General features: G+C 45.8%; 2 protein-coding genes across 6 annotated transcripts; both read right to left on the bottom strand.

Moving 5' to 3' along the window:
- Window positions 1–9,785: 9,785 nt before the first annotated feature.
- TOM1 (target of myb1 membrane trafficking protein) lies at window positions 9,786–30,895 on the bottom strand. Its single transcript, XM_027680358.1, has 15 exons — window positions 30,770–30,895; window positions 23,366–23,450; window positions 21,513–21,591; window positions 21,204–21,353; window positions 20,958–21,092; window positions 20,590–20,736; window positions 19,437–19,553; window positions 18,871–19,004; window positions 18,197–18,230; window positions 17,522–17,630; window positions 16,365–16,485; window positions 13,877–13,952; window positions 11,645–11,704; window positions 11,284–11,320; window positions 9,786–11,188 (listed from the first exon to the last, which is right to left on the bottom strand). Exons 1-15 carry the CDS (start codon window positions 30,819–30,821, stop codon window positions 11,040–11,042), a joined length of 1,485 nt encoding a protein of 494 aa, XP_027536159.1. The 5' UTR covers window positions 30,822–30,895; the 3' UTR covers window positions 9,786–11,039.
- A 2,599-nt stretch (window positions 30,896–33,494) lies between these two features.
- Window positions 33,495–46,587, bottom strand: HMGXB4 (HMG-box containing 4). Of its 5 annotated transcripts, none has more exons than XM_027680363.1 (11): window positions 46,432–46,587; window positions 44,310–44,415; window positions 43,596–43,711; window positions 42,204–42,279; window positions 40,114–41,279; window positions 38,854–38,935; window positions 38,083–38,147; window positions 37,677–37,782; window positions 36,961–37,130; window positions 35,906–36,028; window positions 33,495–34,175 (listed from the first exon to the last, which is right to left on the bottom strand). In XM_027680363.1, exons 2-11 carry the CDS (start codon window positions 44,338–44,340, stop codon window positions 34,131–34,133), a joined length of 1,980 nt encoding a protein of 659 aa, XP_027536164.1. In that variant the 5' UTR covers window positions 44,341–44,415; window positions 46,432–46,587; the 3' UTR covers window positions 33,495–34,130. The 5 variants fall into 5 exon arrangements, with proteins under 5 accessions (XP_027536164.1, XP_027536163.1, XP_027536166.1 ...); XM_027680362.1 differs by lacking the exon at window positions 46,432–46,587 and adding an exon at window positions 46,042–46,156; XM_027680365.1 differs by lacking the exon at window positions 44,310–44,415 and having other exon boundaries at window positions 46,432–46,558.
- Window positions 46,588–70,761: the final 24,174 nt, after the last annotated feature.

Genomic DNA, 70,761 nt, shown 5'->3' on the forward strand with positions numbered 1-70,761 from the left:
AAGCACACATTTTGTGCTCAAACCAAAGAGCAAGGCACTTAGAGCCACCATTCCCCTGCTGCTGTGGGTGTGAGAAAGTCCTTGCTACAGTGGTGCAGGGGGTGGTGGGGAGGCAGAGCCTGGGCTGGAGGGAGAAGGACTGTGGCATCTGCTGTCCATCTGCCCTCTCTTGCCAGTCCTCTCTGTGGCTTTGCTGGTGGGTGCTGCCGTTCAAACCATGCACCTCACCTGTCTCCCTGTCACTGCACCTATACCAGGTCACAGCAGGATTGGGTGCTGTAGGTTAAAAAGCTGTCCTGGAGAAAATATGCTTCCATTCTTTTTTTTTTTTACTCTGGCAGACATCTGGCATGCAGCATTCAGGAAGGATTACTCAGCGTTTCCATCCTGACTCAGCCAGACTTTTCCTGTCTTGCTTTTGTCTTTTAAAGCAACAGTGCATACTAGCAAATGCTGTCCTATCACGTTCCACTCTTACCCCCATGCCATTGCAGACAACTTGCTGCTGGCTTGCTTCTTTTCTCTAGGGTAAAGTAATTGTATCAAGATGTCTAAATCTTTGAAGCAATAGCAACAAAGCTCCAGAGAGAGGGCTCTTTTGTGGAGTCCATGTGCAGAGCGTAGAACAGCATGGCCAGTCTCTCCTGAAAATGTTGATGTCATTTTGCCACAGGGACAGCCCCAAAAGAAATGTTTCCCTCTGGCATAACTTCTTAAAGCCACATTTTCTGTGCTTTTCAGTGAGTCCTATTCTGACATGGGAAGCAGAAGTACAAATTGAACCTGTAGTTCCAGTGCAGGAAAGTAGGGAATACATGAGAATTATATGAGAATAAGAATTATATTATGAGAATATATTATTCATTTTATGAAATAACATGAAAAAAATCCAACCCTCAAGCCCTGCCCCTCCTTTCACCTCTGTTCTGCAGCTCTGTTAATGCACCTAGTTCTTCCCTAAGAACTTTCTGGGTGCTTTCAGGCCAATGTTTTTGTCCTCTGCTTGCCTGCCTGCCTTCTTCCAAGAGGCTGCATGCTTGGAGGCCTTATAAAGGGTGTAGCAAAAAAGTCCTTCTCCCTTTCATCCAGGATTGCGGTAGATGTAAATAAGAGTGGGGGGAAGAAAGAGAGGGTGTCTAATCATGTTGTTACCATTCCAGGTAGGTTTCCTGTCTTGTAACCATACTGCCCCAGTACGTGGAGCCAATGTACCTCCTCTGGATCTTGGGGCTTTACCTTTCCCTGGGCTAGTTACAAGAGATGCAGCTCACCTCTGCCATAAGCTTTTGCAAAGGTGCAGGCAAGAAAGCCATGCTACATTACTGATTTATGCTATCTGATCTCTCGCTGATCTGGGTTTCTTGGGATGGAACAGTTGCGAGACTGGGCCTAGCTCTCCGGAAAGGCCCAAATATCCTGCAGCAAGACAGAAGGAGAACTGAAAGTGGAGTGTCATCATCTTTGCAAGTTGCTGCCCTGAGGCATTCCTGGCCCCATCCAGTGCTCTGCGGTGAGAACTGGTATTCTTCTGGTCTGCTGTTGTTTTGTGGTGGGGGAAAGGTCAATGACATGGAGTGGGCCAATGTGCTAGCAAGGATTTGCAAGGGACTGTCTCTTCCTCAAAGAGAACTTTGGAAGTCAACACGGAAGTGATGAACAGGGAAGGAGGTGCATGCTTTTAGTGGAAGGAACAGACTGGCTCCCAGATCATAATGGGCAATGGGAAAGCAGAGGCCAGCCCACATCCAGGTCGCTAGAAGATTTTGCTTGAATATCACTGAAGTGTCAGGGCTGTGGTCTCCATCATGCCTGGCATTACTCCTGTCATCTCCTATTCTTCCAGTGAGCTGTGGCTGGGTGGTGCCAGGGCTACTCCTTGTGAGGGCACTACTGAAACTGCTCAGGACATTTGTAACAAAGATGAATAAAGTAGCCTCAGGCAAAATATTTGTAATAGTTCCTAATGGGCTTAAAAGCCTCTGTCTTCACATCCCAGGGCCTGAGGAGATGCTTAATCAAGAAATGGTAGATGAATGGTTAACAGCAACAGAAAGTTATTGAGGGATCAGTGTTTCCATCTGGGATAGGGAATTGGGGAATTTTCTCCTCTTTGTATATTAACAGCCTGTTCTGCCAGTAGATTTATGGTCAGAAATGCCTAGTTACACAGGCTGTCACGAGGTACAAAGTCATCTCTCCTCAGTCCCTTGTGGGTAGTGCTGGCAGGCAGCTCCCAGCAGCTCAGCTCAGCTCAGCTTGGCTTGGCTTCTGTGGGGAAAACCAGCCTTTGCCAACTCAGAAGGGTTAATGGGCTTTTTCAAACCGTGACACAGCAAAATGCAGCTGCCTGGCTTGCACTTGGAAAGCTGACTCAGACATCAGGATTTGCTGTGTCATGGCAGGGAAAAAAACTTGTGATAACCCCTGAAAATGACTTGCTGGAGAAGGGAGTCAGTGCTGGAGTATTCAGGGATATTCTGTGGGTTAATTTGTGTTTGCCAAAGGGAGATTGCCTTTCCCAACCCTCCCTGGCAGAACTGACTGTGCTCACTGCTGTTGGCATCCAAAATTCCCATCTAGATCAAAGACACAGGTGGAAAAAAGGAGGTCAGGAGGCCAGTGCACTGGAAATGCCCATGGAGAGCTCAGGCACTGCAGCTGTCCATGGGGCTGGCACTGCTAGTATCTTTGGAGGGTCCTATAGACGGGCATGGCTGTGCTGGGCAAAACCCACACATGGGAACCCCAGAGACCAACATGGTGGGAGATGGAGGTGAAGGCAGGCTTTTCAGGATAAATGAACCAGCATGATAAAAATAGGAAATGCAGATTACAGTACATATTTTTATAGATGTATGGATATATGTGTGCTGCATCACATGGGTGTCTCCAGTACATGGCTTTGAACAAGCAGAGAGCTCCAGGCTGTCAGGAAACAGAGTGAGGAGGAGGAGGAGGGAGAAAAGAGCAAGCCCCCTGCAAGGCATGTGCCTGACTAGAGTCAGGCAGCGACCTGAAGCATGCAGCAGGTCTCCAGGTTATGGGTACACTGGGCTGAAATTCTGGGGGAGGAGGCATAGAGCCCACCACGCTTCTTAAAGTCTTGTGCCCTGCTTCACTGACCCTGTGCCCTGCTGGATATGTGCTTTGGGAGCTGAAAGGAGGTGTGGACGGGAGCGGAGCAGAGTTAGCAAATAAAAATCCCATTTGTGCAAATGTTTCAGTCAGTGCTGCCTCCTTTGTTTCAGTGCTACAACCATGTAAAACAAAGTATGCCCTGACTGCGAGACAGAACGAACTGTGAAACTTTGGATTTGAAAAATCACACGTAGGCAACAAGGAGGACCTTGTACCACACTGCTCACATCTCTTTCTCAGGAAAGGGAGGAACTGGAGCTGGGAGCCAAGTTTTACACAGAAAATGACACATAAATACCTCCCCTGCCAAGGTTTCCAAACCACTTCTATGTGGTTCCCTGCCCCTGAATACAGGAGACATGTTGGACCACAGAAAGCTGAGACTGTTTCTGGAGATTTCTCCAATTGTCCCGAGAAGCAGGATCAGAGCCAAGAGCAGCAGCTGCGATCTCAGGGCAGCGCACAGGAACCGCCTGTAATAAACAGCCTCACGTGGACCCTGTTCCACTGTGACTCAGCAAAAGAGCCCCTCCGCCACAGCCCAAAACCTTTACTCAGCAGTATGTGGTGTCCCGGCCTGACCCTGACTCAGCAGGACGCCCACACTGGGGAAAGGGCAAGTCAGCATTAGCGGGAGGAAGGCTGCGGGTTTTGGGGCTCATGCAAGAGTGAGGAGACCTGACAGAACACGGGGTGTCACTGGCAGCCACAAAATGTTTCCCTTTCAGCTGTGCTTCCCAGAGCTGCTCTGAGTAGGCTGGGAAAGGCTGGAAAAGCAGGTGTCCGAGGCTAGGAAAGCTGCACACCTCTCTGACCTGGGGACATGGAGGATGGTGTGGCCATCTGCTCTGGGACCAGAACAGTTCCTGCTCCATACAGGGGGGAATCAAGGCATGGGAACGCTGTTCTCTGGGGTGCTGGATGGGCACCCAGCTTTTGCCTGTGCTGGTGGAAAACAGCAAAACCAGGAACAATGTGTGGGAATGAGTTTATTTTAGAGGTTGGCATGTAGGATGTGCCAAATTTGTGACATATTCAAGGCCACATAGGGTGTCTGTGGCATAGCCTGTGTCCTCTCCTTCACCCTACCTTTTCCCTCACTCATTACCAAAGATTGCTCCAGAGCAGGCAGGCAGGACTGTATTTACCCCACTGAGCTGCTGTCGGTTTTGAGAGGGTTACAGCTACATGCTGACAAGGGGAAATAAGCCAAAGAAGGGTTAGAAAGGGGAGATATTTCTTCAAAGCCCTTAGTTTAGGGGAAGAGTGGGCTCAGCATTGGAGATTGCTGTGCACCACAGACTGCAGCTGCTACTGCAAAAGAGTGAGAACATTCCCTTTTTTTGGGGAGGCCTTCCCTAGCATCCCAGGCACCAAGGAGTCAGGGCTGTTGGCTCTGTTGGGCAGAGATCCCCTTCTCCTGAGCAGTGTTTGGCATAGCAGGAGCTCAGGGCTGTGGATGCAGCTCTTTAGCTAGAAAAACATTAACAAGAGCACCGAGGCAACGGCAACATAGGGTTTGAATTTAAGTGTTCAGCTGCCGGGTGTGGTCTGGCAGAGGCTGGGAGGGACCAAAGATGCTTGGCAAGTGGTGAGATTGAAGGTGCCTGTGATGGGGTGAGCCACCCCCTTATCGCTCTGCTGGAGCTGGTGGTTGATGGTGTGCATTGCTGCACAAAACATGTCCCTGCCCAGAGACACTGGAGATGGGCAGAGGGGCACTACTGGCAGAAGGTCACCCACACTCTGGCTATTTTTCTTTTCTCTTTTTTTTTTTTTTCCTATTTGGACTAAAGCTCTGCAAAAGAGCTCAGAGAAATTGGCACCTATCTCCCACTGAGGCTGATCTGGTATTTAAGCTCTTTTTTTCTCTGGTCAAGGAGCTAAAAATACCACTGAAGTACCTCGCAGCAATTTTCTAAATACAGATTTTCCTACCACTCTGTGCTGGTGAAGGAGACTCCCCTAAAGCCACAGGAAAACCGTGTCCTTGCCTCACCCCACTGTCAAATTTGCTTTGTGCCTGATCCACAACTTTCTGCTGAGATTGGCCAGGAAAACACAGTGCCTGGATACCAGCACATGCAGCTTTTCTGTGCTGAGAGGGAATTACTGATCCCCCTGAGAAAATCCCTACTCTCTGGGGGTTTCCTTGCCGGGGCTGAGCTCCCAGCCTCATTATTACAGAGTGAAACACCCCCACACACCCTGACCCGGGGCTCCTGGCAAGGACCAAGGTCCAGCCCCACAGAAGGGCTGCTGGAGACAGCACTGCAGCAAAACTGTACTCATGGGGAGTGATCCTGTCCACCCTCACCTCTGATTGCTGGCAACCCGGCTGGGAAGGGTAAGAAAATCTGTCCCCTCATGCAGTCCCAAGCCCACTGTGTGCACCACCACACAAGATTTTGCAACGATGCTGGTGGATAAAGAAGAGGAAGCTATTGCTTGGGAGCCTGTGCCACAGAGTCCCTATTCCCTTGCCCAGGTTTCACTGGTCGCTGACACAAAGCAACAAGGACACTTGTTCACCCAACATGTGTCAGAGCTCTGGGCACCAGGCAGGATGCTCTGGGTACCCTAAAAGCCAGGGGAGAGTAGACGAGTCAATGAGAAATCTCCTCAGAGCTACCAAACACCCTGGTATCACCTTGGTTCAAGAGGTCACCTCTGTCTGCATGGTTTTTGAAGTATCTTTAGGAGAAACAGAAAAAAAGCCAGACTGGCTGCAGTACAACTCCTTGTGTTGCACTGGTGACCACTGGTCAGTAATCACCTCCATTCCCTTGCTGGGGAGGAAGGAGCACTGGACCACATATTTTCCCTCTATATGTTTACAGTTTTTCCTATCCTTCTTCCCCCCCCCCTTTTTTTTCCAGCTCTTTTGTCTCTTCTTGTGCTTTCATTTGCTTATGCCTACTACACAGATAAAAATGAGTTACCTACAGAAATGTTTTCCTTCCTCACAACCCACCTCTCTGATGCCCACTGGGCTCCCACCATAAGTCCCTTCTCAACATCTTCATCTGCCCTAAGCAGCACCACTAACAGTAATCTGAAGGGAAGGGGAAGTGGCTTTATTCTCGTTTTGTGAAGGAAGGGGGAGTTTTGTTATAAGAAAATAAGATTTGAGGAAGTTTTGACATGGCAGAGCGACATGAAAGTCCTGTGGAATGGAGAACAACCATCCCAGTGCACTAGTTCGGGACACTTCTGTGGTGACTTATGAGACAATGCTATGGGAAAACAGGATACATTTTTGTTAACTGCCCTTTAAAAAGAATCATATAGTATTTGGAGGTTAGTGGTTGGTAAAAGAGAAGCATGCAAGTTTTTGCCTCGATGAATGCAATGCTGGTATGGCAGATATCACAGTACCCAAACATCATGGCAATTCTCATTGACATTTAGCATATATTTACTTTTCAGAGATGTGGAGCCACTCTGGCCCAGTACAAGGAAGTTATGGCCTTCTTCACCTGGCATAGCAACAACTCTTCTGGGTCGTGCAAAATATCTGTCCAGGTCAAGATCCTGTTCCCAGTATGGTTATTAATGGATGCTTAGACAGAGCATAAGCACTCCTTCTGGTCCCCCATGCAGCTGCAGCACGTGAATGCCTGTTCTGGAGCAGTCACTCTGTGAGTCCTCACTGGGCTGACAGTTGCAGCATAACACTTACAGTAAGGAAAAACTTTGTTTTGTTTTTGTTCCTAGGGATGGTAGAGCCTGCTAAGCAGGTCACTGAGAAGGGAGAGGTTGTTCTCTGAATTTGGGAAGCCCAGGCTGGGTGTGCGAGGGACCACAGCCATCTGGTGGTCAGAGTGAGCAGGCAGCGCTGTTCTTTTTAAAATAGCAACATTAGAAAACACTTTTAAAAAGGGAAAGGCATTTAAAGGTATTCTTTATAGTGCTGTCATTTTATTTTTTTCAATCATAAAGCAGTTTTGGCCAATGCAAATTGCCCAGCCTTTACTTAAAATGATCCCTTGCAGAACTAGCAGGTTTTTTTCCCCAAGTTCCTCCTCAAAAGAAACCTTGCAAAATAATTCGAGCTATTACTGGTATAATCTATAAGAAGTACAACAGTACTAGTTTGGAATCTTTCCTTGTCCTCATCCCCATTCTTCAAATTTTCAGTTACTTAAAAAAGAGATACATCATCCCTGTGAGATAAATCTCTGTGCTGGATGAAAAGCACCACAGTGGAAAGCGCCATGACTATGGCTGGCTGCATGGTGGGGAGAGGACAGGCTCACCTGAAGGGCCACAAGCAGCCATCTAAATTTTCACCTGTTGGTCATTGATTCAAACTGACCCCACTTGACAGCCACCAAAAACCCTTCCCACCTGTTTGCCCTGTGACAAAAATAGCAGTGAGCCAATTTTCCTGCATTAAAGTCTTCCTCAGGGATGATTCCTTCTTGACTTTGCCAGGTCCTGTGTCCACTTTCTGAGGAGCTAAAATCAAGGTCATGGTGGAAGAAAGAGTCTTTATCCTGAGGAGGGCTCAGGATATCCCAGAGGCAGTTTGGAGGAGCTTGAACTCCCCATACTCAGGGCGTACATTCAGGGATGTCTTAATTTCTCTTTTCAGGGAAGCTGCAGGCAATGCCCCCTACACAGAGGGAGCTGGAGGCACTGAGGGCTTTAAGCACTAGTTGAGGCATGAACCAGTGTTCAAAACAACACTGGTGTGAACAGGCCACTATCCTGCACAAATGATGACTGGACACCAGAAACCTGTTCTTCCCAGAAGAGCCTGGCAGCCTCTCAGGAGGGACCTGCCCTCTCAAGTCTCCAGCACTGAGGGGAATGCTGCACTGGCCTGTAGCTCATGGGCTTTCATTGAATCATAGAATGGTTTGTGTTAAAAGAGACCTTAAAGATCATCTCATTCCAATGCCCCTGCCATGGACAGGGACACCTTCCAAAAAACAAGTTTGATCAAAGCTCCATCCAACCCAGCCTCGAACATTTTCCAGGGATGGGGCATCCACAACTTCTCTGCGCAACCTGTTCCAGTGCCTCACCACTCTCAGAGTAAAGAAATTCTTCCTAATATCCAATTGTAACCTACTCTCTTTCAATTTAAAGCCATTCCCCTTTGTCCTATCACTCATGGTCTCTTGACTTCGACTGTCCTCCAGAGGGCCACCCTCCCAGCACAGAGCCTTCAGTACAAGCTCTGTGTGCACTGACAGGGGTGGGGAGGGAGGTGCTTTCCAAGGATCTGAATTCGGCAGGGGTGACATCAGAGGCCAGACTCAGTGCTGCGTGGGTAAATTCAGCTTCTCCACACATATTTCACTACTAACATCTGCTGTGACAAGGATGATTTGTAGATTAAAAAAAAGAAAGGATACTTCAGGAAGCCATGAGTGTGGTAAAAAGGGACTAAAAATGCTAGATGACTGCAGCTTTGCCAATCCCCAGTGTTTACCCTTGTCTGCCACATGAAACCCTCATGTAGTTGGTAAGGCAGAAGCCTGTGTCTCTTCAGCTATGCTCTTCAGAGAGAAAGCACTTTGTTCAATCCAAGCCCTTCTTAGGCGTGGAGCGTGGGGTCCTGGGCATAGTGAAATCCTGCTACAGAACTGGCTGAGGGAGGGAGAGTAGCTCAGAGGTGAAGCCACAACCATTCTGCTTCAGGCAGCCCCCAGCAGAGCCACTCGTGGACTCAGCAGCAAGATGGGGCAGGACAAGCAGCTTTTCGGCTCAGTAGGCTGGGCTTTCCCCTCCTCAATACCCAGAAGATAGCATGCACACCCTGGTTTGAGGACTGCGGCTCAAAGAGAGTTATATTAAATACATAATAACACCTGGTTCAAAAAGGAGGAAGAGCTCTCCTGGGTCCTGCCAGAGGCATTGGGAATGCAATGGAATTGAAAATGGTGATTCGTTTTTCCAAGGGACAAACCATCCAAAGATAGTATGTGCTGTTTGTCTTGGAAAGATGAAAGAAGACACAAAGCCTCCTCCCATCCCACAGCTGCTTACAGAGGAGGAAAACCAGCACCCTGATTATTCCAGCTCTGCTGCCACCAGCTGCAGCCCAGCTTCCTTGCAGCTCTGACCCTCAAGGCTCTGCCTGAGCTTGACAGCTGAGACTGAAGAGCAGGCATGGGGAGAGGGAGGTGCTGAGGTTTGGACAACTTCAGCTAATTTAACTCCTTCCCACAAGTATAGGGCTCAGATGACACTTTCAACCCATTCAACCTCCTTTTAAGAATCCTACCACTCAGCTGCATGCTGGGGGATTGCATGGGGACAACTGAGAATGCCCTGTGGATACCAGAGGGCCCTTTCATAGGAACTGTATTTCTTGCATGTCTTTATAAATGGCTTATGGGCTGCAAGGTGGGTATTCAGATCTGGTCACAAGGCAGAGGGGGAAAGGAGAGGAGGTAGCTCACCCTCTGGCTATTTTGAGATGGGCTGTAGTTACCGACCCAGGAGACTGTGGTAAAAAGCAGCAAGCACCTGCCATGGCTCCTAGCACCCTTGGCCCCCACATCGTGCCTCCTCTCGGCATGACAGTGTCCTTGCCTTTTCAAGGAAAGCAAATGTGGCTGCATGGTTTCACTCCTCTTCTCCCCACAGGATCCTCCCCTCCCCACGCCGGCACTGACAGCACACACCATATCTTCAAGGGAGGCTCAAGTCTTTGCTCCTTTAATGTGCAGTAAAAAAAGGCAACTCTCCCACACTCAACAAGAAATCCCACGAGCAGGAGCCCTGGGCTTGGCACCCTCCTCCCTGGTTTTCATTTATAATCGGGCACCATGTGTGGTTTGCTCTGAAGGGTTTTGCTCCCCATGTGCAAAGGAGCTCCTGGCTGCTGCAGGACTGCTTGGCTGGCATGAGATGATGGATGTCTCGCTTTGCCCCTGTGCTCACCAGCTGAGCAAGCTACTGCAGCAACAGCCTGTTCCCCCCAGTGGTGTAACAGTGGCGATGTAAGGGCCTCCTGCTTTAGGGAACCCAGCTCTGCGACCCCAGAACACACAGCTACTCTGAAGGAGTCTATACAGAGAGACTCCCCACACCACGGCACGATGTGGTGGAAGGCATCAGTGGAAGTGAGAGAGAGGGGTAGGATCACATCGGGAGAAAAGTATAATAATGGGAGAATTAAATTAACTGCAAATAGTTTGTTGAAGGCACATCCTACCCCACAGGAGACAGCCCCTTCAGCCTGGGGTACCGCTCACAGCTCATGCCTTGTGTGCTGCCAAGGGCCTGGGTAACTGGCTGTCTTGCAATGGAAACGTCTTATTCTGGATAAACTGATGGGAAGGGGGAGGAAAGGAAGAGGAAGAGAAGGGGTTGTGAGTGGGAAGGTGTTGCATACCACAAGCACTTGTGCAAGAGAGATTAGAGCAACAGTTTCCCTCTACCAATAGTGTTCTTCCTTGGCCACCAGTAATGCTTCACATCCCTCTGCTTTCCAGTCTAATACTGCTGGGCAGAGGACTGGAGATCCATTCTAGGGAAGGGGTGAGGGAAGAGGCAGGCAGGAATGATTTCAGCAGCAGACTGCAGCCTCTCCTTTTTCTTGGGCAAGATCTCTAACTACGTCATTGGAGAGTAGGATGGGGAGCTTCTTCCAGAGCTTCTTCTGCTTTGCCCACACTGTACCAAAAAGAGAAAAGCCCACTGAACTCCCACATTCTCTAGCAGCTTTGAAACCCCCCTTCACAAGTCTATTGTGTGATATCCCTAAACACAACAAAGATTATCTGAAGTCTGAAAGCAGCTTAATAATAAAAACAACTCAAAGGTAAAAGAGGAAGAGAATGGAGGAAGGGGACAGAGTCCTTCCTCTGCTGGCCCCTGGTTGGAGGCAAGCAAAACAGCACACACAGCCTCTTGCTCCACAGCACACCGGTCCATAGCATTCACAAAGCAAACATAGCATCATCTTCCTTTGCTTGCTTCCGATGATGGCTGGCAGTTGGAGGGGAGACAGATGTCCCTGCTGAGGAGCTGGACAAAGTGGGTAGGCGGTCTGCAACTTTCGCTCGCTCTTCCAGAAATTTGTCAAACTCTATGGAAAGAGAAGAGCAGAGCATTAGCAAAGAATGGAAGAGCCAACACGCTGCCAGGAACAGTTAGAGAAAAGGGATAGCTGGCATATCTTACCTTCGCTGGTGACACCTTTTGCATCCTCTGATTCTCCCTAGAGAAGAATGAGAAGAGCACGGTTACAAGGAAGGTAGATAAAGGCGTCTCCCAGATGTGATTCTTTGCACAGAGAGAGACAAGGTAGTTCTCCTCCCACTTCTGCAGTACAGATATGTTAGAATGGCCCTGATCCTCAGTTCATTTGCTATGCCTTCCAGAAGGCTAATTATACTGTTGCCCTGTGTCCTTGGCTTTTCCTTCCCTGTTCCTCTGAGCAGCCTGTGCCACACGTTCAGCAATGTTGTCCACCACCTGAAGTCCAGCCCTGGAGACAACTCTGTCAGGACAGCTGGCTCCAGGAAAGCAGCCCCTCACTTACCACATCAGTGGAGAGCCACTTTTCTATGTCTTCCATGAAATTGGCTTGAGGAACCGGCACCTAGGACAGAAGGAAAAAGGGTGATGAGGCCAAGAAAAGAGAGAATGTTCTAGGAAATCCTCTATGCAAAACAAAAGCCCAACCCAGAGGCTCACCCTCTCACTCCACTGTTCAGTCAGCTCAGGCCCTTCCAAATCCAGCCAGTGCCACTGCAAAGCTCTCCAGCTACCAATGCCACTGCTCACCTGCTTCCTGTCCCCCATCCATGGCCAGACATGCATAGTTTCCAGGGTACATGCCATTAAAAGCCTCTGTGGTTTGGCAGTTGGCTTTGGGGTATTAGGACCAGACTAGGCTTTCCATTTTGGTGAGGTCTCACTAGGTGGAATTTGGTTGCTTGTGTTAGGCAGCCAGAGGACAAGAGATGTGCGTTTCTCCACACCTCTTCCCTTCTAAAAACTAGTGACAGTCTGATGTCAAAGTCTGCAATGCTGAAGATATTGGACGTGCCAGGTTTGGCACCACAATAAGGGGGAAAGACACCTGCCAAGAACTGATTCCCTGGTAGGATCATGAAGCACAGCAGGATTTGACATCACACCAAACTACTGAGACAGGTTCATCAGAGAGAGTCATCTACAATAAAAGTAAATTTTACTTTCAGTAGAGATGAGGTTATCTGAGAATAATTCATGTCCCTGGTCAATTTAAGCAGCAAAGAGACATATTACTGTGGACAGAGATAACCTGGAAGGAAACCAAGTCTGATCCTTTTCTCTATTCAGGAGCTCCTGAACAGAGCTGAGCAAGAAGCAGCCCTTGCTAAAGGCTCCACAAGCAGAAGCATGAGAGTATTTGTAGTAACTTATTTATTAGTCTTCTAATATGTACAGCTCCCTTGCCCTCTGGAAAACATCAAGACCAAGAAAAAGAACAACACCTTCTTACCAAGGACAGGCAGATTTCCCCAAACCAGGGAGCAAGTGCAGATAGTTACCACAGCTGGCAGATGGATAAATGGGGATGGAAGAGGATGTGTGAGATTAGGGAAGTTTCGAAGCGAACTGGCTTTGCCTACCCAGAGAGAAACTCTTTGGGGTAGAAGTGCATTCAAGCCAAGGGGACAGCATGTGGGGAAACTTCCTAAAGCAGACATCAGTCTGGGCAGTGCCCATTACAGGGAGACAGGCTAACAAGCTTCAGACCTGGGAGCTGTTAAAGCCTCCATGTGCCTGAGGGAATGTAATTGTAGGAATTCCTGCTACTAAAAGACCAAATTCAACAGCCCAAAAGCTCAAACACTCAAGCTACAGGAGGAGGCCTTGAACAGTAAAAGCCACAACAGTGTTTTCCTTCAAATGGGGCAGCTCCTGCTAAGCAGGAGAGGCTGCAAGGGGAATGAATGGCAGTAGCCTCCCTCATGATGCCACCAGCTAGTGCCTCAGCCCCAGATACTCACCCCAAAACAGGCCATCCTCTAGCTCAGAGTGGCATGTGCTCTCTTGGCCTCAGAGCTCCTAGGATTTTTTGCTACAGACATGTTTACTTGAGGCTGACACTCTGCCTGCTTCCTTCCCAATCCTGGTCTCCACCACTGGCCCAGACCAGGGTTGCCCCATTTCAGTTTGCAATCTCTGCTGATGTCTGCTGTGCATCCTCATGTGCTGTGCCAGCATCACTTCTACTTCAGCAGCCCCAGCTTCCTTCCTCCCTGCTGGCCCTCCATGATCTCAGATCTCACCATTCCTTGCCGCATCATCCATTTAGTCAGCTGGGCTCCATCATTAGAGGCACCAGGCTCCCCCTGGATGAGAGAGAGCCCGCATTGCAGAGTATGAAGGAGAGGGGAGGCAGTGGGTTTAGGGTGGGGGAAAGAACACATTGTACTGGTGGCCTACTTCTCTGATTGCAGAGAGAGGGCAACTGGACTGGGAAACCTGCTTAAGATGAATAAAACATACATTTCCAGGTGGGAATTTCCCTGCAGATATAGGGAGGACATCCTGTGACTGATTGAGTCAACCCCAGACTTTCCATAGTTCCCCTCCTCAGGGGTTTAAAGAATGAGGTATGTTGCCCAGGTAGGACATGCAGGTTGGTGGAGACTGGAAGTTATCATTGGTAATGTTAAACACTTGATTTTTTCCAAACAGACAGAACATTTATTGCATTGGTGAGCAAGGAGGATATTCTTATTCCTGGTAATACACTAAAAGCTCTGTGGCCACTTACTGTTCCTGTGTTCTGCTGCCGGGCATCCAGGGCACCAGCGAGTCCTTTGGTGGCTTGGGGATCTTCGTACTTTACCCTGAAAGCATGAAATTAGATAACACACAGGCCATTGAGATGCCTGAGAGTGAAGAGCAGAAACTCCTAAACATATATTCAGTTCTTCTGATGGCACAACTTTTCATCTCTTGCCATTCTGCTCCCAAGATCTTCTAGAAAGGTGAGCAAAACCCCTATTAAAGGTATAGCTCACCACAAAACAGACTAATCTACTCACTGCAACATTATTATGGGATACCACAGGACAACTGTAGCACATGAAAGGAGGATGACAAGGTATCATATGAAACTAAGACACAGACTTACAGAGCTAGGTGCATCAACCACAATGCTTACCTTCTTTGGGGTTGACTATAAAGAGAGAAAACTAACACAGACTGACCAGAATATTACAGCTACTTTAGAAAGGATTTGAGCAACAAGCCCCTACATACTCACCTACTTTCATAGACACAAACAGAGCTCAAAAACATCTCTTTAACTGATACAACTCAAGAACTGATGGTGGCAGAGGCTCACTGACCCATGCTACATAGGGGACACTGGATGATCAGAAGAGCCTAGTATTGCTTCACGGTCTCCAAATGCACCATTACAGCAACCTCTTTCCACATACAGATACTTCTCACCCATAATCTCCCTCATACCATTTCTCTAGGCTGCCAGCACACATGATAATGCCCCATGTCACCATTTGATCCATGTAGAGTGGGGGAAACACTCCATCCATGCTAGGAGAATGAAGCCTTTCACAGAAACTCTCCACAAGTCTCCTCTGCAGCTGCTCCTGGGTCCCTTTCCGCAGATCCAGCAGACCATCAAGTGGAGCTGTTTTTGTTGGGGGCCAGGGGCTTGGGCCACCGCTGCTCAAATTTCTCAAAGAAGTGCTCATCTGTGAAGGGGCCACTGTGGACAATGGCATCCAGGATGAAGTACAGTGCTGCTATCATGCCGCTGATGAGGAAGAATGGCAGGAAAGGCTTGAAGTGTTTCAAGCACTGCTTCACTGTGGCATACATGAAGCATGGGGGTCAGGAACAAACCCCAACAGCTTTGCGTATGTCTCCTGCCAGCATGTCCTGTTCGGGAGCTGTAGGGCAATGGGTCTGTTCAGGTGGAGGGAGGCACTGAGAGCAGATGCTGATGAGTGAAATGTGAAGCCTGAGCTAGTAGAGATTACCTGGCAGGAGTGCAAGTGCAGGCATATGAAGGGCAGTGAGGAATAAATAGAAGATGTCTTGTTACTTGTGCCTCAGCCTGTTAAGGATTGCGCCACAGCAAAGAGGATACAATTCCACCCTGTCCAGATCTCCCCCAGCCTCCAGCACTGAGCACATGCCAGTGGCTCAGATTTCAGCCCCAGATCAGGTGCTGTTGGCATGATTGTTTTTGTGCTGTGCTGCCTCTGCCCTCAGGCAGCAGACCTCACCATAAAAGTAGTGGGGAAACCCATGGACAAAACACATGAAGTCATGTGTAGGCCACTGGTTTCCCCACCACATCTATCAGAAGCAGTCTGAAGCAGAGGAAGGGAAAGAGATGTCCTTAAGAGACCTTGACACGTATAAGAGACCTTAACTTGCTACTGCCCAGCGGCAGAATAAGGCACCCCAGTGGATGCAGGAGTGCAGGAGTGCAGGAGCACAGATCTTTGAGGGCTGGAGACAGCCATGTGCTTGTGGGCTCTACTGCTTGGTAGCTGATGGAGAACAGGGAATGACTCTGACAGGAAAGCAGTGTGAGATCAGTCACAGTCTCTCAAACCCAAGGGATCTGGTCAGCACAGCCATTGTCAGCTCCTCCAGAACAAGGATTCAGGAATCCATTCTGCAGTGGAGAAGACCACTTCAGCCAGTACTATGGAGACACAGCTCTTAGTGCTTTACACCAGGAGGTCTCAAACATACTATGGGGGAAGAAACATCAGTCACACTTGCCAACAGGGAAGCTGAGGCACAGAGCAGTGCCCTGCCCTGCCACAAATGACCGCATTCTTCCTGCACTCCAGTTCAATACTCTGCCTGGTAGGCTGCATTGGTATTTAGCAATTCCCAAATTCAACATCACCCCAGTCAGGGCACATGAGTTCAGAGACAGACATGAAAACTCAGCCAGTGTCACTCCACACCTTCATCTCCAGACACTGAATCTCCTGAGAACATGTGGCACCACATGAAGTGCTCATATATAGGGACTGCTTCCTTCTCTCCATACCCAGGAGGATACTGTGAAGGAGAGATGACGGTAGCAGAAAAAAGGACTGGGAGAAAAGAGCTCATCCTACAAACACTGTGCATCCAAAGAGTGCATTTCTGTTGCATCCTACTGTCTCCCAGGACCTGCTGTTGGTTGGGGTAATGGCCCCAGTTGCCCCGAGCCCTCCTTCCTTTACAAGAAGGCAGGACAGGACAGAGTGGGCTACTGCACTCACCCTCGGCGCTGCTCAGCCAGCGAGCTGCCACGGGTCAGGGCAAACATGTCAAAGTCTTCTTCCAGCTTGCCAGAGGTGTCGAGGGAGTGCAGCCCCGCACTTACGCTGCTCGAGCCCAGGTCTGTGGGAGAAAGAAGGGTGAACAGGCAGCTCAGAGCAGTAAATGAAGGCCTGTGGACTTGGAGAGTGCTAGATGGAAAGCTATCATCAGAACAGGCTAAACTGTTCTAGGCCCACTCCTCTATCCTGCCCCTCAGCTGCAGCACAGGCTATGTGTGCACGTAGTGTCGTGAGTGAAGTAACAGCAGCAGTTTCTTTGCCTGCTCAGTAGACATTTTTGGCTCAGTCTCAGGCAGAAGCATCATCATCAATTGACTGAACTGATGCTGAAGGCTAGATGTTCCTGATCATTTTAGACAGCTCAGGAGGGAATTGCTCCATAACCTGTGGAAGACCTGTGCTTCTGGGCAAGCACCTCTGAGACAGATAAGTGGATTTTCATGACTCAGGCATCATCTGAAAAAAAACTGACTTGAAAACTATCTCAACTGGCTTGTCTGTAAAAACAGTCTTGCCAATTTTCGGTACCTGCATCCAAGCTGTATTGAATGTGCTCCCAGACAGTGAGAGCTTCAGGCAGTGTTATGTAGGCTGTTGGTATATCTTTAAGAACCCTCAGGACCTCTAAGGCTTTTTGAGTAAACAACCTGTCAAATCCCAAGTCCTGAGCCCAACATGCTCATGGCTGCCTTCACAGCATAGTTTCAGCTGATTTTCTTCTTCTAGACCTTAGAGGTCAGCCTGACACCACACAGCATGAGAGGCAACTAGGCAATGCTGCCAGGCATGCAGAAGGGGCAATTTCATTCCCTACCCTGCTGGAAGGCCTAGTCCTTAGCCACAGACTAATGTTGAGGTCCTTCTTAAGTCATGTCCACCTCCTGCACAATGTGAGGTGTGGATGCCAAGACATATGCTTGAGTGCCTTAGGGCATATACAAGTTTCTTCATGAGTTTATTAGTTGAAAACACACATCATTTCCCTAGGTTACTCTGTGAATATTATTATATAATTCCGGGAGATGATTCAAGGGCAGGAAGGGATTCCCAATGCAGCACAGGAGAAAGACTGAGGAGAAAAGTGCATGGAAACATACTCATTCCAGCCAGCTGAGAGGAAAGGTTGTTGGTGACTTCAGCCTGTTTTAATGCAGAAGGAGTAGTGGGTCCCAGATCAATCAGGCTGTTCTCTGTCTCATTTGGTGCCTTTGAAGGAAGAAAAAAGAAAATGGTGGAGAGTTTCTGAAGCTTGGACACCCCGGCCCTACAATCCTAGCTCTTTAATATTGGAGAGGAAAGCTCTTCTATACCCATTGAAAGATGTCAGTTGTGAAGCGTTTCCTTGTGAGAAGGGGGACAGTGATCAGAGAACTGGCTGGGTATAGTGTCCCAGGGCTGGCCTCAGTAGCACGCCTCCCAGCTCTGCTGGATGTCAGTAAGTGGGGTAGATGGTGGTTCAGAGGACAGGGCAGTGCTCAGAGAAGGCTCATATAGGAATTGGTCCTCCCAAAACTCAGTACTGGAAAACCATAACTGCTGTTGCTCTGCTCTTGCTCTTTGGGTGAGGGGAAGACTCCCATGGGCAGGGAGGGCAAGGCTAGCAGTGGGAACCAGAGTGTCCTGCACACCAGGTGGTCTGGTGCAGCTTGGCTGGGAGAGCAAAGCCTACCACTTCTGCGGGGGCAGACTGAACCTCTCTCCAACTCAGCAGGACCTGGCTGGACCTGTGGGATGCAGTCCAAGCTGCACAGAGGGAAGTTGCTCTGAGTTACCTTGACAGGCTGTCCTGTCCGGAGGCGCTCAAACCTGCGAGAAAAATGACAGGATGCATTTCAATAGCACGTGCTTATTCACCCACAGATTTCTTATAAGGCTTGGCACAGCCTGTCCCTTCCTACATAATAGGAAGGGGGAAACATGGTTCAGGGCCTAATTTCCTCTCAAGACTGAAGACCCACACAGTTGATGTCTCCTGAGAGAGAAAGCTCCTTGTGATCCTCCAGAGCTACTCCTAACCAAAATGGTTTAAACATAGCTCTCCATACAGACACAGGGCCTAAATTCCCTAGACTTCATCCTAGCTAAGAGATGTGTTTGATAAAATGGAAGGAAAAAAAACGGGGTGCTGATCCCACCTGGGCAATTTCTGTCCCCATCTGCCTCAGAGCTAGAAAACCAGCTCTTTCCATGCAGTTCCTTCTTCTTCTTCTGGGTTATGCCACCAGGGCATCTTTATATCCCATGAGTAACTTACACAGCAGTCTTGAAGGGACAGGAATTAGTCAGCAAAAACTGAGAACTGGCTTTGTTCTCAAAGAGGGAAGATACAGACTGATACATCTTGAGTATTATACTTATGGGCAGATCAAAAGGGTGGGATAGGCAGCCTTCAAGGGGCAGTAAACTCTTGTGGGAGAGCAGGGCAGAGAAGGGAGGAGAGAGGTACCTTTCGTGGCGCAGAAACACGTTATTGAGGTTGTCATTGATGAGAAGCAGCTCCTCAGTGAGTTGCTCATGGAGGACACGGGGAATCAGCTCCAGTACACGCTGCTGCATGGCTCTGCATGTCCGATTCAGCTCCTGTTCAAAGCAAGGGGAAGTTACCACACAGCTCACACTAAGGCTGAGCACTCACAGATTTGGGAGTCTGACTGGAATAGACAGACTCTGGAGGCTACTGGGATCTATCAGGAACTGTTTGTTGATGGGCAACAAATATTGGTGTGAGAGGTAAATTGAGTCTGGGCTCTACATGGGATAATTGTATGTTTTTTATATAACACATTGCCCAGAAAGAAAGGCCCTCAGGGACAAGTCCCCATGTGAGATGATTCCAGCCTCAGTAGTGCTATTTTCCTCCACCTACCCTATGTCTCCCTTATCCCATTACTCCCTGATAAGCCCCACACTAAATTGTCCACTTGTTCCCCATGCCTGGCAAGCATCAGTCCATCAAGTCACTGCTAAATTTTGCTGCATGTGCCAGCCCTCCACCCTGCCAGCGTTCCTTACTTGCAGTAGCTCCAGGTCAGAAGGCTCAGCCTGGGACGGCACCAGCTCCGTCAACATCTCTGACATGACCTTTGTGTTCCCATTCACCACTTCCAGCTCACTGCGCAGCTTCCCGATCTGCAAAAGGAAGTGAAGTGACAGCTCCACCTGGGAAGACTGGGAGGTAGCTGAGGTAAGTCTGAATGGCAGTAAATAGCACCATGTTTGTACGTGTGTTCACAGAGCCGAAGGGAACAGTCACTGGAGAATTCATTTGTCACCACTGTCGCCACTCAGTTAAGCTCTCGGGAGCTCCCAGCAGAAAGAATCTCCATTACTTACCATTGAGTTCATTTGCTGGTAACAGATGCTAGGCCCTCACCTGGGACATTTGGCTACTAGCCCAGCCTTGACTTTTAGTAGTCAGCACAGGCTGCTGTTGTGATTCAAATCTCTCCCCAGCTAGCAGCTCCTGTGTGGCAGCCACTTAAATGGTTTAATTTCCAAAGCAGTGTAAGAGAGGGAAAAAAATTAATTCCCATTCAACAGGAGAGCCTCAGCTAAGTGTGCAGTTGAAGCTTTATCCCTCTGGTTTCACAAGCTGCTAATGAGACTCTTTAGAAGAGTTTCTACCCTCTGTTCTGCAAGAGAATGCAACACACCGACAGCTAGAGGTTTGGTGCTGAACATGGTGTCATATGAAGTCAGGGTGAGGAAGGAGAAAAGAGGATGGGGAAACAAGTGAGGAAGCCCTAGCCTTCAGAAACCACAGAGCCAGACAGGGTTGATTTGTATAAAGTAAGCAGTGAGGCAAGATAAACAAAGATGATAAGGAGGCATCTACTGAGTAAGCTTTTGCTGAACTGCATTATAAAGACCTCACTCTAAACCTCGATGTCTCTAGTCCCCACTTCCCTATAGCCAGAACTTCCCTCTACCTGCAGGCAGCCCTGTCTTGGGAAAACATAACCACTCCATGATTGTGGTATCCCAGCTCATCAATGTGACCACAGTGGAGCTCTGGGGAGCCCTTGAGGGACTGTGCTTTAGAGGAACGGCTCTTGAAGACAGAGGATGGGGAAGGACCAGGACAGCAGTCCCAGAACAGTGTTTGTGAAACAGCCCCCAAACACAGGGAGAGCCAGGAACGTCACAGGGCTTGTGTCCAACTCACCTGCTCTGGTGTGGGTGTGATGGGTGCATCACTGGATGAGCCTCTTCCAGTGGGCAAGGTGACAGGGTGGAGGATGGACTCTATCTGCTGAGGGGAGTTGACTGCAGGTGAGTTCTGTCCGGATTGGGAGTCAGTGCTATACACAGTCTACAGACAGAGGTGGGAAAAGTGACAGAGAAGATGTTAGACACTCACACCTGACATTAGAGGAGAAATGTTGATGACACCTGCTTTCAACAGTTCTTGGCTGTCCTGGAGATTCTCACTCCCCAAAAGCCCTCTAAATGCAAGACAGAGTCCTTAAAGTCCCCTCATATCTCCAGAATGGCAGCTGCCCAACATTCTTCTCATCAGCAATGCTCCCATACCCTCTGTGGTGTGTGGATGGGTGACAGCATGTCCAGATCAGTCATGGGGAACTCCAGGCCCTTCCGTCTCAGGTCTTCATAGACAGCAACGACACCAGTCAAGTCTGGTGAGCTACGGAAGGCATCTGCCCAGGACTGGGGAGAAGGAGACAGCACAGCCCATCATCAATACAATACTCTTCTGTACAAAAACCTAAAGACAAACACACTCTGAACTGGTGCAGATGCTTACAGTTCTTGGCTCACCTGTATGAGGGTCAGCACCTTGTCGTGCACTATGGCAGGTGGGTTGTTCTTCGGCAGGATTGTTCTCACCAGGACACCTTCTACAAAATCCTGGCTGGACACAAGGACGTGGAAGCGATGGCCGCAGTTTTTGACACATGTCTCCAGGACCTTCAAAGGCAATGAAGCGTTTGCTATAGCCTTCTCTGTCTACATGTGTTTATTTGCCTTGTTGGCTTTAGGTACACGTGTCTTTTCAGCACATGTGCTAAAGCTCGTGTTCAGCACTCAGCTTTACAGCAGAGCTGAGAAAGAGCCCTGACCACTCACCGTCAAAGCCAGCATAACTTCATGGAAGTTCTTGTTCCCTACAATTCTCTTCTTAATGGCTCGGAAGGCATCTTTGGGCCTGAGGGAGAAAGAGATGAAGAAAGATCATCAGAAGGTTGAGCCCCACCTACAGTGAGGCAAAGCAAAACAGCCAGTGGCTCTGGATGCCTCATACTATGCAAGTGTCCTTCCCCATCAGGTTTTCAGGGTGGCTTGAAGCAATGACTGGTAAAGCAGCTTCTGCCTGTGGTTCTGCAAGAGTAGTGGGGCCCTGCTAATCATAAAATCATTTAGGTTGGAAAAGACCTTTAAAGATCATCGAGTCCAACAGCAAACCTAACACTGCCAAGTCCATCACTAAACCATGTCCCTGAGTGCTGTTCCTGAAATTGGAGGCCTCTGTGCTGATGTCTGCAACAACTCAAGGTGCTCAGGACACAACAGAGAACAGAGTAAAAGCAATGCTAGAAACACACAGCTTGGGGGTAGAGCAAAATCCCACGGCAGAGAGACTGAAAAGGAGAACATCACAGAAAAGCTTGGCATGGGTTAGAAACAGGAAGGAGCGAGCAAGGTACAGCAATTCCTCTGTTGCTCAGAGAGAAGCTGTTTAACAACATTTCCCTAGAGAAAAGGAGACTAAAAAGCTGCAGGGGAGATTCAGCGGCAAAATCTTGCCTATATTGCAGGTGGGCAAGAGAGCAGCAGCACAGTAGGGCCTCCTTAACCATTCTCAGAGGGGAGAACACTGTGGCCTCAGACCACTCTGGTCTTGAGAGGGCACAAATGGATCAACATGCACAGAAAGTGCACAGAAAGTGAGGCTGAGCTGGAAGAGCAGCACTGCTAGAGGAGAAGAGTGGCGGGGAGACACTGAGGCAGTGAGGAGAGAAGGAGTGTATTGGCCCATGGGGCAGCATGGTGTCAATGAATGGGCAATGGGAGAGCCTGTCATCCCAGAAGGGTGCAGCTGTGTTATCAGGTGCCAAGACCTGAAAAAGTGGCCATAGATCAGGACTGAGAACTGTGGACAGCGACAGGTGTATTTGCACCATGGGAATAGCATGAAAAAGAAGTGGTGACAGATCTGTGAGTAGAGATGTTTGACTTTGTTTTCATACAACCGTGAAGCTGAAAACTGGGCTTGCTAATCCTCTGTCAACATCACTGTGGGGTAGGACAGCAGGAGTGAAACCTACATGTTTTATTCCATGTAGCACCTTCTTTTTTACATGCTGCTCTTGACATCTCCACTGTGAGAAGGAGCAGTCTCCCTTGAATTCATTGCCAAATCCCCAGGTCCAGAGTTAACAAGTCTGGCAGATTTATGAACATCTCCCTGCAGGGAGAGGGAGACAAGGGCTCCCCCACCCACTTTGTGTGAGTCTGAGTGACTGTACATGAAAATACCTGAGCAGCAAACCCCAGCAGGACTTGCACAGTGAGACGACTGAATAGCAGCTCTCTCCTCAGTCACCAGCCTGCAGATTCTTACATTCCCAGAGGAAAGAAAGAGAGGGGTATGAAGAAGGAATAAACCGAAGTGGAAGAATTGCAAATATGCCTTTGGGACATGGGAGACAGCCTGGATTGAATCAAGTTTCTCTGGGGACCCTGAAGGCCTGTTTGAATGGCTCCCAGCGCTCACTAAGGTTATACAGAAGCATTTAACAAATGCTGTGGCAGATTGGCTGTGTCTCTAGGCCTCCTAGCAGAGTCTTGTCTAAGGGACTGTTGGGAAGCCTAGCTTATTATCTCCACCAATGTATGCTACCACTGCAGCCTAGGCATGTAGTGTTACAGGGTGTGCTGGGACTGGCTGCTGGATATGGACCCTTGCCAGCTCTCCTTACCCTTCTTCAGTCTCATTAATGATGTCACAGATCTCCATGTTGAGAGCCCAGTCCTCACTCCGTAGGGACCCATCGGTAGCTCTCTCTGGAAAACAGAAACCAAAAGAGGGTAGGGCTAAGAGCAGCTCTGGCACTCTCACGGGCTGCTGTTAAGCTCTCACAACACCGCAGATCCCAGCCTCTTCCTCCCTGGCTTCCACTACAATATGCAAGGAGGCAAACCCAGCTGCAAATCCCGAGTCACCAAGTGCTCCCCACTAGGTGTCAGCACCGCAGAGCACATGGCTGGCTGGTGCTGGGACGGGTGGGTGCACCCGTGCCACCCATGCTACCGACACACACACTGTGTGATCACTGGTGGGAAGGGAAGAGGCTCAGCATGACTTCAGCTCCACAGCTGGGGAAAAGGGGGCTTATTTGCTTTGTTACTGCAAGGCCAGAAACTGTGAGTTTGGTCCGTTCGCACTGTCATGGCTCTAAACTCGCTCTTGGTTTGTACCACTTAAGGAGACAAAAAAATCAACCTCCCTTTTTTTTTGTACACCAGGCCTATAAAAATAAATAAGCAAACATAAACAACCAAAGCAGGGCTCTCTCTTGTTTAACATTTACACCTCTCCCCTGAACTTCTGGCCTCTGGGGAGTGTGGGCAGAAGCAAACTGCAGGCTGAAGTCGAAGCAATATTGTTTCAGCTTTGATTGTGTTCCCTTTAATTAGGAATTCCTTAGTCAGCCTTGATGTTATTTATTCAAGGCAGAGATTTGGGAAATGAGCAGCTATTACTGAGAGCACCAGTGTCTCCACCCTGTAATCAGCCATGTCTCCGTCCTGGCCACGCCACTGACTGATGCCTTCAGGGACACCACCAGCAGCTGGGGGAAAGAGAACTGCCAGCGGGGCCGGCAGGACCCAGGCTCTCTCAAGACCCCAGGGAAACACAGAGACTCAGCAAATGGCAAGCAGAGGGCAAGAACCATCCTTCCCAGCTCTCCCATCCTACAAAACACTTGACTTAGAGAACTAAAACTGGCCAGACTGGTTTAGCACTTACCAGGTGCTCTTCAGGAGAGCTCAGACCCAACAGAAGTGCCTGCATTTTCAAAACTGCTGTCCCTGCAAAATCTGGGGCTGTCCCTTGCTGCTGTGGGTCCTCTATCCCTTTGGAGAGCCCTTTTCTCTGCAGAGCTGCCTTTTTCTCCTTTTGACCCAGAAGCTAATGATCCCTGTGTGGGAATGAAATTAAATGCCCATTCACGCAGTAATGGGATAAGGCCATCACACAGGAAGATTTTTTAACTCTTGCCTGGGTAAGCACATGCATCATGTTTTGCGATGTCCTGTTTCTTAAGGGTCAGGCTCAGAGCTATTCACAGCACTGTGCAAGGCAGCCTCTTATACACGTGAACCTCCCACAGATTGCACACCACAGTGTGAAGTTATCTGCACATTATCGCAATGCAGCCACCACCTTTTCTGTTGGCTGCAGAATGTATTGATTACACTGTGATTATGCTGATTACATTGTGGCCATAGCCAGATGGAAAAGGGCAGACAAGGGAAGGAGATGGCAGAATGTTCTTGATGCTCTTCCACCTTTCTGAAGGTCTGGCTACTACTGTAATGTCCATAAGGCTCCTTGATCAGGTGATCTTTTGTCACTTTGAGTACTAATTTTACATAGGAATCCTGATCTCTGGCAGATCCAAGCTTCCTCGGTGAGGCACAGGAGGTAGCATCACATTGGGTTATGTGGTAGAGAATATATCCAGGGCAATGGGGATGTCTGGTGCACCAGGGCATATACCAATCAATAGGTGAAGCTGTGGTAACATGTGGGGGAAAATGTTTTCCATTGGGGCATCTTTGGGATCAGGACTCAGTAATATCAGAGCTCCAAGTTTCCTTCTGCCCTGGGACACCACAGAGCCAGCCTTGCCGGCAGGCAGATTCCAGCTCAGGTCAGTCTGATGAATTTGGCACACATGGTCACAAAGCCACCCTTCACTTGTGCTCTCCTCTGGTGCTCCCTGCTCACAGCACACCGTGGTTTGAACAAGCCAGAAGTTTCTCTGTACCGTTTGCTGCTGCTGGCAATTAATCACACAAATCCATCACATAGGGGTTGCTCTGCTGAAAGGGAAGTCTACATCCTCTCTTTTCACAGTCTTCTCACTGCACATGGAAGGAAAAACCCACAACTCAGGAACAGGACTGGGCCTGCTTGGAAGCTCTGAGCTACAGAAGAAACCAAGGACAAAATAAAAACTGCCTTTAACCATCAAGTCCTTGCTGTTCAAATCTCCCCAGCCCTCCTCATTCTCACTGGCATTGTACACAAACATGAACTGAATCTGCAAACACCCTTCCCTTGCTTCCCAATGTTTGGTGGCACTCTGTAACCTGCTCCCCACCACTCCTTTTCCTCTAAACACACCAATCCTGCCAAGGTCGAGCAGTAGGTTTGCTTTTCAGACAGGAATGCAAATAAACCATGCATGCTCTGGCCACTTATGACAAAACTTGGTTTCCTCAGAAGTGACACACGCTGCCTTGCTGTTGGTTCACAACGCTGTGGTCATCCAGCTACCATCACCCCTGTTCATACAGTCATCAAGGAAGAGCTGCAGGAAAGCAGTAAACCTGTCATAAATGCAATGTAGGCTTATAAAATAAAAAGCTGGAAGAGCAGTATTAGGGTATATGGAAAATAAGAATGTGACCCTGAGGCAATTCCATGGACAAAGTACTTGAATTCACCCAGTACAGATTAAGGCCTGGCCTATCTGGCCTTGGGAGAGCTGGAGCTAATGACCTTTTAATCCTCCTTGCTCTCTTCCAAGCTCTAAGGGACTGTCCGAGCCTAATAAGACATGTTGGGGTTTTCTCTGAAATCCTGAACTTTATCCTTTTTCTAAAGCCTGCAGAAGGGAAGGAAACAAAGTCTAATTCATTAGTCACATGAAGGATCAGAGTGGCTGGCCCCATTTCATGAGCTGTAATTAGCACATGAGCTGTCTGCCCCTCATGAAATCTGAGCCCTGGATGGCTGAGGGCAGCGACAAGTCCCTAAAAACAGCGAGCACAGGAGGCAGGTCACAAGCGCATGCCCAGCACTCTGCCTGGTGGGACTCATCAGGCAGCACCTCCTTCTGTGTGCTAACAGCTGAGCCTCACCTGCAGCGGAGAATTCCCCCTGGCAGAGATTATCTATGAATGCCGTCTCCCTCCAAGCCCCAAACCAACTGGCTGTTGAATGTACAGGAGGCCCCTTCACGGGGCTGCTTCAAAGCCACATTGTTTTGGCAGCCAGTCCAGTTCCCCGGGTGTGACAGCATTAGGGTTTGTCTGATTCCAATCTGCTGCCTCACAAATTACTCAGATCGACCCAGCACCACTGAGGACTGCGGTACGGGTTGAGCCAGAGCATTGACTCTTTTCCTGCCTGGCATTTGATGTGCTCCTGCTGATTGCAACTGGGTTATAAAAGTTATTTGGAATCATCAGATAAAAAAGAACTCTGAGCTAAATATAACTGATCAACAGAGCTGCACCTTGCTTTGTGCCATGAGTAAATTTCCCAACTTTGTTTCTTTTCAAGTTTATTGTCTCTGCCCTCATGCATGTCAGGTGAGAGCCCATTGTTAAATCTGGCAATCCCACCCAATCGTCCCTGCAGCAGCATACCATCACTTCAGTCCATAGTGTGGGGAAGTACAGGAGCCAGGGACAGAAGATTCTGCTTGGGCTCCTGTCCCCTTTGCTCCCCATCCCAGATCTGAAGCACCCATAACCAGACGGGCACCGTTCAGAAACCCTTCCCCTGTGATATGCTTTGCCATAGCAAGTCAGACACTGTGTGCCCCTCCTTCAAGTCAAGCTCTTAAACAGTGCTCCCTACAGTGATCAGTCTTGCTGGCTTTAAGTTCCTCAGCAAAGCATCAAGCACCTTCTCACCCATTTCAACAGGCATTTGAGGGCACCAACATTCCGTTGCACAAGACAGCATAGGTTCAACATAAAGCAACACAACAGTCCTTTCTCCCAAACTCTCTTCAGTTCATAAAGCCCCTGGCCCAAATCAGTACCCTGTACAAAGTCTCCTTGCTAAGCCTCATGCTTTCGCTTCCCTTGAGGGAACTTCAGCTCTGTCAGGACTCCACCATTTAGCTGTATCACTTCTCCAAAGAGAGGACAAAATGCTTTCTAGAGAGAACAGAGATATGGCTCCAAAGCTAACTCCAGGACAGTGATGGACATAGACTATGCTAACATAGTACTGTGGATTTTTGGGTCTCTGAACTCCTGCTCCTTTCCTGCGAATCAGCTCAAACTCTCAGGGATCAACTGACTCTTCAACTGCTGCCTTTTCCCCTTCTCCACACAGAAGGGGCACAGAAGACAAGGTAATGCTTTTTTGAGAAGCACAGCCTTGCAGAGACCCACCTGGCTCCAACAGGAGACTGTTACTGACAACAGCTCACAAGGTCCCAACTCACAGAGGGGCACAGGGACATCTGCAAGGTGGGATCCAAATGGCTGTGGAGATTTTTCTAGCATACTGTGTTGTATCTGCCCTTCTTCCTCACCCATGAGCCTCTCTTACTTGCTCCCTCTTTACACTCTCAACTTTTACTGGTTCTCATGCTTAAAATGACTCCCAATCATAAAAAATCCTTTTCATCTCCATGCTACACCGTTACTCCTCTCCCTTGCCTGCCCTCACGCACTGAAATAACCTGTCTCTGTCCCTTTCAGTATTGCTATAATTACTAGTTATTTCAGACTTCGAGGGTGAGGAGAGAGCATTGATGGTTTCCTCTCCATTCTCTCACTCAGAGGAATTCACATCCTTGAAATTAGATTTTCCATTCTGAAAGTGGAAAAAAGCTTCCTTAGCTCTTAGATGGAGGTGCAGTGGATTTCCCTTTTGAGGGGGGAATCCAAACTACAATGCTTCATCACTCTGGAAAATTTCCCCCTGGTCAGAAGAACTGCGTTTAAAAAATCCCTCATAAAACAAAAACAAATACTGAAAAAACAAACAAGCAAGTCTGTATTCCTCTTACTTGGGAAGAGACATCACAAACAAAAACAGGACAGAGGCAACTTTTTTGACTAAATCTCAGAACTGTGAGTAAGAAACTAGAAAACCTACTCCTCTGCAAATGACTCATTCTGTGACAGATCACTGAGATTATCTCAGCATTGGATTCCTAGTCAGCAAAATAAATGGGTCTTACTAGATTAACATTAATGAAGGAATTTGAGAACGTCGCTGCAGTGTGCCACAAAGGATTTTTTTAATATTCCTTAGCCTTCATCTAAAGCTATTTTAGACCTCATAAGCTATATCAAGCATACATGACTTTGCCTAAGTAATTTACAAGGACGCAGCATTAGCTTTTTGCAGACAGCCCAAAGCAGCAGCACTATGCAGGTTTGGTGATCAGGCTCATGGGTTGGACACGAAGCTGCCACGGACCTACCAAACAAGTTTGGGTAAGTCATGTTCGCGTCTCAAATTAAACAGGGCAGATAGCATTTATCCATGTCCCCAGGATGTTGATAGGCAATGTTCAAAAGGAGAAAACATTCATATTTCAAGTCCTTCACACTGAGTTCCTTTCACATATGCTGTAATTCCTCCAACCCTTTGGACTCAGATAACCCCAAACCCCAGTAACTAAGATCTCCCTACTATCACACCTCTGCTACTAAGGATTCTCAACTCTTCTTTGACAACACTCTTGAAATACCTTTTTTTCCTCTTATTGGCTCTTGGTGAAGCAAAGCCCAGAGGGAGCCCACTTACAATCTGGTTACTATACTGACGAGAAGATCTGGAGGGCAAGAAGGGATCTGTGACATCTTCAGATTGCCTCTACCCAAGCACAAGGACATATTTGATACAGTCACTGATAGAACAAAGAGCGTTTATTTGGGAAAGGGCAGGAGACAGCTTTTCCTGGAACGTGTGATGGAACATGTGACATTCTTCTGGGGAGATGCTGAAGATCATCTGGAGGTTTTTGATAAGAGAATGATCCCTGATGATCCTTCCCCCACCTTGCTGTAGTGCATCTCACATATGTGGCCCAACACCAGAGCGGCACATCGCAGTGCCGCCAACCCACTTTTGCACAGTGCTTAGGGCAGCCTCTAAAATAAGCGGTGCCTACAAAAACATTACTTAGAGCAGCTGCTTGCTCCCTTCCTGCCCCAGCCACAACAGCCCATTCACTCATGTGAGCTCACCAAAAACAACTGAACCCAGGACCAGATGTTCACAGCAAAGAGCAAAGGTCTGACAAGTGACAAACAGCAAGAATGGAAGTGCATAAACTGACAAACGGAGAGTTTAGTTGGGCATCAACTTTCAAGTGCAACTTGAAGGCCCTTAGGCAATACAGCATGGGAAGAATGGGTCTTCATTCTAATTATTTTAAGAACTGCTCAAAGAACTGATTTTAAGAATCTCTGTTCCAACACCAGTGCAGCTGTTGATGGTCTTGTTCTAACTGTGGCATCGCTGCTCCGCTTTCTCAGGTCACATCCTTCTCCCACGTTCCCCAAGCTGCCCTGAGTGCAGGGACTGTGGGAGACCAGAGAGGTTGCAGCGTGGGCACCGTGTTAATTGCCAGAGCTGGTGCTCAGTGCCCTGAACCGGCCCGTGCCGCAGGGAGCTGCTCTCCACAGCCATGACGCTTGTCCCACAACTCAGCACAGGGGGGCTCGGGGCAGCCGCCCTGGGTGCCCAGCACGCACGACCTTTGAGTGCAGGACGCTGGTCCAAGCAGGTGAGCCGCACGTCACAGGGACAGCCCAGCCCGGAGCTGCTGTCCCTGCAGCCCCCACTGTCCCCTCTGCCCCCACTGTCCCCTCTGTCCCCTCAGCCTCCGAGGGCGCCCCTCGCACCACCGCGGGTCACGCGCCCCTTCCCGCCCGGGCCGCGATAGGCCGCCGCAGCTGGAGCCCAGCCAATCAGCGGCTCCCACCGTGCCCCCGGCGTGGCCCCGCCCCTGCCGCGAAGCCCCCGAAGAGGCGCGGGCGGGAATGGCCCCGAGCCAATCACGGGCCTTGGCGGCCCCGGGGGGCGTGGTCCGGACCCCCCGCCCGCGGCCCCTTTAAGCGAGCAAACTTCACCCCGAGACCCCCTTGCGCCCGGATTGGCTGGCGGGGCCCCCGGCGGAGCCACCTCGGGCTGTGCGCCCGCTATTGGTCGGCAGTGCCCGTCAATTAGAGAGGAGATCTGCTCTGATTGGTCAGTGCCTGCTCGGTCCCGCCGCGGGGGCGGGGCCCGGCGCTTCCCCGAGGAAGGGTCGGTCGGGCGCCCCCGGCGCGGCGGGGGCGGGCGGGGGTGCGGGGCCGCGCGGGGGCCCGGGGGGCGCGGGCGCGGGTCTCACCGATGCGCTGCCCCACGGGGGAGCTGAAGGGGTTCCCCAGCAGAAAGTCCATCGCCGCCGCCGCCGCGCCGCGATCAGCTGACGCCGCCGCCGCCGCCGCTCACGTGACCCGCGCGCCGACCGGGGCGGGCCCGCTGGGCCCCGCTGTGACGCCGCCGCCCGGGAGGGGCCCCGGACCGGCCCCGCCGATCTACGGGCTGAGCGAGGCACGGAGCCACCATGCGGAGGGGCGGCGGCTGCCGGGACAGGAGTCCTGCCGGCCCGTAGCGGAACCGAGGGGCTCCCGCCGCCGGCAGCCTCCGCCACTTTCTGCAACCAGCCGAGCTCGTGCAGAACACCCAGAGCGGTGCCCGAGTCGTGGAAAGCCTGTAGCGATGGGGTTTTAGTTTTCCACGGCCTGGTGTGGGAGCACACTCGTAGGAATTGAGAAGAAACTTTACTGTGAGGGTGGTGAGGCACTGGAACAGGTTGCCCAGGAAAGTGGTGGATGCCTCATCCCTGGAACTGTTCAAGGTTGGATGGGGCTTTGAGCAGCCTGGTTTAGTGGAAGGTGTCCCTGCCCATGGCAGGGTGCTGGAATGATGAGCTTTAAGGTCCCTTGCAACTCAAACCATTCTGTGACCCCATACAGGGTGGTTAGTAAGGCACAGTGTTCTGTGACCTGCTCCTGGCCTAATACCCTGCCCTGCCCAAGCCGTGGCTGCAATCAACCAACACCCATACCCGGAAAATGGGGACACGTTAACAACCAGCACAAATCCTGCTCTAATGCTGCCACGCCTGACATCCCATGGAACACACTCAAGTCCCAGGTATTGGTCTCACCTGACACTACGAACCTGAATGGAGGTGAGGCAGCAGGGAAGAGGAATCCCCCAATGCTATCCGTGGTACTCAATGGCTTGTCTCCCTTCAGAAAGAAGGGCCAAATGGCCAGGGTCTTTCAGCGATGATTAGGGTGACCTGTGCTGCTGCAAACAGTACAGCTTGCCTGCAAACTGAGTGAGCTTAGCAAGGAGAGGGTTGGATGTGCTTTGCTGGGAAACACTAGGTACAAGTAGTAACAACAGCTGCAGAAAACAGTGCATGCCAGAAATGAATGACAATACTCCAAATGTTAAAAAAAAATTATATTGTAAGTACAGTACAAAAAAAGTTTCTGTGTATAATTGTAATATAATCTGGACCAAACAGCAAAGAAATAACAAAAATATAAAAACTGCTAAGTCTTGTCAAAGTTTTCCCTATAGTACCAAATACCACAAGATACAGATTATACAAAGTGTACAAATTTTAATAAAAATACAATACACCAGGGTTGTGTGTGTTTTTCACTCTTCAAGAGTTTTTCGTTGTACAGACAACAAAGCTAAAGCTATCCCCTTCTGTTTCTTTGAGAGCAGATCTATCCCTTCACCACAATGCTCTCAACTGTAAAGGGCTGGAAAAAACGTTTTGTGCCGCTCCCAGCAGCAGATGGTTCTGTATGGGCTAGGATCCCTCCTGGGACCTTCCTAATTCTAGGCTCACTGGGATTTGTCATATGTTGTTAAAACGTGTGTTCTGGTCCAGTGATCTGAGAACCTTTTGCCTCCTCCACTAACTGACTGAGAAAACCTCTCACTGCACTGAGAAAAACTCTGTAAGAGACAGACTACCTTGTACACAGGCACATCTGGGGAATACATGGTGAAGAGGTATTGGGAGAAAAACCCTCCTGCACACCAAAGGATTTAATTTACTTCTGATTTGGGGCTCAGCCAGAATGAGGGACAGTTCACTTTCAACTATCCTGAAAAACAGAAGCTAGACTTACTTGGATGTAAAAAAATGGCTCTTCTGTAATTTTAAAACTTTCTTGTTACAGAGCTGGAAAGGTTTGAGTCAAACTATATTTCAGTTGTTCTACCTACTTTCACAAGATGGCCTGTTTTTACAAACACTTAGAATCTTCCTGGTGTTTTCCCACATATAGCTGATTCCTGCAGGAACAGGTGAGGCAAAGTTGATTCCTATTTTCCACACACTGTTGGCTGAGGGAGGGATTTTTGCTTTTAAATTATGTATATATATATATACACACACACACACAGAGAAATATACAGGATAAATTAAAATCTGTTACAGATATCGGTAAAAGTTAAATACATGTGATATGAACACCACATACACATACAAGACAGACAAAAGTCTAAACAGGAATCAAGTCTTCTCCTGCATCTCCTCTTCTAGAGGAGCAGAAAACCAAAATCCAAGTATGTGGCTGGAAGGAAGAGGAACCGGTCCAATCAACCCACATGTGCCTTACTCAGCCGTAGCTGCTTCAGACTGGTCAGCAGTCACCACCTTGCAGCAGCACCACGGCTCTTTCAATAGTGCTGGTGAAAGGGATGGGGGGTGAGCAATCTCACAAAACAGGTGCAAGATGGGCAGAAGCAATCCAAGTTTTTCCCATCTGCTTCTGCACTCCTCTCCATCAAAGCAGGCTGACCATGCCCTGGAAAAAGTCAGCAGGAGGTTCATTCTCTCAAGCCAATGCAGTTGGTTGATACATTGTGCTAATGATGATTTGGGTATGAGTCCACAAGAAAAAATTAAACTTGTTGACATCTTCACTTCAAATGCCAGCTACCAGACCAGCCAGCTGACACTGACAACTTTCAGTTATTATTGACTGAGGAGCGAGGGTTGGAGGAAGCGACCAAGAGGCAAAGACCTCTGTATCTTTAATCAGCTATCCAGCTTTCCCCTCAAGCAGTGGATTTTAAACCAAAAAAGAGCTACAAATAGGGCTGGTGAAGAATTCAGTTCTATTCCTTGGTCCAAAATATATTATCATCTCTATCTGCCCATAGAATATCAGAATACTTTAGGCTGGCAGGGGTATCAGGAAGTCATCTGGTCCATCTCCCTGCTTAAAGAAAGTCCAGCTAGAGCAGGCTGCTCATTCAGTTTTTGAAACCGTCAAGAATGGAGAGTCAAGAACCCCTCTGGGCCAACTGTTTCAATGACCTTTCTCATGGTGACAGCTTTCTTCTTTACATCGAGAAGTCCATTCTCTGCCTGCTTCCCCCACTAAAGGATCTGAAATTAAGGCAAGTATCTCAAAAGTGTTCTGAATTCTTCATACAAAGTACTTTCAGATTGGAGGACGTTTCACCCACTGACACAAAAGGGTTTTCTCAGCTTAATTTCACAACTTTTCATAAAATAGAAGTCAAATAGTTACAATCCTATGTATATACTATACACATATAAAACTTTAAAAGTCTCCACATGGAGCCCTTCAGGAGCGCCGCGTAGTGCATATGTACACAAATCAGTTACGCAGAGGTTGAGTACATCCCAGGATCCTTTCCCATCAAAGTCCAGGCATGATGTAGGCAATGTTGTCTAGTGTGTTTGACTGGGAAAAGAAATTCAGTATTTTTTTAGTGTCAGGCAATAACTCCAAATCCTTAAAAATTACACAGATGAGGGTAATAAGCATATTCACTTGTAAGACAAGTTATCATATGATGAGACAACCAAATCTGCCTATCGATCACTAGGCTTATTTTTGCATTTTTGGAAATGTAGGTTAACTAAACATAAGTGTAGCCTCAGTATTTTTAAGTACCTGGAAACATTGAAAATGCTTGAGGCTTTCCCCAAGTGACTTCCTCCTTATGAACTCCATACTCTTATCTCTGCAAGCCACAGTGACCATATCACATCAACCACAGAAAGGTTGATCAAAGGTGATCAAAGTTGTAGCATATAGAAAAAAATTACTTGACTTTACACTCACAAATTCTCTATGAAATTCTGTAGTGTAAAAGTAAAGAGAAAAAGCCAAAACACACCCCAAAAAGGGTGTCAGATGGGAAAAAAAAGTGCTCTTCAGTTTTTCTTGCAAAACGTAACACAATTCTCAGAGTAAGAATCCTTCCATGCACCTCAGAAAAAAAGTCCCCAGCTCTATGTTTCTTCAAGTGCAGTATTTCAGTAAGCTCAAGCCTGTGGCTGGATTGCCGAAGGCCTTAGAATACCACCTTTTAATTGGAGGAGCTAGATCTGTACCAGTTGTGATTCTAGAAGTTAACAATGCCACCTACTGCCTGAAAGATAAACTGCATTCTACATGCAACACAACTGCTGAATTTTATCCATTTTTGTTATGAATCTGACAGTAAAAATCAGAATTATTTATTTATTATCAACTCCTGAACACCAGTTTTCAGAATTGAAGGGTAGGTGCTTTAATTCACCTAAAGCTCCACTGCTCCTTATAACAATAAGTTGATCACGTTTCCAACAGACCCACCATTAGTCACATGGTGTCATTGCACTTGGCAAGCAAGAAGGAAAAAAGCATATGATTTTTCCATGGCTTAGGATGGGAACATCCCACTGACTCAGCTTTTGTGCAGAGAGCCAGTTTGTGGGAGCTCACAGCCTAAGCTGTCAACTTTGTTCCTGTTGTTAACAGTCTGTTCTCAGAATGAATCAATGTTTAGGCTGCCCTATTATGACATGCCCATTCATAACCCATTTTTGTTGTTCTCTCTGCCAGATTTGTTTTTAGTCTCTCAACTTTTGCAGACTGTATATTTTTGATCTTTGCTTCTATCCTTCGCTGCTTTATTCATGTCTCCTGTTGGGGATATGACTCCCAATTCCTTTATGCTGCTGCCATCTGAATCTGTCTCATCAGGCTACATAGATGCCACAAGCTGTTGCTAAATCAGGGCTCAATACTAAGTGTAATTTAAAGTGGAAAAAATCTTGTAGCTATGCAGTTCCTTAAAACAGGGACTATTTCTTTCCTCAAAGAAGGTTTCAGCCACATGTAAAAGACCCTACACCATCACACGGGGAATATTGAGATCACAAACTATTTTTTATGCTTCTAAAGGAAAAATAGCTTGTGTGATACAGAGCAGCTAGAAGGGGGAGTTTATCTTTACAGAAAATCAAAACTTTGAAAAATACTGGTACATGTACTGGCACTTTGATTCACACGGATTGACTCATCACTAAAACAGAACCTACCCACACTGCAATTAATGCTACAAATATTAGGTCAGTTGCCAGTGGTAGGTAAAAAGTTACACAGTATCATACAATGGTAATATATAACCACAGGGAACTCACCAAAACGTGCTTCGGGCAGCCATTCAGCTCAGGCAGTTGTGTGGTCAGACATGCCAATGGGCCCAAAGCACAGATGATTGAATCTAGAAGTACTGACAAACTTCCTGAAACAGCCACCATTCCCTGGTAGTAAAGAAAAAAAATTGGATGGGGATGAGTGGTGGAACTGATGGTTTTCTCAACTGTATCAATCCTCATGCAGATACAGTATCTTCAGCTCCCTTAGTCTACTTTCATTATTTACACAGTAACAAAACTGTGCCTTGTGCTTCACAGGGAGACTGGTGGGTCAAAAAACTTAAGAATTCAGTAGGCAACATACTGATGCAAGAAAAAGGTAGGGAACAAAAGAAAAGGTCAGAAGGTTGTGAGTTGCATAAAACACTGAATTCCCCAAATTTCTGTAATGAACTCTGCCATTTCATACCATCTATTTTGTTAACTACATGAGTCCTAATGACAAAAATTTTTGATTTCTGAAGTTTAAAGAAATGCTATGTCTGTAACAAATGCTTTAGTCATTGATATACTTTCAGGAAAGGGAATTTTGTGCCTTTCTGTACTCTGGTTGTTCCTCTGAAAATTACCTCAGTCATCCCAAAAACAAAATGCTTGTTTTATCAGCAGTGAAATAAATGTTCTTGCAAGCACAGTGTGATGAGATGATCACACTGCCCATAAAATTCAGTGGTATTATTTGAGACAAATATGTGTTCTGCTTAGAGTCTGGGCTGAGCTCTGAAAGTGCATGTATGTGTCTGCATTCATAGAATCACTATCATTTAACAGTAGGAAACCATTAAAATATGACACCTTCTATGTTACTAGGTAAGTTGAAACAATAGTAGCCCCTGTCCAAAGCACCGGCAATATGATACTGCCAGAAAACTACCATAAACAGCAATGCATCAAAAAAACATGGCACACCAACTCCAGTTTCTCTTCCTAAATGAAAATCATTGGTTAAACTTTTAAATTAAATAAAATAATCATCCCCCACAATCCAATGTGTAGATCACAGGACATCACGGTGACATTGCCGGTTACAGACTCACCTCTGTTTCCTGCAGTCTGTGTCCAATGAGGCTCAGGGATTCACCCAGCAGCTGTAAGTGTGCAGCTACATCAATAGGATCTGTCTCAGGGGCTTTGGCTGGTGAGGAAGGCACCACCACAGTGCTTGTGGGGGATTTCTTATGAGGGGAAATCACTCCTGTCGGAGAAGCTGGAAACATGCAAATTAAAATTCCATATTCATTTCTTTCACTCTTTTACTTACAAGCCTATTTACTGAGTAAAGTTCAAATCTCAACAGCATGAGATGCTTAAAGAGTTCTGTGGACCCAATCCTGTGGTCTTTGGAGTCAAAGCTTTTTTTTTATATGTACAAAAGCATCTATCTCAGCTGAATGCAATTGGGGAGATTTGGTATCAGCGATGCCAAACCAAGAAGAATCAATTTTCCTCTAGCAGCAAAATTAATCCCACTACAACTTCCTTTCTGCCTCTTCTTATTTTACATTTCAATCCCTATAGTGCTAAAAACAACACTGTTCTATGAATTAGACAAGGAAATCTGTATGAAAAATGCTGACATCATTCTTGCTCTCACAAAAAAATTGATTTGACTAGTATGGTAATTTAAATGTCAAACCTTGTGAGAAAGCTGATAGGGATGTGAAGCAGGTAAGGAAGTTTGCTCCTTATTCCACTGGCAACACTATCTTCCCTGACCAAGAAAAAAGATGCAACAATAAAGTGCAACAATTACCTTTCATTTTTGGTGCACCATCTGAAGATGATGCCTTTCTCTTCACAGTGGTGGCCTCTGCTTTATTCTGCTTGTGTTGGAGATACTGAGCTTTCTGTTTCCAAATCTGTAGTTACCGTGGTAAGAAAAGAGAGATTCATTAACATTAGGTAATTCTGCTACCTGATGCCAGGACCTGGAAGCAGAATGATGATGTTATGTAGCTAATGGGTGAAGCAATACCACTGGAAGGAAATGAAGGCTTTTATGTTTGCAAGGGCAGGGTTTCTATACTTTCCATCTTTACATACTTTGGGGACATAGGTAGCATATTTCAAGGTATGGTGGCAATGCTGCCAGCACATTCTGATCTAAGCACCTAGTTTACAGAAATCATTTTACAAAAACATCTCACACACACACCCACCAGTTTGTCCTTCTCAGGTAGCTGCTTCCACACTTCTGCCAGTTTTTTACTTAGCTCTCCAAAATCTGACAGAAAGAAAAAAGAAAAATGTTTAAAACAAATTAGATCATAAAATCAAGGAGAGAACATAGGAAACTTATAGGCCCATCCATACACATCTAGGAAGCAAGCCACTGCACAACTGGAACTCTCCACACTGTCCTGAAAATGAGTGCCAGTGTGCACTCCCATTACTGTTTAAAATAAAAAAAAAAAAGCTGATACCAGGAATATGAAGTGACAGTGTATTTGCAGGACAGTGACACAATAACAATAAGTCTCTAAGTAAAGAAAGAAAGAAAGAGCTAGCAATTTCTTCATCCAGACTCACAGCTTGGTTAAAATGTAATTATAATACAATCACAAAATCTTTTAGGAAGACATTTTTTACAGACATTTGGAATGGGTTGCCCAGGGAGGTGGTGGAGTCACCATCCCTGGAGGTTTTTAAGATAAGACTGGATGTGGCACTTAGTGCCACGGTCTAGTAACTATGGTGGTGTTGGATCAAGGGTTGGACTTGATGATCTCTGAGGTCTTTTCCAACCCGGTTGATTCTATGATTCTATGAAAACCCACTCCTGTCCCCTTTGCCACCTCTTACTCTAAGTTGGCAGATTCTTTGCATTCTGTCAAAAGTAAGGAGCTGGTCTAAAATAGAGATGATATGTTCTCCTAATTAATCTGACTGGTGTATAAGCAAGAGAAGAGAAGGCTCAATTATTTTCTTACCTATTCCAGGGTGCTCAGACACAATAGTTGTACGATATTCCTTACAGAACACTTGATAGGCAGACATGTTTTTCTTCTTTGGCTAATCAGAAGAAGAAAGGAAACAAAGATTTTTAATCCTGTTGAGACCTTCTCCAATTTAATAAGAATTTGGCATTTATTGAAGACCTAAAGAAAAGTATGGCACTTAAATCAGGAACCTTAAAAAGCAGCGTTTTACATGTTCTGGCTGAATTTAGTGTTTATGAAAGCACAGGAATCAGCCAGAACCAGTGTTAGTACATGGCTTATCTTACACAGTTCAACAGCAACCTGCTATTCTATTTTCAGGATCAACATACCACTCTGTTAATGTAGCTCAGTTTTAAAACTTAAAATAAAAACCACTATCTGTTATACTATTCACAGTACCTATTATAGATCTGTCAAAACAATTCAGTCCTCATGATAATATTTTGTTCCATTTCTTGCATCCTTACAAAGTATTTCAAATTGGCAGGAAAACAGACTGTGTAAGTACATTGACAGCAGAGGTTTTGCAGTTGCCAAGCTATGATCAAGGAAAACTTCCCAAATAGAATAGGATAATGGCTGAACAGATTTGGGCTCTGTCTGCCCATTTCCTCATACAAAGCAACATTTCTCTATCTGAGCATGCACAAACTGCTTTTGCCCATTTATAAACTTACACAGCTACAGTTACATAATTTGCAAACTTGTTTGTGTGCTAGTTACCATTTCTGCTACTAATTTCTTTACACAGTAACCATGGAAAACTGAATTTATAAGTACAGGACAAAACTGGGAACATGGTAGTCTATAAGAATTATAATTTCATTGAATATAGGAGTAAATGGGTAAATATCTTCACTTTTCATGTAAGAGCTTGATTCCTTTTTACAGGAACTGTGACGATGGACTAGATCACTAGTCCAAAAGTCTGCGTGGCAATAGCTTGAACCAGTCATGTTAGAAAATGATGCAGCTGTGCTTGATACCTGACCTGTACAAAGTAAAATTAAGCATAACCTTTCCAGAGAACCTCTATCGGCTAAAGACTACCTGTGCCACAAACCCAAACCAACATATGTTCCTTTTGCTACAAACAGAAATCACAGTAGCTGACAGTTTTCCAAACATGCTTCAGTGAAACCATTGATTAGTTATCCTTCTGTTTCAGTTTAACATGCCTTTGTAATGGAATGCCTAATCCACCATTACCCCCCACCCATTTCTCTTTTCCCTCCAATTTTTCCTTACTTTTTCTCTTTCTCTTTCCTTTTCCTTTTCTCTTTCCTTGTCTTTTTCTCTTTCTTTTTCCTTTTCTCTTTCCTTTTCCTTCTCTCTTTCCTTTTCTTTTTCTCTTTCTCTTTCCTTCTCTCTTTCCTTTTCTTTTTCTCTTTCTCTTTCCTTTTCTTTTTCCTTTTCCTTGTCTCTTTCCTTTTCCTTGTCTCTTTCCTTTTCCTTGTCTCTTTCCTTCTCCTTTTCCCACTTTTCAGCTTTGTCTTTCTCCTTGTCTTCCTTTTTCCTCCTTTTCTCACCTTGACCATCTGAGTGAAAAACAGCAGGAGGAGGTGGAGGAACAACATAGGGGGTACTGGGAGGTGGTGGTGACACCCTTACTTCTGCTACCGCCACAGGAGAATGCCCAGAACTCTTTTTAGACTTAGAGTGCTTCTTCTCTCTGTGTTTCTCCTTGTCCTTCTTTTTCTTACTTTTTTTTGATTTCTTCTTCTTCTTGATTTCCCGGTAGGAGTCATCTATCACTAGCTCTCCAGCCTCCAACTCTCCACCAGAAGAAGAACCAGATTCTGGTGGCGCTTCCATACCTGGAATCTCATACTCGCTTCCGTGGCCCTCTGGATGAAGGGAGGTGTCAGCACCAAAACTCTCAGAAGGCGGATGTGAGTCAGAAGGTGGTTTGTGCTTCTTTCGGGATGACTTCAGGAAGCTCTGCAGTTCATGACCCAGCAGAAATGAGCCTTGCTCATCTCGAGCTGATTTCTTTGAAGATTTCTTTGCAGCTGCTGGTGTTGAAGAGTAGGATAAAGCATCATCATCTGCTGCACTACTTTTCTCTTTTGGTGAAAGGATGAGCTTCATCTTCAAGCCATCAGGTTCACGAAGAGTAAGTGTTTCTGTGTTCACATAGAGAGGTTTCATTTTTTTAGATTTGTAGGAGCTGCCATCGTCCACTGAGTGTTCCCCACTGCTCCCACTCAGCTTTTTCTTGGTGTGCTCCTTTCTGCTTTCAGAATGGCCAGAGGAAGAATGAGATGATTTTTCAGAGGTCCTCTTTGAAGACTTTGAGCTTGTGGCCAAAGGTGAGGTGATAGCCTTGAGTAAATCCATGGTTGGATCAGCTGAGGATGGGCTAGAAGCTGCTTTTTTCTTCTTCTTTGACGGTAGATCCAGAGGTGAAACACCTGAAAAAAATTAAGAGAAATGTACATCAAGATGACTCCCTTAAAGACAGCAAAGAAGGGAAGTGGGGATCCTACAAGACTTACAATTTACAGCTAACAGATTTACAGCCTGGCTTAAACAGAACATGTCTCAAGACTGTAGCCAGCTCAGCAGGGTCTTACTGATACAATTCAGAGGCTGTAACACCTGAGCTGGCGTTAAAAAAATTTAAGGCAGGAAGACAGTAGGAAAGTTCTGGAAGTTTTGTTAAACTCTATTCTATTGTGAAGTAACATATTTTGATAGAAATATATCTTACTGAGCCTCAAATTACACCTTGAGTGCAAGGTTTTCGTGCCATTTTTAGCTAATGCGAGACCAATTAATTGAAAATATGAGCTTTTTTCATTCTCTAGACAGATTTTGATGAAATTTCAGCTTGGCTTTCTCCTATTGCACCAAAAATAAAATTCTAAATATGTTAAGCTTTTATGAGTTGAATTGTCACTTTCTGGCCAACTTACTATGAGAATAACTGAGCAGAGAAGCATTTATTTTTCAACCTCATACATTTTATTTTTATAAATACAGAGAAAGTAATACTACCTGCAAGTATAATTATAGTTTGTAATGCAGTAGGATAAAAAGAAATGCAAATACCAAATGGGAAGGCATGGGTTAGAAAGCTACAGCTTGTCAATGAAAAGGGGGTGGAAGATCTCTACCCCCAACAATGGCAACTTGTTAAGCTAGACTCTGAAAATATAATTCCCTAATCTTCTGCTGTCTGGTGCTGATCAGCATCAGGTTTCAGATTACTTGTTCTAGGCAGGTTGACTCCCCATAAAATGCTAACCACAAAGCTTCATGACACTGGTTTAAGAGCATCTTTTCCTCAAAGTCATGATCTGTTAGCCCCTTCCCCTGCTTGATTACTATTTTACCTCTGTAGCAGAACTCATCGGAAGAGTGCTTTTTCTTCTTTTTGTGAGGTTCTGTCCCCGGAAAAAACTCACTGTCCTGGAATAATAAGAAGAAAGTTGCTGACAAAAAAGAGGGAAATAATATGAGATTCACACAGACTATTAACATAGATAATAATTCATAGGAGATATCAAGAGTTATCTGTACTACTGTAACATCAAGGAACCCTAGGTATGAGCCAGGATCATCATTCTGGGTGCTGAAAGGAAACATGCTCTGTCCCCAAGAGCACACAGTGTAGGTTTAAAGTAAGACAAAACTCAAGTTACGAGGAGGTGGGAGAATACAAAAAATGGTATTAGTCAGGATTGGTTTCAGCACATCAGCCAGATCAGCATTGAGCTTTCTGTAAGCATTGCAGCACAACAGGGCTACAAGCAAATTGAAAGACAGATCTCTAGAGGGAGGTCCCCCCAAAGTGAGAGGAGCAATACACAAGAAAACTTGAAAAAGCACATTTGAAAGTGTTAAGAAATGGGCAGTGAAAGCTAGCTCTTGGAGATTAGCTGATGAGTTGATAAATGACAAACATCTACCTCTTAATCAAGCTAAGAAATAACTAAGCATGGATACATTGTCAAGCCATGAAAATGAAGGTGAGCAGTTCATGTTTAATATGCTGAATAAGATAAAAGAACTGACAGGAGGTACAAAGAGATGACAACTAGAATGGGCCAAAAATATGTCCTTAATATGTCATGTCCCCTAATTATTATTTGTGTCTTGACCAATTTATGATCCGAAACTGAAGCTCCTCTTCAGAATTCATCTGCATGGTAAAAGAATTTTAAACTAGAGCTTGTTTTCCAGATGAAAAAAAAATCACAAGGTAGTCACCTTTGAACTAACAGCAGAAATTTTAGCTCAAAGAGGAATGTTTCGAAGAAACTTAAGTTGCAACTATGTGATTTCAAAAGTTAAGGCCCCAAAGAGGTGAACAGGGCACTTCCATATCTCTCAAGGGCTATTGTTTCAGGCTGTCTGCAGAATCAGGAAAACAACAGTGCATCAGTTAACATTATACCCATCCTTCCCTGGCTACTTATACAACCATAAATTCCAAATTATTTTCATGTGTGTAAGACGTTATTCATAGAATCTCATGGCTCGCAAGGTTCTATATCAAGACTAGGACAACATCCTACTACCAGAAAAACCAGAATCAGTTGTAACTGGGATTGACCCCCTCCTTTTCCCCAGGAAAGTTACTGAACAATACAGGACATGATTAGCTGCTCTTGCTGCCTTCTACATGCACTTCTAAATATAAAAAAAAAGAACAAGAAACCCATTCCATCACTAGCTTTACACACATCCTTACACCTTCAACTTTTCCTCTGAGGACTTCCTACCTGAGTTGCTACCTCGTCTTCCTCTTGCAGCAGATCCTTGTAGGAACGCTTCTTCTCTCGCTGTATCCTGCTGGTTGCCAGCCCGTCATCAACACCTCGGTGACTCTCTAGGAACTCTATCGTTTACGTGAAATGGGAAAAAAGGAAGAAATGAAATACTCCATTAAGGAATGATAGACATGTGGACCACGCACAAAATAAGTGAACAGCAGATGTTGGCACAGAGTGATGCGCAAAACTCAACAAGCACAGGGGCCTAAAAGGTAACAGCCTGTACTGTCTGACCACAGAGATGGGGCTCGGTGCTCTAACACTCTAACACAATCACTCCAGATTTAATTTGTAACCCTTGTATATTCCTTCCTAAAGACAAATGGACCTGGAAATGTTACCATGACTAAACTTATCATTACTGCTGGTCCCCAGTTCCATTGACCTGGCAGGGAGAAGAAAGGCTGCAGTGGCAGAGATTCCAATCAGGGTGTCTGCACAAGAAAATACCACCCATTTTTCTCAAGTTCTAATCCCAGTACTTCACACCTGAAAGTCAAGGGCTTGGGATCCTCCAGTAACTTGGCCAGGTTAAATTTAAGAGCTCCAGAGCACACTAGCTTCCTTTCCCACTCTGACTGCATGGCCTGGCAAGGCTGCAGAGGGAGGGCACCCTTTTTTTTTTTTTTTGCAAATCTCTCTGAGATTATGAAGCAGTCATACCTTCTTTCTTCTTGGCGCCATCATAAGCCATGGTGGTCCTGCAGGAGCCTGTGAATGAGTTGCCACGTCTGGGCTCCTTCCCCCGTTCCCATCTATAGGAAAAGGTCTGAGAAACAGAGAATGAAAATAACCCTCCCATAAAGAAGAGTCACTATGTAAATTGGGAAACTTTCTCTGAACAAAGTGAAGATTCTCTGGAAGACAGTGTGAAAGGAGTCTACCTCTTGATGGGTTTCTGCTTATTATTCAGGCTTGACAGATTTTTTTTTTTAAAGTAAAATGGATTTTGTATTATTTTCAAGATAGAAAAAGACCACCTCTTCCTCATAAATATCCAAATTACTGAAGTAATTTCTTTACAAAAATAGAAGAGGGTGAGAAGGCAGCTGAATTTGATTTTTGTGACATGCAAAACTGTACTCAAACTGTGTCAAAGCCATTTTTTGCCAGGAGCCACTGTAGCAAAGATTGGGATGTTTAAAAAGAGATTTCAAACCCTTGAATATCAGATAAAGTGAGGGAAAAGAAGGGATCAGGCAGAAATCATTATATTACAAAAACCAATAATTTCAAATCATTTCAACTGAAGAAGGATCACACGTTTTGTAGTAAAGGTGTGCATCCTTTTGATGTGTTTCCCCATGCTACCACTGCAGCCATTCTCAATGCCAGCCTGGGAGAGGGGATGGAAGAGAGCACTCCTTTTCACTAGGCCTTCTCCAGCACCCTAACCTCTGCCAGCCCACAGGTTTCAGGCCTCCTCTAACTGAGTCACCCTGTTCCACAGTTATTGGCATATAAAATGACACTACCATTATGGAATAGCCACACTCTGGATTTCTCAGAGCAAACAACTTTTGGTCTTCAGTCAGTGACCAGCTTAGCAAGAAAAGATCAACTTTCTGCTCATAGGTGATTAAACCGATCACACTCAACTGACTCTGTGTGTTTGTATGTCTGTGCACATGTGTAAACACTAAACATCGAAGACCATGCAGCTTGTTCATTCCAGCTGTCACGTGTAACTGTGCCACACTGAAGTTACATTGGAATGCTTGGGGAGCAGGGCATTTGTGCTTGTACATCCCTGCACACACCTCAAATTTACAGACGACTGGCTGATGTACAATGTACAACATATCCATTTCTATAGTGGTTACTCAAGTGACATAACAAAGTCACAACTGAATCAAGCATGACGGTACACAGGAGATGTTTCTGCTTAAATTCATAGGCATATACGTTATTTCTTCAGCTTTTGGGAAACCATTCATCACAAAATGTCAAGTCAGTATTCCAACCCCTATCCATTGCTGGTAGCAAGCACAGCAATTCTGCCAAGACACATGCACACTATATGTGCATGTGTACGTGCACTACGCTTTGCAATAAAAAAAGGCATCTTGCCACTTGTGGGCTCAAGATCTTGAACCAGATGTTGTCAACATCTCGTGATGTTCATCTGTCAAACATACTTCTGTGGGAAGGCACACGATATTAAAGTGTTATGCTCAAGGGGGAAAGGGCCTAATACAGATACTGCTCAGCAAAACAAAGCTGGAGACAGTCATTCATGAATGGATGACCTGGAGAAACTGGGATTTCTTTGCAGCTACATGCATACCTTTTACTCTATTTTCAATCTTACCTGCTTAGCAGGTACAAAGGTTGGTAGATACTGCTCAGAGGGGCTCACAACCCAGACCTCCCACCCAGCAAACACAAAATGTACCCTTAACTAGTTTCAGCCTATAAATCCTAATTAGGTTCCCCTGCTTCGAATTCCTCGGTGTCAGCGATGACCGCACAGGCTCGGTGGGGAAGCTCTCCCTCCACGTCTCTCGTTCCTTAACACACACGCCCGGGGGATCGAGACCCAGCCTTGCTGTCCTGCAGCCCCGGGGCCCCGCACTTCTCTCCCGCCGCCGACAGACCGCGGGAAGCGGCTGCCTCGCCTCATTTCCCGCCGGCGTTCCCAGCTCCCAGCCGGGGCCGAGGGACAACCGGCACCGGCCCCTCCGCGGGCACTGGCCCGGCCGCGCATGCGCCCCAGCACCCCCCCGGGCCGGTCCCCGCCACCGCCTCCGTTCAAAGCGGTCTCGGCTGCCCGGCGCCCCCTCACCCGAGCACGCTCCAGCCTCGCGCCAGCCCGCGGCTCCGCTCGCTCTGCGGCAGGCCTGGGCGTGCCCCGGCCGCGGGGCGGCCTCACCGGCGACACGGCCCGGCGGCGCTGAGCCGCGGGCGCAGGGTAGGCACGGTCCGCAGCCGCCTCACTCGGCCCCGCCGCTTCCCGCCGCGCCGCCACCCGCCGCCGCCATCTTGGACTGGGAGACAAGGAGCCGTAGCCAGGGCCGATCGGCCGAGCGCCGAGCGCCTCCAACGCGGCGCCCGCGGGGTGTGGGAGAGGGCGGGGCGTGGGCTTGCCGAGCGCATCGATGCCCGGGTGGGAGTCGCACGTCCCCTGGGAGCCTGGGACACACGGGCGGGACACGCGTGGGGCACTTCAGCACAGTCCCGGCTCTCGCCCCGACCAGCACCTGTGGAGCCCACACCCACCTTCCCCCTGGCTTTGGCGCAACCTCCTCCTCGCGTGTGTGTGTCCCGGCACAGCTTCCCCATTCTCATCGTCCCTGTCTGTAGGAGACTGGCCTGGCTGGGCTTGCAGCCTGGGCTCAGTTGTTGGCTGCTCGTGCCTGCAGCGGTGGGTCAATGGGAACGGGTGAAATCCTGTTATTAAACGCTTACTGAGCCAGCACTTCCATGAGATTAGTCACGCACGCACACGAACGGGCACATCTCCCGCAAGGCCATCTGATTGCCCGAGGAGCTGAGTGGATGCACGGCACAGGTGGAGAGTCAGGACTAGCTGGGGCAGAGAGAAGCACGTCTGAACAGCACACTCGGGGCTGCTGCCGTGAAGGCATCACGCAACCCACACATCCATTCTGATCAATTGTACAAAGGTATTGTACAATTACCCTCAGCATCTTCTAAAGGGCTCGTTGATTACTGCAAAGGATTCAAGACAGAGGGAAAAAAGCTCGAGAAACAACCAAGTCAGAAAAGACAAGCCTTTTCCCCACTAGGTTAGCCTTTATCCACTCTGACCTCTCGGGAGGTTCAACTTACCTCATCATCTCCACTGATGCAGGAGTTTTTTTTATTTAGATGCCAGCAGATACTCACATGATTCTTTGTCAGATGCTGCTCACAGTCACACGCTGTCTGCAGACTACAATTCCCAGCCATGCCTGAGGTTAAACTTGACCCATCACAGACACACAGTTCCCCAGCCCTTACAGATCTGCCTTCTGGTCCTGCTGATGCTTCTGTGTCCTGACAAGTACATAACGATGACAGTAATTATTTGCAGTCCAGTAGGGCCTAGAGGAATTTCAAGAGAAGAGGTCAGTGCCTGTTATGCTGTGTAAAAGTGTAGTTTGATCCAAAGTGGGAGGTGCAGCCTGTATACACAGATCAACATCTGCGAGTGCAGCAGCTGTAACACATCAGTGTAAAAACCCACCAGCCCTTAGGCTGAGCACAAAGCCTGTGCAGATGTTCTCACACATGTACACATGTGTGCCTGCTGCTGGTAAAGCTCACTAAAATCACTCCTTGTCCTCCAACCCATAACCCAGGGAGGAATCACCCAGGTGGACAAGTCCCTCTGCAAATTTATGACCAGGATCTTGCCCGAGTTGAACCTGACATGACCTGCTCCTTTTCTGATTATTGATGATAATTGTTTCTTGGGATCCCAGTGATGGATTCATACCCCATTTGACAATGCACAACACAACAAAGACACAGTTCCTGTGTTTTTATAGTCTTCAGCTTTCTCACTCATATTACACATGGTACAAAAACATCTACGGATGTAACAGAAACATCAGTTAACTCCTGGGAGCGCTTGGCCTATGGGTCAGGCAGAGGTAGAATGGGAGCAAGTTAGAAGAAGCTGGTAGCATGGTTGGGAGAGGCCAGATGCAGCCCAAAGAAACAGGGATTCAGATTGCTTTGAAAATGGAAAGCTTAAATTAGCCTGGTATTTGATGATAGCAAGCATTTGGTAATGATAGCTAGTAAAATGTAAGGATGGTATGTTTAATATTCTGCCCCCTAGAATGAGAAGGCATTTGAGCTCCCCTGCAGTTTAATGTTTTTAGTGCTGGATGGTTCACAGGTATTAGATTGTGTCAGTGACTGTATGTGGAGGAGAGAGAATGAATTTGCAGGTGAATTTGCAAAAATGAGCATATAGCAGGATACTTGCACAATAAAGCCACTGAAGCACCAATCATTCAAACTTCCCCTGGTGAGATCTTTCAATGCTCCTTTCCTCCCCCAGAACAAACATAATAGTAATAATAATAATAATTGTAATAGTGACAACAATAACATGTAGTCCCTCCTACTGCACTTTTCATCAGTGAAGAAATGCTCAGAAAAATTCGTTGCAATCATATCCATTCTTCAGAGCTGATAAAGGGAACCGACCAGCACAAACCATTGGCATTTCTTGGGTGCTATCAGACAGCTTAGCCTTTCCCTTTTCTAGAAAATCCAGGAATCCCTTTAGAGTATACACCTAGATTAAACAGGTCAGGTGGGGAAAATGTCAGAATGCTGATAGCAAATTTAAGAGAGTCATAACCCCTTCAAATCCTTAACAGTTGACAGAATTTTTTCTTTGTAGTCTGGAATATAAGAGGTCATAGCAAGTGAATCAGAAAATCAAACACTCCCCATAGGTTTTAAGACCTGAAGTGCAGCTTCAGTCAGTCTCAGACTGTTGTGTGAATATTGCTTATTCCTTTTGCTCAGAATATCTTGCATTCTTTTTGCCTATATCCCAGGGAGAGAAACTGCACAATGGTACCTGATATGTTCCCTCAGGTGTCTTCTTGTCTGTGAGATACATATTGTATAATGTACTCTTGCCAGTGCAGAACATTTTAGGATGTGTGTATAGTTTCCTATGCTTAATGCAAGATTAGTTGTGTGCTAAGGGCTCACCGCTCATGAAGCCTCCCAATATGGTCTTGCTTTCCCCACATTTTATCCACCATGTATCCTTCTCTGCTTATTTTCTCCTGACTGAACAACAGTCCAAGCTTCTACGATTAGTAACTCTTTTTTGTTTCATTGGTTTTTAGTACTTAGTTCTGTGGTGTCTCAAGTACAATGAGTATAAGAGGAGCACAAGCTTACAACCAAGTTATGTACTGAATTAAATACAGCACTCAGAGCTGGATGAACAATTATCAATTTTCCCTGTCATAGTTTGCAACTCATAAATCTCTTTCCACTTCTGTCCCATTTTTCCATATTTTTTTCCTAGATTCCAAGATGATTTGGCATTAACTGAAATGGGGCTTGGATTAAAACCTCTGATCCCCACCTATCCATGAAATGCCTGCTTCGTTTTACACAGACATAGGAAGAGAAGAGAGTTACTCTTCTCTGTGCACATTACAAGATTTGTATGTCACCAGCTACCAAGCTGCTCTTAAAAAGGAAGGACAGCTTTTTACGATTGAATAGGTTCTATGAAAACTAGATACATTTTAAAAGGCTTATGGCTATGAATATGGAGGAAGTGACCACGATGTTGCAGTGGACTTTAGGTGTAATGGACCTTGCTTGCTTGCTTGCTTGCCAGTTGTCTCAGCCATATAGTTTTCCTTATTCTTATTTATAAAGAAGACTGGTGACTCCTGTTTGAATACAAGAACTTACTTCCTTAGAGAAGCAAAACTTCAAAAGATTTGTTATGTGCATTGTTTCAGTGTTGGGGCTTTACTTAAATTACTTCTCATTTGTCTTTGTTTTCTTGCAGGATGCATTAATTTTCGTGCCTCTTCATCTTTCAGGATAGTCATTAATGAAACCACAAGGGTGTGTGCATTCATTTGTAATGTGAATACAACAGCCTGAATGTTCCCCAGAGCCACAGCATCTGTCACGGTGGGGACACCTTCTCCCCCTGCTCCTGGTGCTGCGCCCTCTGTATTCATATTCAGAGAGACTTAAGGTGAGATGGGAAGTGAATGTCCATCTGGTAAGGAAAAGTATGGTGAGTTACAGTAGGATTAGTGGAGTCCAGAGCGGATATGATTAGGCAAAGGGAAAAGGACCATACCAGGGCGATATGCATAGAGGAAAGGCTAAATGCAGGCAATCAGTCAGCATTGAATTTGCCTCTTTTCACTGATTTTGATCTCTCCCTTCTTGCCACCTGCCAAGGAGGTAGAATGGTTTAATCTGAGTTTCACAGAGACATGCAAGGCCTATTTTGCTGCTTTCAACGCTGAGCTCTCCCTCCATGCTTGGTCCCTGGAGACCTTGCTGGTCTCTACTCACTGTAATTCCTCACAACCCTGGTCTCATAAAACATCAGGCATTCAGCTTTACCTGTATCCTTGATTTGCATTTTCCCTTTTTTCCTTGAATCTGTTGATTTATTTAATTTCTTCCTCTCATACCTTATTCCATGATAGCCCTCTTCTGTACAGACCAGACTGACACTGCTCTGCAGTGTGGCATGATCCTTCATTGTAGGAAAAAAGCCTGTTACTCTGTGGTGCTTCATTTCTGCAGTTTTCTGTTTATGACAGACCCACAGCGTTGACATCTGTCCTGTACTGTGTAGCAGAAATTACTGTATTACAAAAATTTGTCTTAAAATAATGTGGATGGGTCATGGCTATTTCTGTGGACCAAGCCTGCATATTGCTTCTGCTTCTGGCTACAGATGCCGTAGCTGGAGATCAGAACAGAAGAGGCGAAGATTTCACTGTTTCCTGAACAGCTGGGAAGTGGCAGTGGAGTTTGCAGAGGCTGGCAACGGGACAGTACTGCCTGCAGAATTCTTGAGATGCCAGCTGGTGTAATTCCAGCCTTGTCACCGTGGTGTGCCATGGTCTATGGAGCTGCTGCAAAAATATGGGCAAGAGGTGACATGTGGAAAGGACTCTGGACTCACTAAGTTTTAAGGCACGGCAAAGGCAATAAGAAGATGTACTGGTGTGAAGACTGGGTGAGGAATAACAAAAAGTGCCTTGTACACCCACATGCATTGCAGAGTGGTGTGTGTTGGGAGAAATTGATGGTGTTGCAGGACATTTTATATGTTTTATGTGACAGGTACTTTGCAATGCTTTCAGGGTCACTGGACAGGACAACATGATCTGGGTCATCAAGTGCTGTTTCCTGCTATTGCAGGCCCACTGTCATTCAAGCTCTATTGTAAACTGATCGATCTTTATCTTAAAAGTAATCTCATTCCCCCACAATGCTCAGTGGGAGACTGTTCCAGAATCTCTTTTGTCTGATGGTTAGGAACCATCTCCTGATTACCAGTCTAAATGTATTCATAGTTAACTTCCATTGAGTTGTTCTTGTGTCAACATCTTATTTTAGCTAATATAATTATTGTCTCTTGTAGCTGTTTTTACTCAGAAGTATTTATAGAGAGCCGTCATACCTCCACTCACTTCCCATTTTGCTAGACTAAACAAGGCATGCTTTCCTAGCTCCCTCCTAACTGGGGGCCTCCTCCTTCCTCTCCCCATGCTGGCAGCCTTGCTCTGTGCTTGCTTATGTTGAATTCTTCCCTGAAGCTGGATGAGTGGTAATGGACACAGTTTGAGCAGAGATCTCATTAGGGTATTATATAGCAACTCTAATACTTCCCTCTGTCCAAAGGAATTCTTTTTTTTTGTGAGACAGAAGAGTTGAGTACTTTCTTAAAACTTTTGGATACAACTTTCTGATAAGATTTTAAAAAAACAGCAAAAGTCTACCTGCATTATAATTTTCCCTGTAGTCACAGAAGGATGTGACAAACAAAGAACACATACAGCTTATTCCTGGCCTTTTGGGGACCAGAACAGGGCCTGCTCAGCTCTGGGTTTACTCCATGTCTGCAACACATGTCATATGGAGGACACACTGTTGTTGCCTGTAGGTAGCACTCCGTGATAGCACCTTGCAGGTTGGGCCACCACTATTATGCTGGAGACATTTGTATTTAGGTTGGTACCAGTTCTGACTGTCTGAAAAATTAACTGTTTGCTGTATTGTGCCAGACAGATCATACGACTTGTATTATTTGCAAGTAGAATATGGAAAGAAATTACAGAGGTAGAAACATGGGAGATTTTTATAACATTTATTAAAGGGAAGATATTTATCCTGGTCATTTGGCTTATACGTGCAAGAGCACATATCAGAAACCTTCAGAAGAAGTTGAGGTGCTTCAAGATGAACCGGAGTGGAAGCTCTTTCAGCTCATTGCTCACTGCACCGTGCAATAATATTTTGAAATTTCTTCTTTTCTTTCATTAATGGCTGTCCAGATGAAAGTTGAGGGTTTTCAGCATTGTCTGGGGATGCTGAAGCAGTGAGAGCCTGAGAAACAGTTTCGACCAGCCTCCCAGTGGTTCTCAAATCCTTGCTGTGTGGCTGGTCTGTGCTCTGATCACTTGTACACTATACAAGGAGGATAAACTATTCTCCCAGGAAGGGCTGGTTCCAAATGAGGCACGCAAGTCTACGTGCCCCACATTTGTTTTGATGAGAAACCTGGGGAAGAGTTTGGTGGGTTTTAGTTAGGATTTCAGACTGTGAGAGTGTCAAAAAAAAAAAAAAAGAAAAAAAAAGAAGAAAGCTGTTGTTCGTTTCTATGCAGGATGCAACACTTAGTGTACTTAAGTAGAGAGAAGTAGAGAGATTGTATCAGTGAATATCCCAGTCATAACTCATTTCTCTTTTTAACAGTACCAGCCTGGTGAGGCTATTGAGTACCTGTGCTGCACTTGGAGCACAGAAAGAATGGGATGTTTTACGGTGCTAAATTCAATTCACGGTTAAATGTCTCAGGTGATGGAAGCTTTTACCACCTCACTTGAGAGCATTGTATTGTCTGCTAGATTTCATAAGCAAGGAGTTTTTTATTTAGTTGAGCTGCTTGCTTTTTCTGAAGAAATAAATGGTCAAATAAAAAACAAATCTGAAAACCTCCCCCACTGAGTCTATTTCAGTTGTTGCTGTTTTCTTCACATTTTCCTTCTTGAAATGCATTAGTTTCCAGTTGAAGGAACCTGAAGAAAAGATGATTATTACCAAGAAATTTGCAAATTAGCACAGCTCAAAACACCCCCACAGCAGTGTTCTAGTAAAATGAGTAAGGCTGGGCTAAAACCTCTATATATTTATTTGGATCATTCTATATTTGGATTTAGCAATCCTATTACTGAGCTGAAATTCAGGACTCTTTAGACACATTTGTCCTGGAAACCGCACTGGTAAATTACAAGCTCTGATATGTGGGAGGATGAGGACAGTGTCTCAGATCTAACAAGGAGAAAAGCAGCAGACATTTTTCCATTTCTATTAAGTGCGTTTGCATATTTTCAACACATTCAGCAAATGAATAGTTTCTGCGGATGGGCAAAATTGGTGGTTAAAGAGAAGCAAAATGTATAGGATATGGGATATTGCAGTGCTATTATGCAAATCGATGCTATGCCTTCAGCAGGAGTTTTCAGTTCAATTTAGAACTACTCCAAAGGAGGAGAAGAGGGCGTTTGAGTCAAACCACTGGGATGAGACCGTTCATGGGAAAACCCCTCTATAAAGAAAGATTGAAACATTTATGAAAAGATGGAGAAGGGATGGGAAATGTACACCATGTAAGGTAGAGTGCAGGAGAAGACAGGACCACTAATCACTGGGGGTTTTTTGTGAAACAACAAGAAAGAAGAGCTTAGTGGAGAGGAAAAAGACTGATAAAAGGACTGCCTTCCATGACAAAAGGAGGCGGTGGGAATCCCTGCTTTCGTGTTTCTTGGAGTACAGGAGCACAGTTTTAAACAAGGATATAAATTTTTGTGTTAATTCTAGTGTTAATTCTGTAGTTGCAAATGCATTTTTATTTAAACTCTTCCATTCTGGAAAGCAGAGCCCTACCATATTCCAGAACAGAATAATATTTGAATTCTGGGAAGTTGTCAAGAAATGCTCCTGGGAGACAAATGATCACATAAATGTCAAATGCAGCATTTCTTAAATGTTCCTGCTCTGGTCATTGCTAGCAATAATGTCTCAGCAATATCTTTTGGGCTGAACGTGGATCTACACAACATTATGTTCATTATGTGCTGAAGACATCCAGCACTGAATTTTTCACCGTATTCCTCTCTTTACCACAGATAAGTTCACAGTTATGTATGTATTATCCTGCACTGCTAAGCTAGTGCTACCTGCCAAGATTCACAGCATCTTTCCTTAAGCTCAAATGGTTACAAAATCACCAGATGGCAGCAGAGTCATTCCTGGTCTCCGCTTGCCCTGAACTCCTGGTCATAGCTGCATGCTCTGGGGTGCTCCTTGTAGCCAGAGTTCCCAGCTTTGCAGGGTATTCAAAGGCAGCTATACCTACTGAGAAAGTACTTGCCTCTTCCTGAGCAAGAGATTTATGTTCTCCATTTTGTGCCTCTGCAAAGGCTGGGTTTTAATGGATGATTCCTTATTTTTTCTCCAGATTCCTTGTTTTTCTCCAGAATTGCCCTAATTTGTATCTTGCAGACACTACAACGCTAATGACTGTGTTCTTATGGTAGTTATATCCTCCGAGGTAATGAGAGGTAACTAATTTAGCTTTGGCTAAGAGAAGAGACTGTCTCTGGACAGCAGAGGTTGAGTCTGTGGCTCAGGTGTGAAACTGGCTAATAGGAATTTTTTAATGGCACTATTTGCTGTCGTTCCACTGTTGCAGTTGGCTTTGCTCAGTAAAATGATAAAAGCAAAATGCTAAGAGGAGAGGAATACACTGGAGAATGAAAAAATACAGAATAATTTTGGTCTGGAAGAATCCTCAAGTTTCCCAATTCTGGAATTTCCTGTGCAAAGGAATAATTTCCAGGCAGTTTCCCAGCTACAACCATTAGACTCTGAGGTTCCACAGCAGTGTGATGGATTTGTGCACAGGCATGAAAGCAGCCTGGCTGACCATGTCAAGTGTTGTTTTGCCTGCTTTCCCAAGAAACCTCACTGAACTTGAGCAGTCTTCAGGAACGCTTCAGATGTCAGTGTCAAAACCAGGAGAAAGTTTCCTCTGGTGGTCAGGATCTGTTCTTTGTGGGTTCAATAGCTCCCTCCCTGCCTGCTTCAATGACAAGCTGAGCTCTAGGGCAGGCGGAAGAAGGAAAGGTTATTGTGATTCCTCTGGCTTGATTTTTTAACAGAAAATCCTCCTCCTCCCCACCAACTAAAAAAAGGAGCCCATACTTTTATTCCTCCTAGAAGAGCTCTTTTCAATGAAGTTTTGCGTCTGGGAATGGACCAAGACAACTGTGTTCAAACCTACCAGAAAAGACATGGCTCTTGTCACAGACTTCAAGACCCCTTTTACCAAACTCTCACAAAATCAAAAAGTGCTTCTGTGCTCTGCAAAAGGCAGGTGGAGGCTTCTAAGCTAAGGGTTATCAAACATGTTCCTGGACAGAAGGTCTTCCAAGATCACCTCTGTAATTTATGATTTTTTTTTTAATTGATGGGGGCTGGTGCATCTGGAAACTCTGACAAGGTAAAAGGCTTAATTCTTATTCCCACAAGTGTTCCTATTACAATTTGGTTATGGAAAGAATTCCTCAAATTGGTTCTACTCCACACATTTTAAAAGCTTCTTTTAGGCCAGAACTGTGGAAAAGTAGTAAGTAGAAGAGACCATTTTATGTGTTTGCACACCCAAACACTCAGACTTTTTGGGCTGCAAATTTTCACTTTGTCATTCTCCCTCCTACTTCACTTTCTCCATGCTGTTCTTCAGCAGGAGTTGGAAATTTGAAATGGATTTAAAGCAAAAATACATGCTCTCTTTTATTATGAGCATATTTCAAGGGGAAAACGGATTATACTTTTATTGGACTGAATGCATTCAATTGTAGCAACTTTTATTATTTTGAAACAAAGTTTTGTTATTCAAACAAAAGCCTAAGTGGTACCCACTATGCCAACTCTAAGCTTTTTCCTATAGCTCATTTTTAAAATAGCCTTTAGGATTTACTTGACTAAATCAAACCTCAGGAAGGAGAAGCTTGCAGGGGGGAAATCATTGCATTAGAGGTGATAAAATGAGAAATGAGAGAGACGAACATCAGTGCAAACTCATCAGCATTAGAATAAACTCAGAAATAGACATTCTTCATTTCCATAATGCTGTCAGCTGCCACTACAGAGACAGGGATCTATTACCTCTGTTTATACTGCTGCTAACTTAATTTATAGCAATTTATTCTATAAAAGTAGACAGTAACTTGACTGTCTGGGAAAAAAAAAATCCCCTTTGTGCTGAAAATAAAAATGGTAATGCAAATAATAGATTTCTGAAAGTAATTTGAATGGCCAGTTGAAACACAAGGTGAGTTAGACATATTTTTAGCAAATCTCAGCACGAATTACCTACTTTCATATGCACATTTGCATATGGATTGATAAAGGGCAGACATGGGACATTTACTTAGTAAGATTGGATGGGCCCAGGTTAGTTCACCACTTGCAGGCTTCTTTACTTTGCTTTGGCTGCATGGGGAGGTTGAAGCAAGAACAGAAATGGGCAGAATGCCCTCAGGGCTGAAATCAGGTGCCTATTCATGATCAGCATTGTGAGAAAAGCTTTGTCGCAGCAAAAATGGGCAGCTCATGTAATTTCTGTCCAGCTGGTGGAGAAAAGAAACACCAAGCTTTTCACAGCTTTCAGGCTAAGGAAGTCTGCATTAGATATTCTGCAGGCAGACATGTATGTCCTGATTTTGCTCCAAACCAGCGGACATGAACCCTAAGCTGGAGGCTTGTGTTAATCCCCATCCCAGAACATCATGTCTTAGCTTGGACTCAGCCCTGTGCTCACCACCGCTGCTCCATGTTGGGTTGGGAGCTGACTGAATCCTGTCGTATTGGCTACAGAACAAGTTAACACTGGTTTGCAAGATACCATGAAGACATACCTAGAGATGGTGGGATCTCAGCCCTTTGGGTGAGATTGCACCACAGCTTCTTAAAGCCCAAGGCCTGGCTCAGTTAAACCTGTCCTGCTCTTAGGCAGTGGTCCTCACTCTCTTCATTCCCTGAGCAGGAGTCTGGACCTTCTCTGTAGCAAACAAGCCTCTCGGTGAGAAGCTTGCTCTTCTTAAGCACCTTTCAGGTCCCCTTAGAAATGGTTTCTGAGTCTCTAGGGCTCCATAAACCAGAGGCAGAAAAGCATAGCTCTGGAAAGGCTAAGGGGTATAACCATCAGCCTCCAGGTAAACATGTGCATAAATGCTTTGCTGATCAGAGAGAAACTGCTGAACCGAGGCCTTGGGAGCTGCCTTGTGACCACAGTTGTTCACTTTATGACAAGAAGTTGATCTTCAAATTGAGGTGGAACTTTTTCTTGTTGCAGCATAACCTGTTTTTGCAGGTTAAAGGAGAGGGAGGCTAGGACTGGCAATAGTTTTTGGCAATCTGTGCTCAGAACTAAAATATATGGGAACAGAGCAAAATTAAGAGTACTGTCATTGCTGTGCAGATACTACCATGTTTGAATAAAACAGGCGACAAGGTGAGCTGTGTGGATCAGGCCACCAAAGGAGAAACAGCCAGATCTGACACATCTGATGGTGAGTCTAGGTGGAAAGAGTCATGAGAAGTTTGCAGGGTGCTTGTCTGCCAGCTTTCTGTCTCCAGAGAGTGCTGATCCAAAAGAATCTTACATCTCATGACATTGCCATGAGCAAAAAGGAAGCCCCTATCACATTTTGCACCACATTGATCCCGCTGGTTCAGTGGCATTCCCAGTGGCATCCCTGGTGTTTCCAGGGTTAACAGATGTGGTTGTCGTCACGTGGATGTTGCTTCAGAACTGTGAGGACTCCCATGATAGCCCATGTTTCTCAGCTCAGCTTTGCTTATGCCTTGCACAATTTGGAGGCCTCCAATGTGCTTTCCCCTGAGCAGCTGCAGGTTGCCACCACATCCTCACCTCTCACAGCTGTGGAAATTTCTGGGGTCTATGCTGCTGTGCAGGAGCAGCTTGAAGGAAGACTGGCAGAGTCCCTTGGCCTCCCAGACAGCCTCTGTATGTACTCCCTACAGCATGCCAACTCACAGAGCATACACAGAGCACCCCATCTGAAGACTCACAATGTGGATGGTGGGAAAGGCCAGTCCTGAGGGTGAGCTTGCAGGCTGGTGTCTCCTTCTTTGCCCATGTCAGTGCCTTGGGATCAAACCAGTAATTGATCCCTGCAGCCTGCGCTGCTTCAGTTGTGAGCTTAGTACAAATCGTTGTTGGTAAAACAAAGCTGGATCATGATCAAAAGCAGACTAGTTCTCTCTGCTTCAGGCCCTGGGCCCCTTAATTTGTGGCTTATCCAGCTGCTAGTCACAAACTCTTCCTGCTGTGGGACTATGCTGTATTATGTCACTCAAAGGGAAAAGAGGGGACAAGGGAAGCGTTGAATTTAGAAGGACTGTTGATTTAATATTTCAAAGCTTTATACAATACTCAGGCAGGGGTCTGTGTAGACTCCTCACTCTAACTGAGAGTTTAGATTAAGAAAAACAAGCTGTTGATTCTTTGGCTCAGGTCTTGGGTTGTGCAAACCAACAGGGCATTGATTTATAAAAGGTGAGAGTCCAGGACAGTCTGGAAAGTATGAGTAAGATTTATAAGAGTGCAAAAGGATAATGTTTCTGGTCCTTATTGGTTTCTAGCTGCTTAGATATCACCCATTTCAGTGGGTGTCAGAGGATTAATAACTTTGAGAATCTGCCATCTTACACATCATTTAAAACCTCCTAATGGGGTTAAAAGAGCATAGACAAATTTTCCGAGGTTTTGCATACCTCAGCACCTGTTACAGTCTTTCCAAATTCATACAGTCAAGCAGACAACACTGGCATGTGCAACAGTGTTGTGAGAAGGAAGGGAAATGTCATGGTGCGTGGTAAAAAGTGACAGGTCTAAGACACAGTGCTTTATGAAACAGGATGCAAGGTTGGTTATTTGAACAGGGAACTAGACAGAGAGTGAGGAGTGACACTGAAGTAGTGAGTGTTGAAGTGCGAAGGAGCAACATGCGTGTCAAGTTGAAATCTTCTCACTGTACAATATGTCATCATGGCTAGGCTTCACGAATGAAGATTTGGGAAAGGCTCTATCCACATTTGTTACAAGCACGCCGGTGGCTAATGAGGCCAACATGAGAAAGACATATCCAATTGCAAAAGGCACAGCAGAAAGACTCCTTAGGTGGTATATTCTGCAAGACACGATTCTTTCTGTGTTGTCTTTTCTCCTCAAGAGTGATCCTGTGTGCATTCTCAAAGGAAGCAGCAGCGTTATAGATGGTGTGTCTCCAGGCCTCCCGATTGGAGGCCAGAGTAGACCAGTTATGTTGATCAATATGGCCAAGGCTGAGATGTTGTTTCAGGGAGTCCTTGTATCTTCTCTTTGGGGCTCCTCTCTTGCAGCAGCCGGTGGCAAGTTCACCATAAAGTAGGATCTTAGGGAGGCGGTGGTCCTTCATCCTTGAGACGTGTCATGCCCAACGCAGCTGTGTTCTCAGTAGCACGGCCTCAATACTTGTGACTGCTGCTTGTTCTAGAACAGATGTATTGGTCACATAATCTGACCAGTGGATGTTTAGGATTGTACAGAGGCAGCATTGATGGAAGCGTTCTAGGAGACGCAGGTGGTGGCAGTAGATGACCCATGATTCGGAACCATATAAGAGAGTAGACAGCACTATGGCTCTGTAAACACTGATCTTGGTACTTTTCTTCAAGTGTTTATTACGTCATACTTTTTTATGGACTTTTCTGAAGGCACTATATGCCTTTGCTAAACTGTTGTCTATCTCTCTGTCAATCTTACCATCCGAGGAGATGTGCCAATATGTACCAACACAAAAAAAATCATTGTCTATGATTTCAAGCCTAATTGCTGCTCCTTGAGGGCCTCAGTATAACAGTTTATTATTGATGTAAAAGCAAGAGCTTCCTAGAAAACATGGTTGAACAAAATTTTGAACTTGAAAAGCTTTGATCATAGGGATGATTTGCATCTACTTCAACGCAGCTTACTTAATGTATAGAATAGCTCACGACAACATCTTTAATAGTAATAATTTACAAAGCTGTACTTTACTTTATTTGACCGCCCATCAGGGAGAAATTAAGAGTCAGTTAGCAGTGCAATGAAATGCATTCAAATGCAACACATACCACATGAGTCACCCATGCTGCAAGTTATAAAGAACATCACACATTGCATTTGAATAGCTGCATTGTCAGGTCTGCAGAACTCCAGGAAGTTTGCCTTCAAGTGCTGTCCTGCTCTGAAAAGCAGGGTATAAAAAGCTCACTCTGTGGCTCCATGTTTATTCCATTGTTCTAGTCCTTGTCAGATCACAGCGCTTAAAAGAGATCATAGAATTAGAGTGGTTTGTGTTAGAAGGGACCCTAAAGCTCATCTTGTTCCAGCTCCCCTGCCGTGGACTTACCTTCCGCTAGACCAGGTTGCTCAAAGCCCCATCCAGCCTGGCCTTGAACAATTCCAGAGATGGGGCATCCACAGCTTCTCTGGAAAACCTATTCCTGTGCCTCACAGTAATTCGTTCCTAATATCTAATATATTTGTACTCTTTTTCAGTTTAAAGCCATTACCCCTTGTGGTATCACTACATACCCTTGTAAAAAGTCCCTCTTCATCTCTCTTGTAGCCCCCTTTAAGTACTTGAAGGCTGCAAAAAGGTCTCCCCGCAGCCCTCTCTTCTCCAAACTGAACGATCCCAGCTCTCTCAGCCTGTCTTCATAGGAGAGGTGCTCCAGCCCTCTTCATAGGAGAGGTGCTCTACATGGCCTCCTCCAGACTCGCTCCAACAGGTCCATGTCTTTATTACATTGAGGGTTCCATAACTGGATGCAGCACTCCAGATGGGGTCTCACAAGAGTGGAGTAGAATCCTCTCCCACAACCTGCTGGCCACAATGCTTTTGATGCAGCCCAGGATATGGTTGGCTTCTTGGGTTGCAAGTGCACACTGCCATGGAAGGATGTTTCCTTCTATTCAAGGAAGATGCTTTTTTCCTTCTATTTCTCAGCTCAAGATGGGATCAGGGAAGAAAAAAAGATTGTTCTTCCATGTCAACTCAAAGAGGGTAAGTGATACATGAATGATTTCATCTCATTATGTTTTCCACTACACTTGATTTTCTCACCAAGTAGCACTGCTACTAGAGCATTCACCACAGAATTTGCTCTTTATTGAAGCCAGCTTTACCTTCTCTGCCTGGTGTCATTTAGTTTAAGTTGCATTTCAAGGTAAGGCAGCTCACAGATCAGTTGGTCAGCTGTGGTATGGCCTCCTTCTTTTGGTGTCTATTCTCAAAAGTCTGTCCAGTCTCAGACTCCTGGGGATGGATGAAAAATGCCATCAGACAGCAAAAGGTCTGATGAAAGGGTCTGAATCAAAATCCCTGGCTTACAGATGAGAGGGGAGCCAAATGAAGTGAGACATGGGATATTAAACACATCTGTCAGAAACATCTGTGAGAAAAACTGAGCACAGTTTCACTGCAGTGTGATGCTCATTCCTTTTCAGTAGTTGCCGACTGGGTCTTCTGGGTCTTATCTAGCTTTCCTAAATAGCTAACTCCTACCCTTCCTCTTCTAGTTTTATGCAGTTTTTCCTCTTGTTTCAGGAGGCAGGCACAGATGAGACTTAGGCCCTTGTGCTCAAAAGAGGGATCTCCAGGAGGCAGGGGACAGAAAAGACCTGGCAGGAGGGAAGGCACGGGGAGATGTGAGCCTCCCAGCACAGTGACCTTAGGGTTTGTGCTTTTTGGGGTGATATGTTCTACCTCACAGTCTTATGGTTGGGGTATCCTCAGGGGTCTCTTCCTCTAATCTCTATGAGCACTGAGCTCACTCTCAAAGGCTTTTTTTTGGCTGTGCTATTCAAGAGTCTCTCTCCACCACTCAGAAAGATTTTGTTCACTGGCTTATTGGGACATAACAGTCTCTGACCCTCTTTGTCCAACCTGGCTGGTCCTACAATCAGCCCCTTCAGAATTCACTCTTGTAAAAGCAGGGGGACTGGAACCTGATGGGTTTTTTAGCCTTTTTTATTAGATTTGTTTCCATGGGAAAGCAAGGTAACAAGTGCAGATCCAGTGAATTATCCACCTGAAGATATGACTTATAATACTTATGTATCTAATTGCTCCTGACATGCCTGTGGGTCTCATGGTCTTCTCTGTAGACAGTCTTCTAGAAAATGCTGATAACGAGCAATCTTTGCTTTTCCCAACATGCTTGTTTGTTTTCTTCCTAATCCACTGTACAGCAAGGACATGATCTCATGTGGGGTCCTATCTACAGTGTCTTAACAGAAAAAACTACACTTCCTGTTTTAATTAACAGTGAGCTTGACTTTCCCTTCCAAAACCCAAGGATGAATTTTCCTTAGCTGTAGCTGCACAGCTTTTGCTGACTTAGAGATCAGACAGTAATAGGTGCTTCCTACATGATAGGAAGCACCCAGCTTCCATCAGGATTCCCACAGGTAACACCATGGGGAGAGAATAGAATGAACTGCTTAAATCCTTCCATAACATCTAAGGGAGACGACTTAACTCAGACATAAACAGTGCCTTCAGACACAAGCTACTTATCTGAGAGCTGAGCAGGGGCTTTGTATGGGAACCCCTTAGGAGGCACTCTATCACATGCTTCCTTTCCAAAGCAAGCAGTCAAGTGGTGAACCCTCCAGCAAGAGACAGTGATACAGCTTAAACTAACCTACTTAACCACCCCAGCAGCCTTAAGCAGGTTGTCCTGGCTATTGGCACTGCTCTGGCAGAGGGAGTCCCTGCCCTTGCTGTGCTGCCTCACATCCACAGACTTGATGGTCAGGTGGGGTTCAAGGACTGCTGCCTTTGCCAGCATCCCCAGCTGCACGTGCTTGAGTTTTGTTAGTGATGCTTCCCTGCCCCCATGCTGGCTGTGCAATGCATAAGTAGCCCTTGACAAGGTCTCATCCTTGTGAGTGGCTGTAAGTTAGCAGATAGGCTAGCAGTAACCTAGTAAGGGGACTTCACCTGAGAAGAAATAGTCATAAAGAAAAATAATTATCCTCTCATTCAAGGGCAGTTTAGAGGAGGCCGGAAGCAAAGGGTAGTTTCCTCCTTTTATATCATTACAAGAAAAACAGGGAAAACAGAGCCTCTCTTCTGCCTAAGCATCCAGAGGGACAAGTGGATGCCCCCACAAGAGGGCAGAGGTGGCAATTCTTCCTTCCCCATCCCTATTCACCGTTAAGGACCAAAAAGGGGAAGGATAGTCAGTGCCTGGAGAGGACACTGCTGAAAGCTGAAAAGGTACTGAAACCCTGCTGGGAGTCTGTAAGAGGCACAGGAGGAAAGGAGAAAAGTGAATAGTTGATGACGATTGGAACTAATGAGACCTGGATTGAGTCACTCCAACTGAAACTTTTCCTGTGGTTGGAGCATTTATAAGGTTTCTTGTCCATGAGGGCTGTCTTGAGTCTAATAAGCTGTGAGTTCAGCTTGCAGACTTTCCATAATTTAGGACACAGGGACTCTGTCCTCTACGCAGACATCATCCATTTTTTTAATGAAAACCTTTCATGTATGCCTGTCATGTCAGTTAAAATCAGCTAAAATTGTCCAGCGAGCTCAAGGAATTGAGGGAAGGAAAGGCAGACAACTGGACAGACAAACACACATGCATTAACTCCTCTGCACAAAGCACAGTTTTATGAATCCCATTTTCTTAGAAAATACCTGATTTTTCAGCAAGTAGAAGATGGACTAAAACACCCTGAGTGCCTTTGGGATGTGAAGGACCATGAAAATGGGATGCTCAGTTTTTATTGTCCAACTTCCATAATTGTTTTAGAGGAGAAATGCCACACATGACGCCTGAAATCTTCAGCCAGCATCTACCTCCGGCTTGTCCCCTGCAATTATCTTCTAAAGGGAAGAAAATTGTTTTCTGCTCTCAATCTCTCACTGCTGCTTTCTTCTTCTTCTCCTTTTTTTCCATAAACATCATGAAATCATCACTTGAAAAGAGGAGAGAGGGAGAGATTAATTAAGAAGCTTGTATTCCAGTTTGAGGTTTTCACTGATAATCAGAAACTGCTTGAGTTGTGCTTTCAGGGGTTGGTAATATGAGCAAAATCTCTGGATAGCGAGACAGGCTGTAATTAATTTCTCTCTCCAGGACGATTACAGATATAAATAGTAAAACAAAGACAGACAAATATCAGCAGAGGTGCCACGTTGCATGTACTCCATCATAATGTGGCTCAATAGCAGATTATTTTCTACTCAAGGTCAGTGGTTCACAGCATGAAAAGGATATGGCACAGGATTTCTAGGAGGTCACTCATCCTGGCCTTTGCTAGCACAACACCTGGTAATCATCACTTTTAGCCACTTTTCCAAGTGTCAGGCATAGAAAGGAAACTTTCTCTTCTTATCCCATCCCTGCACTATCAGAGACCTGTCCTTTGGAAAGCTGGCAGCAGAAACTAGTTAATCTGGGGTTGTTTGAGCATCAGCGCAACAGTATTGTGGGAAGCAGGAAGTCTTAGAAAGGAGATGAAAGGGAAGGATTGTCAGAAGCCTTTAGCTGCTTTTCAGTATCTCAGGTTTCATGGAAAAAAAAATCAGTGCCTTGCTGCCAGGGGTGTGCAGCAAATTTCAAAAGAAAGAACTAGTGTAGTGTTGCCGCACTGAAGAAGTTTGCTGACAGCCTGCAGAAGCAGGTGTGGCATACGAATGACACAGTATGTTTGTTTCAGTAGGTGCCATCTTCACAGCCAGCACTGACACTTGCAGTGTCTTCAATGTGAAATTGCAGACCGAAGAAGCCTGGGGAGAAGAAGGAGAAAGCTTGGCTCAAAAGAGTTCATGTGTTCTTCTCAGACAGACCAGTGGCCTGGGCAATGCTTTGGGCTACATACTGTAAGACACAAGGGGGTAGGGCTGTGGGAGAACATGTACTTGCTTTCATGTCCCCTGAGGATGGAGATTTGTACTGTTCTGGAGGTGTGGCTCTTCTGTATGCCACTCGATCTGAAACTAAGTGAAAGTCAGGGAGATAACAGCCAGCTCTTTCCTAGAGCTCTTTGTTAGCAGCCATCAATGTTCTTTCAAAGCAGGTCAACAGCATCATTGACTATTTTACAGAGAAGGACAATGAAGCAAGAGAATACACAGACCAATGCACTCACAGTTTCTGCTAGCAACAGATACTGTGTTTTCCATGACCCATATTGAGCTCTAATCCAAAACTATATCTTCTTTTAAGGGCAAAAATGTCCAAAAGAGCTAAACTATGAGCAGTTTCCAAAGCAAGTTGATGCCATAGCAATGAAAACTGCTCCTGTTGTTCTCTACAGACTGGCTAACAGCAATATCCAGCTCTGTGTGTATGTTAGTAGTAGGAATGAGGGGATAACTCACTTTGAAAGCTTTCTTCTGGGGTTTATGTAAAATTTTTATCAACTTGTTCTTGCACTGACAATCTGCCTAAAATAAAGGACTTTGCTTTGAAAACAGGGACTCAAGTATCTACTTTTAAATAAGCAGAAAGGAAGCAATAGTTAGGGACTGGCTGAATAATGCAACAGGCTCCCTTGTAGAGGAGAACAGGAAGGATCGAGGTGATAGTGGGTCAGAAATCATTGTTTGTCAGGTGAAGAAAAATGTAGGAGATATTGAAAGGTCCAGAGAAGGTCAGTGAAGATGGAACTGTCATTGAATTTACAGATGATGAGAGATTGCAGGGACTCTTTAGCCAGAAATGATGACTAGTTGGAGGGAGACTTGTCTGAGACATTCACAATGATTAAAGATGGAAAGTGAAATTGATTGCTCCTTCCTTTCTTTCCTTTCTTTTTTTTCTTTAAACTCTGTCCTGCAACATGGGAACAAGGGGTCATTCACTGAAATTAAAGGGCAGTAGCTTTAGCGCTGATAAAAAGAAATCTTTTTTTTTTTAAAAATGCTGCATGTAATTTATCCATGGAATGTATTGTCCCTCTCCCTGAGGTCATGGATGCCAAAGCTGTGGCTGGATTTTAAAGAGGCTGGACTAATTTCATAACCTTTTACAACATTTGTGGCTACCTGAGGCAAGGCAAAAAGGGCAGGTATTGAATCACATGCTTTGGGGCAAAACCTGAAAAATCCTGAGGCAAGGTGGACATCTCCCTGGACAGCTCCTGTCAGAGCATGGCAGGCAGCTGGAGTGAGTTTAAACATGCCCACCCTTGTGCACCACTCTTTTGTAAGGGGTCTCTGCCTCTGGAGTCACCTGGAGGGAACATGGCTTCTCTCATTTCCAGGATGGGATCTTAACAAAAACTCACCTTCACAGTTGCCCTAAGCCATGAATTAGTGCACCTGTGCCTCAATTCCACCACTGACAACCTCACGCTGCAGCAGGCTGCCAGAGCAGATCATGGCTGCAGAGGCAGTGAAACAGCATTTCTGCAGCCAAGGAGTCAGCCAGGGTGGAAAAGTCACCACAAGGTCTGAAATACCACAAGAGACAGATGAAAAAGATGTTAGTGATGTACATGGTGCTTTACGAAGCACTTGTGGAAATCAAACATTATTGTCATACTGACAAGATGAGCTTTCTGTCAAAGGAATATATGCCAAGCCTGGTGCTTGGCTATTGAGCACTCTCCAGAGTAACTGGGGTCTGTGTTCAGAGCTGAAGTATGGATTCAGCTCTCACATTCATTTGGCCTTGCCTTTTCTTAAGGAAGGCAGCAACCATCATGTTTTGTACATTGGAAAGAGATGGTTTCGTTATCCATTGGCCATGAAATTCCTCCTGCTTGGGAAGATAGTGAACAAAGAGCAGATAAAGTTGCAAATCTGCTGTGACATGAGTTCCAGGGTGATTATGCCAATGGTGAAGGATTTGCCATTTCTAAAGCTGGGCCCTAAAGATAAAATTATAGCCTTCTACTGTGCTGTAGATGGTGCACTCAGAGGAAATCGTGGGCTAAGGTTTAAGTTCTGGGGACTGGGATATGGTTTTGTTTGCCATTCTGTTTTCAAAGGAAGATGGTGATGGAACATATGCAGTTGTTTGAAAGAGAGCTTGCCCTCTGGCAAAACACAGATTAGAGAAGCTTATTAGCACTGGATTCTTCACTGGAAACATCAGTGGTCACATTTCTGTGTCCTGGAGAGCCATCAGACATTTCCAGTCTTAAGGGAAACATAGGGCTCTTAATGCCCTTTCCCAGTATTTTCTGAAGTTGGGATTTCATGTCAGTGCTCCTAACATGTCTTTTCATGCCAATGATCTTCTGGCTACTCTCCTTTTTTTTTTTTTTTTCCCTCAACAGCAGCCATGACTAATAGCTGAGGCTCTTTATTGCTCTGCTGTGCCACCAGACATAAGTTTTCCCACCTCACCAGTCAGAATGGGATAATGTCATCCTATTGACAATGCTGTCAGCTCACTAAAATGTTGCATGATGTCCTCCCAGTGACCAATTTGGCTGGGCAAAGCTGTTATCTGTGTGGTTTCCTGTAGAGTTTTGGAGTAAAATCCCTCTTCAACTGCACATTCTTTACATTCTGATCTTATCGGGATAGCTTCCCGATTACTTCCATAAAAATAAGTAATCCCTTCTTCTCTTCTCTGTCACTTCATCCTTCATGTGTATTGTGTGTGGCCAGCTGGAGAGGATGCTTCAAATAGTGGTGGACTGTTTCTCAAACTGACATAGAAGAGCAGACTTGTGAATTTTTTCCAAATCCCCAGATGGTGCCCTCCACTGAGATTGCTGTTTATCAGGTGGAGCTCTTTTCCATCTGGGCTACAAACATACACATATACACAGAGGAAGGATTATTAATAATGCAACAGTGACTGTGATGAACCATGATAGGTGGTGACAGAAAGTGAGAAATGAATACATTCAAATCAGCGTGCTTGGCAGGTATATGAAGTATTACTGTGTTAGAGAGGGGACCTTTAGCACTGTAATGCCAATATCTCAGGCGAGAGATTCAGCACTGATGCTGTCAGTCAAATTTGATTTTTCCTAGGTTCCTCTCACCCATCGCTCTGGTGTAGGAGCTCCTTTTATCGAGCAATATCACTGGTGTCTGTCACAGGTGGTTCTTTCCTCTTTCCTACTTTTCTGGTTCCAGGAGAAAGAGAACAAAATTAAAACAGGCAAATAGAGAAGGAGGAGAGTGGGTGCATCTGTGAGACCTGTCTTGCAAAGAGGAGTGCATGACACTACAGGCCACTTAATAGCTCTAGTCAGATCCGCAATGCTAAAGCAATTAGCAGATGTGAAAGGCGGGGAGCAGGAGAGATTCCACTGCAAAGAGGATCACCCTCATGTAAACAAATGCAATAACTTTTTGAGACCATGAAGAGAAAATGTGAGGTGAAGTTTTTCAAACAGTCTGTTGATCAGGCTTCTGCCTTTCTTGATCCTTTAGACAGGAAAGGATGAAAATATTTCTAAATTTGAGCCCTGCCTTCACCATCCAAAAGGCATATTTTATCTCACAGAAAAGCGTGATGTCCTGCTTCTCTTCTTTTTGGTAACGGATCCCTTTTTTCAGCGTGAAGAAATCAGTGCTGAAAAGAATGGTGTGGTTGACAGGTCCTTTGGCAGTCTGTGAATGTTGAACTCTTCAATGAAGGTCACACCAAATGATTTGTGGATGATCTGCGTGCAGTTAAACATATTTGCACATAACGCTTATCAAATAATTCTGATTTTTGCACGTGCAAAACTCTTGATGTGTTTGCAGGCATTTCATGATCAGTAAGAAAGAGCCTAAAATTTGCCGTCTTAAGTTGTTCCTGACAGAATAATCAGCATGCTCTGCTATGCCCTGTGTTTGCACCCTCTGTTCTGTGCCTGAATTATAGATAGAGGAGATGCTCAATGCAGTTAACCCTCCCCACCTGGGTGTTTTAAGAAGCCAGTTTTCTCATTCTGCAAAGCAAGAAATCACAAAAGCAGATTCACTGAAAGATAGTTTGGATCTGGGAAATTAGGAATGAAACTGGCTCAGATACAGAGGAGACTGGGGGTGACCAAGTTTTTAGGAGGCCATTGTGCTGGTAGTGAGGTTGGATCTTTGTTACCTGATTTTACATGCAGCGTTCACACTACACCCAGCTCTGTTCTGAGAAGAGGTGACTTGGCCCAGGCTGGTTTTGTGTGAACCACTGAGCTGTGCTGGTTCATATCTCCAAAGGCCACATTCAGATGTGTGCAAAGAGAGAAACCAGTGACCTGGGTGAGGTTGGCACTGCTGCTTGTCACAGGCTGAGATACATGGAAACAGCCATATCAAATCCTCTGCAATCCATAAGCCTCTGTTTTTGGGATCTGTGCTTTGTTGACTCTTTAGTCACAGAAAGAAACACTAGCATCTCATGTATGAGCAGATTGGACACTCTGGCCAAGAGCTAAGGCCAGACTGGGCATAAGTTGCTGCTGGAGACTGGGAGAGCTGGGTAAGCTGATCTCCCAAAGTTGCAGCCTGCAAAGTACATCGAGTCCAAAGGTAGGGAAAACTCACTTTTGGACAGATGTGTAAAAAGCACTAAGATTCAATCAAATACAGAGATAAAATCCTAAAGTTGCTACATAGGGGCTTTGTTGTTTTGTAATTGTGAATTCTGCAGGGCCAAAGACTACAAAACCTCTATGTTTCAGCCAAACCTGTTTATGGTATAACTCTTTAAACTGCTGACCAAATCAGACACTAAGTGGACCTATCTGCAGTTAGACTTCTCTGAGAAGTTTAGACAGCAAGGGGGGCTCACTGAAGCTTGTGACTCAACAGGAGGGACCATGACCTGATTATACTATAATCCACTGTAACAGATGATAAAGCTGTTATTTAGATATTGCATTGACAACATTTAGATACTGTATTAGCAATAAATCTAATCATCATCATCCACATTATCACTGTGTCCTACTTCTTGTGCCTGGCTGAGAGCCTTCTCTCCACTACTCTGCCACAGTGTCTGACTCAAACATGAGGGTGGGGCTACAGTGTTTTAATCCCTTTCCCATCACATCTGGGGATTTGGATTACCTGCAGCTCCTGCACTGCTATGCCTCTTTTGTGGACATTTCCTACAATTGAGCTGCACTTGAAATGTTCTCAAATCTTGGCTCAAGAACCACAGGATGGTTGCTCCCAATTAAAGGCCAGAAGTAGAGACATGGGGTTAAATGTCTTTGTTAAATGTCTTTGTTAGATGTCTTTGATTACTCTAGCACCTGTACCAGTGCTGGTCAGTAACTATACAACAATCTAGAGTAGCTGTATCTCTGACAGACAGGATGAGACTCCCTGAG

This window comes from Neopelma chrysocephalum, unplaced genomic scaffold (genome assembly GCF_003984885.1).
Source record: "Neopelma chrysocephalum unplaced genomic scaffold, ASM398488v2 Primary Assembly neopelma1_59, whole genome shotgun sequence".
Lineage (NCBI taxonomy): Eukaryota > Metazoa > Chordata > Aves > Passeriformes > Pipridae > Neopelma > Neopelma chrysocephalum.

What these genes read in the sequence shown, in the direction of transcription:
- TOM1 (XM_027680358.1), bottom strand. Translation starts at nt 30,821, where the DNA reads ATGGACTTTCTGCTGGGGAACCCCTTCAGCTCCCCCGTGGGGCAGCGC. An exon ending in ATTAATGAGACTGAAGAAGG is followed by an intron (nt 21,592 to 23,365) that starts GTAAGGAGAGCT and finishes TTTCTCCCTCAG; the next exon opens with GCCCAAAGATGCCTTCCGAG. An exon ending in CTCTCAGCTGGCTGGAATGA is followed by an intron (nt 16,486 to 17,521) that starts GTATGTTTCCAT and finishes TTTCTCCCACAG; the next exon opens with ACCTGGGCTCGAGCAGCGTA.
- HMGXB4 (XM_027680359.1), bottom strand. Translation starts at nt 44,448, where the DNA reads ATGGGAGGGTTATTTTCATTCTCTGTTTCTCAGACCTTTTCCTATAGA. An exon ending in TGGCGCCAAGAAGAAAGAAG is followed by an intron (nt 43,712 to 44,309) that starts GTATGACTGCTT and finishes CGTAAACGATAG; the next exon opens with AGTTCCTAGAGAGTCACCGA. An exon ending in AAGACGAGGTAGCAACTCAG is followed by an intron (nt 42,280 to 43,595) that starts GTAGGAAGTCCT and finishes TTATTATTCCAG; the next exon opens with GACAGTGAGTTTTTTCCGGG.